At 42.9% G+C, this 72,089-nt stretch overlaps 1 protein-coding gene across 1 annotated transcript; it reads right to left on the bottom strand.

The window, feature by feature from the left end:
- Positions 1 to 39,892: 39,892 nt before the first annotated feature.
- LOC311237146 (uncharacterized protein) lies at positions 39,893 to 71,616 on the bottom strand (the record flags this gene model as incomplete). Its single annotated transcript, XM_084324952.1, has 13 exons — positions 39,893 to 40,462; positions 44,828 to 44,964; positions 47,594 to 47,665; positions 59,064 to 59,200; positions 59,804 to 60,404; positions 62,866 to 62,904; positions 63,010 to 63,356; positions 65,313 to 65,430; positions 68,459 to 69,038; positions 69,232 to 69,303; positions 69,501 to 70,139; positions 70,626 to 70,704; positions 71,254 to 71,616. 13 exons carry the CDS (start codon positions 71,614 to 71,616, stop codon positions 40,314 to 40,316), a joined length of 3,333 nt encoding a protein of 1,110 aa, XP_084181078.1. The 3' UTR covers positions 39,893 to 40,313.
- Positions 71,617 to 72,089: the final 473 nt, after the last annotated feature.

The following is a 72,089-nucleotide window of genomic DNA, read 5'->3' as shown; positions in this document are numbered from 1 at the left end:
ATCTAACAAACAGTCCCTGATACACATTCTCACTAGGCAGTAATTAAAGCTCCCTATGTGAATTAGCATCAGGATAAAGGGACCATCTGCATTAATAGCTATAGCAGCTCACAGCACCATCGGCTCCAACAGCTGTGTCTGCTGCTAAACAACAGGGATGGGGAAAAAATAGACACAGCAAGATATTGCAATATTTTGCGTGCCGATATTATATCGATACAGTGTCGCCAAGTATCAATATAAATAATTTTTTTTGCCAATGACAATGATTTTACTGCAATAAATAAATATTGGGATGAGGTGAACAGACGTTATGTTATTAGATAAAACAGATGATGTATATACAATAGCAGATGTTAACAAAGTTTTACATTGGGGACATAATTTTTTTTTTTTTTTTAACAATATATTTGTTGGGTTTTAGTTTGCAAATTACAACATGTATATCAGCAGAGCAGTATTCAGCATTTTCACCCCGTTCTCCCTCCCCTAACCCCACCCCACAAAATAATAATTAACTTCAAAAACAGGTTCACATAGGAAGGATACAGATTTAAATAAAAAATAAACATAAATAAATAATAATACAACCAAAATGTTTTACACATTAAGTAAAGGGTGTTTCTTGTCGTTTTTACACAATGATAAGAGTTGTCCCACAGTACTCCCCCTAATCCCGTTCTTGTTGAAGCAAGTTCCCAACATTCGTATTATGCTTTAAGAAGTACACAAATGGTCCCCAGGCATTATCAAAAATGTTTTGTTTACGTCTAACAATATACACCATCTTTTCCATTGACATATTTGAAGCCATTTCTTTAATCCACATACCAATTCTTGGTCCATCAACATTTTTCCAATTAAGAGCTATTACACGTTTTGCTTGTAATATGCACATATCTATAAATCTAAACTCTTTGCGTTGTAGATGTGGGGTGGTAGGATATAAACCAAGAATAAAAAGCTTGGGATTCAATGGCAACTTCTTTGATAAGATTTGATCGATCAGATCAATAACATCTTGCCAGAAGGTTTTCACTTTCACACATTCCCATATGCAGTGGTACAGTGTCCCCCTTTCCTCACTACACTTAATACAAGTATCTGGAATATTATCATTAAACTTATGCAATTTAACAGGAGTTATATATGTACGCATCAGCCATTTATATTGTATAAGTTTTAGGTTGCTACTGACTGTCTGACTCTGTGCCTCTTTACATGCCACGCTCCATTCTTCTAAAGATATTTCCTCCTCTATGTCTTCGTTCCATTGATTCAGTTTTGATTCAGATGATTCATCTGAACCAGATACAAATAAGTCGTATAGCATTGAAATTATACCTTTACCATAACAGTGTCTAGTGACTGCTACCTCTAAGATGGAAATGTTCGGTATATCCAATGAATGGTTCTGAGATGATATAAAACTCCTTAGCTGAAGATATTTAAAAAAGTGATGTTTCGGAATATCATATTTTGTAGATATTTCCGCAAAGGACATGAATACTTCATCCTCCTCCCTGTATACGTCTTGCACTTTCCTTAACCCCTTTTCAGCCCATACTTTAAATCCACTATCGTTTTGCCCTGATTTAAAATTGGCATTGCCCCAAATAGGACTGAACCTGGATCGGGACGAATTTATATTCAAATATTTGAGTGCGTCAAACCACACATCTATCATGTTTAAAATAATGGGGTTGTCTGTATTTTTCTTCAGATATTTACGGTCTCCAGAATACAAATACAGGTGCAAGGGTAAGCTCGGTTTAACAGAGCAGGATTCTGAATGGATCCAAGCAGGGGGATTCTCCGATGAGAAGTAAAACATGATCGTCCGCAGTTGTGCTGCCCAGTAATACCATTGGATATTTGGGCATTTCAGGCCTCCTCGGTCATATGGTAGGTAAAGTAGAGATAGACGTAATCTGGGGCGTTTATTTTGCCATATAAAGTTGGTAAACAGTTTCTTGATTCTTGTGAACAAAGACGAGGGGGGGGGGTAAAGGGATATTCTGGAATAGGTAGAGAAATTTAGGGAGTATATTCATTTTTAGAATATTAATCCTGCCGATAATTGAGATGGGTAGGGATGTCCAACGCTCTATTGAAGAAGTACTAGCTTCCAGAATTGGGTCATAGTTTATCTGAGAAATCTTATTCACCTCAGGGACAATTTTTATTCCCAAATACGTGAATGTATCTGTTGAGTTGAGAGTAGAAGCACAAACAAGCCCATCCTCCCTCTCTCTTTCATTGAGTAACATTATAGATGATTTGGAGTGATTCACTTTATAGCCAGATATTTTCCCAAATGTTTCAATAAGACTTAGGAGTGCTGGGATAGACCTGTGTAGATTTTTTAGCATTAATATTACATCATCGGCGAAGAGGGCTATCCTATGTTCTATATGACCTTCTCGAATCCCATGAATATCACTGTGCATCCTCACCGCTATAGCAAATGGTTCGATCGCAAGAATGAAAAGTAAGGGCGATAAAGGGCTCCCTTGTGGGCAACTTCTACTAATTTTAAAGGGTTTAGAGACCTTGCTATTCGTCAGAACTTCTGCCGTAAGCCCTGTACAAAGCAATCTAACCCATTTGACGAATGTGTCTCCAAAGCCAAATCGTGTTAACACCTCAAACAGATAAGGCCACTCGACACGGTCGAAGGCCTTCTCTGCATCCAGTGAGAGTAAGGCAGTGTCTGTCGCCCCCTTGTGGTTATATAAAATATTGAGCACACGTCGGACGTTATGAAAACCCTGTCTCCCTTGATTGGGGACATAATTACAATATTGTGACTAGTATGTATATATTACGTGATGATATCATATAGCGGAGCCTCTGGTGATTCCCATCCCTACTAAACAGGCTAAATGCCCAAATACAGAGCAGTCCCATCCCCCTTTAGATTAGATTCTTTAACTCTTTGAGTGTCACCGACTTTCCCCATCTCTACTGCCTGTCGCCAGCTTTTCTTGACCATTTTCACGATATTTCACGATCTTTGCGGAGCTATTGTCTATATTATAGCTATGGAGACAATAGTATGGCTCATTTGACAGACACTATTTCTAGTCCAAAATGTAAAAAAGAGTTTGTTTCTACATACCTTCGTTCGTTCACAATTCCAAGCTAAACATTGCCTCGTTTCACTCAAATCCAGGCTGGTTTTCTAGATTGTGAGATAAAGTGTGTTTTGTGCAGCGTATGCGCAAATCTCACAGCTGCTCGCTTGAAACCTATATTATTGCCAGGTCAAAGGTAAGCACATGACCTTGTTTCTTCACAAAGCCGGGGGGGGGGGGGGGGGGGGGTCGTATATCCGACGCTGCGATCATATAAACGCATGTTTTATGATGGAGCTTCGGTAAAGTACATGTAAAATAGACGTTACCTTTGGTTTAGAAGTACTCCATCTCTCACTTCAAGTCAAAAAGTGTCTTGAAACAGAACAGGATCAATACATATAACGTTAGGTAGCCCTCATCAGTCTTCTTCATATGCTCGGGCCAGAATATAGATGGAGCCAAATAGGTTTCCTCATCGGTCGGTTTGATTATAGTTGTTTTACGTTTTACGAGTAGTGCTTAGTCCAAGAAACGCACCTTATCATCCATAATCATCATCCATATAATCCATTTAGTCTTTTTCATAATATCCAATAGTAGGGCTGCACGATTTTGGGAAATAATCTAATTGCGACAGATATTGCGATTGTGATTACATTTGCGATTATAATTATTTTTTTAAGCAGCCCCACAGAGCTTTATTGTAAAATGCGGCTTGCATCTGGCCTACGCGGTGGGTCTGTTTTTCTGTACTTTACTCTCCCTCTCTGAAGTCTAAACTTCACAACACACAATCTAAAACCCCTTACCTCCCTCTCCCAAACTGTTCCTACAACAATTTTTTTTATGTTGCATGATCATGTATATTTATTTTGTATTATAATTTATTTTTATGTTTAAATATCAACATTATCTGGCAATCCTCAGTAAATAGTAAATACTATCAAACTCCTCTGATGTCAGACCAGATATGAGACGCGTGCACACACACACACACACAGAAAAGGAGAATGGCTTAAATTATTTTTAGAATACTTCAGCTAATGAAGTTAAATGTTTATTATCATCAACTATCCAGTTCGTTTTTATAGTGCAACATTTTTCTACTTTTCTACATTAATTGAACCAGTAGAGAGAGAGAGTATTGCAAATGTTATTGCTGTCATCTTGACCAGGTCTCCCTTGCAAAGGAGATCTTGTATCTCAATGGGACTTCCTGATTAAATAAAAATATATATATATATTTTTTTTTAATTGCAGGCTTGGCGATTTTTTATTGCATCATTTCAAATCGCGATTTCGATTAAAAATCGATGAATCGTTTAGCCCTATCCAATAGTTCTCTCGCGATTACATTGCAGCCAGGTTACTATTGTGTACTCGAGCCAGACTATACCACAGAGCCGAATAGGTTTCCTCATCGGTCGGTTTGATTATAGTTGTTTTACGTTTTACCAGTAGTGCTTAGTCCAACAAACGCACCTTATCGTCCATAATCATCATCCACATCCATATAATCCATTTTGTCTTTTTCATAATATCCAATAGTTCGCTCTAGGCGATCGCGATTGTCGAACGTGTCCTGCTCACTGCTGCTCACAACGACTACCTAGTTGTTTTGGGGCTGGTACTAACACACTAATAGCTGGCCCATGGTGTTCATAAGGTAGGCGATACTGCCACCTGGCGGATTTCGATCGTCATTGCAATTCCAACACTGTGCCAGGGAGCTCCGGCTGGATATTTAGAACGGGGATCAAAGGAAAAATATCAAATGATCCAAAAACGAGTATACTCGTTATTGGCACTCAACACGTGGCGGTGAAACACGAGTATACTCGTTAATGGCACCCAATGAGTTAATGACCACCCAGCCAGGCTGGTGCCAATTGTTTTCAGTGCATTACATTGCATTGTTCCAACATAGAACATATAACATCACTTACAATACATACATACTACATGCAGTTAAATACATAGATACATAATTACAAAGACCACAATATCACAGTTTAGTTTAGTCCATTTGATGTCCATAACAGCAGAGGTAGGGGGGTTGCTACAGGGAGTTCAGTGTCCGTATGGCAGTGGGGAAGAAGCTGTTTTTAAAGCAGGATGTTTTGGTGGTCAGGGATCTGTAGCGCCTCCCGGAGGGCAGCAGATGGAAGACATGGTGTGCTGGGTGAGTGGGATCAGAGATAATTTTTCTTGCTCTTCTTATTGTACTTTGGCGGTGAAGTGATTCGAGTGATGGGAGGGGGGTGCAGATTATTTTGGAGGATTTATTGATTATTCTTTGCAGTTTGTTTTTGGAGTGAATGTCCAGACTGCTGTACCAAACTGTTATGGAGAAGGTGAGGATGTTTTGTATGATGGCCTGGTAAAAACGGAGCAGGAGATGTTTTCCGATTCTGTATTTTTTTAGCTGGCGGAGGAAGAAGAGTCTTTGATTGGCTTTTTGTGGATGTGGTCTATGTTGGTTTTCCATTTGAGATTGTTGCTTATGTGGGTGCCAAGAAATTTGAAGGAGTCTGTGGTGGTTATGGGTTTGCCGGAGATGGATACAGGGGTTTGGCTGGCGTCTGAAGTCGATGATGAGTTCTTGGGTTTTAGATGAGTTGAGGAGGAGGTTATTTTCTGTGCACCAGGTGACTGTATGGTTGATCTGTGTACGGTATTCTGTTTCATTGTTGTCTGTGATGAGGCCTATGATGGATGTGTCATCTGCATATTTGTAGATTTTGACGGAGTTGTAGAGGGATATGAGCAGGTTGGTGTATAGGGAGAAAAGCCAGGGTGAATGGATGCAGCCTTGGGGAGCTCCTGTGCTGAGATATAGAGAGTGGGATGTGATGTTGTTGATTTTGAACTTCTGTTGTCTGTTAGAGAGGAAGCTGTGGATCCAATGACAGATGTAGGGGTCAATGTTCATGTCCAGTAGTTTATTGATGAGTTTGGCTGGGATGATGTGTTGAATGCGGAACTGAAGTCCATGACCAGAATGTGGGCGTAGGTGTTGCGGGTTTCCATGTGTTGCAGCAGGTGATGGGTGGCTGTGTTGACTGTGTCTTCCACAGAACTGTTGGTTCTGTAAGCAAATTGATGTGGGTCCATGAGGGGGGTGGTGGTGGTTTTAAGGTGGGTGAGAATAATGCGTTCAAATTATTTCATTGCTACGGATGTGAGGGCAATTGGTCTGTAGTCGTTGAGGCAGGAGATATTGTTGGATTTTGGCACAAGGATGATGGTGGACTGTTTGAAACACTGGGGGACTGAACAATTACGGAGGGAGGTGTTAAAAATGTTGGTGAAGACGGGGGCCAGTTCTGCAGCACAGTGATGGAGGACAGATGGGCTGATGTTATCTGGGCCTGCTACTTTATTTTTCTTTAGCCTCTTGAAGGTGGTCCTCACCTCTTCCTCCTGGATGTGGAAGGGGGGAGGTGGCAGAGGGGAGGGGGGCGAGGTAACTGTTCAAATCTCGTGTAGAAGGTGTTGAGTTTGTCCGGGAGCTGGTTGTCACTGTCAGGTATGGGGGGGGGGGGTTCTTTTTGTAGTTGAAAATGTCCTGACGTTTTTTCCAGATGGTTCTTGTATCATCGATTGTGATTTGTTCTTCTAATTTGGCGGCATAGTTGGATTTAGCTTTCCTTATTGCAGACCTTAGTTTGTATTTTGCAGTCACATAATGTTCTTTTATTCCCGTTATGTAGGCAGAGTTCTTCTAAGTTGTTGGATTTCTTTGGTGAAGTTGTTGATAGAGGGTGTCTGGGTAGTGTAGAGGTAAAGGCACTCGCCTGCCACCACAGAGACACAGGTTACATTTCCGGTACCCTTACTTCTGGCTTGGTGGACCACAGTGTTTATGGGTGGGAAGCCGATGGGATATGAGGCCTGGTTGTTGCACTACTAGCGACTCCTACTGGTCGGTCAGGGCGTCTGCTCAGCAGGTAGGGGATCTGGGGGTTGATAGCATGAACCTCCATGCTCGTTAAGCCCCCCCCAGATATGCCAGTATCTTAAGAAGTAAGTTGGAGTAGGTCTGTAGGTGATATGTGTAAATTCACTGTTAAACACAGTAGAAGTTGTGTACTTTCGGTTCAAGGCATTAAATGTACATTCCAGATGTGATGGATACCGCCCAACGCATCAAAGGTACACTGCTCCCTGCAATTGACGCTCTCCAGCACAAACAGTGTTTGAGGAAGGCCCGGCAGAACACCTCTAACCCAACTACAGACTGTTTTCCCTCCTCCACTCTGGGAGGCGACACAGGAATCTAATTTACAAGACCAACAGGCTCAGGAACAGCTTCTTCCTCTTAGCTGTCACCTCACTGAACTCATCATATTCGTACCACTGTATATAATACTGTAGTGTACATACATTAGCTTAGCATATTTACTCTTAGCTTTTATATTATATTACTTAGCTGCTTTTATACTATACATATGGCAACTTAATTTAGTTGTACTCTGTACTTTTTATTATTATTTCTTTTTTACATTTACTGTTCAACAATTCTGTATGTCGTTGTTTGTGTTATGTACACACCTACTGAGGAAAATAATCCTGAGGACAAATAAACAATCTTTCTATTTTCAAAACTGACTTGTATGGTTCTTCATCTCAAGAGATCAATCATCAAAGATCTATCTGTCAATCATCAAAGATCTATCTGCTGGCATCGGCTTGTGCCTTTACTCTCATTCCATGACCTTGCCGGTGGTTCAGTGAGTCACAACCGGCAGGTGCTAAATGTGCCGTGACGGGTGTGTGACATTTTTAAATGGAGTGCAAATCATGGCCAGCACCCAGGTGACACCTGACATGTGCTAGGAGGGTTTTCTGCGACTGCCGGAGGACTCAACGGAGGTGTTTGTATTTACTCATCTATGACGACATTGCTGCTGTGAAAAGAGCCCTGCAGTAAAACCTACAGTAGGAAACTTCTTCTAATCAACATTTACTTTGAATTCTGCTCAACATTCCGACAATCATCACTGATACAATATTGAAGAAACACTTATCTTGTCTGACTCTGGAGAAGACGGATACCAATTTCCTCTCTGTGTGTTCAGTAGAAATTAAACAAGCTAGCCTAGCTTAGTGGAAGTGGATACGGACCATCTAGCCTAGCTGTTGGCCAAAAACACCTCTCCCAGAGTTTTAAGCTAAGCTAGTGGTCCATATCCACTTCCATTAATTTGTGCTAAGCTAGGCTAGCTTGCAGCCGGATAGCTTCCTACTGAACACACAGAGAGGATTGATTGATTGATTGAAAACTTTATTAACAGATTGCAGAATGGGTACAATACAGTACAGCTCAATACAAAAATTAAGGGGATGCAGACCAGAGAAAGACTTTTGTCTTGTTTACATCAGGGTCCCCCATTTTCAATTCAGCAGGACATATATGACATACAGATAGACAGTACTGCTACATCTATACATTTATGACATACCAGATTTGCAAATACAGTAATGTTTGTGATACAAAAAGAGTCCAGAAAAGAGAGTATATACATTTGACGTAAAAACTGTACATTGGAGTAGGTTGGGTAGGTGGGGTGGGGTTGGGGGCTGTACATTGGAGGTGGTTGGGTAGGAGGGGTGGGGGGGGAACACTGTACAACTGTACAAGCAAAACTGTACATTGGAATATTGACAACCATACTTGGGTCATTTACTGTACATTGGAAGGGGTTGGGTTAGGACATTTACAGGGGCCAGTTTCGAATTGCAGTCTCCCGTAGGTGTTCTTTGAGAGTGGTTTTGAAAGTGGGTAGTGATTCACATTCCTTTACAGCTTTGGGTAGGGCGTTCCACATTGATGTGGCATAATTGCGAAACGTGTTTGGTCCCTTGTTTGAGCCGAATCTGGGTTTAACATGATTTGTGGAGCTCCCTCTGGTGTTGTGATCGTGGTATTCACTGACCCTTGGGAAGTATTTTGACATGTACATGGGTACCTTGGTCGTGTAGTGTATCTTCAGACCAGGCCCATTGCAAGTTGCTGTACTCTGTCGTCTACTCTAAGCCATCCTAGGTTGTCAAAGTGGGCAGGGGTGAGGTGGGTTCTAGGAGTAAGGTCAAGCAGTAGTCTGACCAGTTTGTTTTGAGATGTTTGTAATTTTGTTTTTAGCGCCTTTGAGGTGCTTTGGTACCATGAGGTGCAAGCATAGTCGTAGTACCCTTGAATGAGTGCTCCTGCCAGAGTCTTCAGGGTATTCTTGTTTACCAGAGAGGAGATCCGGTACAAGAATCGAGTTCGTTGGTTGACTTTTTTTTATTACATTGGATGCCATTTTGTCACAGGAAAGATTAGCCTCTAGGATGGAACCCAGGTAGGTAATTTCATCTTTCCTTGTGACAATATTGTCACCCACTGTAACTGAGAAGCCGTCGGTCTTGCTGAGTTTGTTATTTGAGCCGAAGAGAATGGACTCTGTTTTGCCCATGTGTAATGATAGTTTGTTATCAGCGAGCCATATGCAGATTGCCTAGTTCCGAGCTGAGGGTTTTTTCAACCTGTAACTTGTTCTTGTCAGAGACCACCAGCAGGGCTGAGTCGTCCGCAAACAGGAACAAGTTGCAGTCACAAGCTGACGACATGTCATTTGCATAAATTAGGAACAGTAGCGGTCCTAGTATGCTTCCTTGTGGAACACCACAGCTCACTGGGAGGGGGGGGGGATAGGGTACCGTTTACCTCCACCATCTGTTCCCTCCCCTCAAGGTAGGATTGCATCCAGCTCACTGATAGACTATCAAAACCAATTGCTTTTAGCTTGTCAATCAGAATGGAGTGATTGACAGTGTCGAAGGCCTTTTGTAGGTCCAGCATGACCATGCCGCAGTATTTGCCCGCATCCACCTCTTGTTTGATGTGGTCGTTCAAATAGAGAAGGCATGCGTCAGTGGAGTGGGATGTTCTGAAGCCAGATTGGAATTTTCTTCCGCTAGGTACTTTTCGACCTGTTCGTAGACTATTTTTTCCATGACTTTCGAGATGGAGGTAAGAATAGAAACAGGGCGGTAGTTGCCTGGGTCTAATTTGCTGCCCTTTTTGTGCAGAGGGGTCACCCTAGCCATTTTGAAGTCCTTGGGGACGTGTCCCTGTTTTATGGATAAATTAGTATCCATCTTCTTGTCCGGCTCTGGAGAAGACGGTAAGCACATTTCCCATAATATAGGCTTGTTCCTTTAAAATGACATATTTGTGTGTATTTGAGAGAGATCGCGGATAGTGACAGCTTTAAATTAATTCAGTTCACTTCAGTTCATCTCCATAACCTATTCAATAAGAGTAAAGAGAGACGTTTACAGCGTCATTAACAGCAGCAGTGTGTCTACCTTCCTACACCAGCCTGAATGAAGAAAACACAGCACACTCCAGAGTGTGTTGCCTGGCTTCTAATCGAATACAATCCAAATTAATTTCCCATTAAATTCAATAATACAGGTGGTGGCATCATTTAGTGCATAAGTGTTATGCGTCTCCATAGCAGAGAAATACCTAACACTAAGACACAGGACTAGTGATGCACGATATATCGGCCGCCGATATAATATCGGCCGATATGGCAGTTTTTTTACACATCGGTATCGGTCCGATATCAAGATAGGGTCGATATGGGCCTTTATAAAAAAATAATACAAAAAAAATTAAATACAAAAAAAATTCTTTTTACATTTGTTGGCCTTAAATAGTTTCAAAATATCAGTCATTTCTGAAAATAAGTTACAAAAAAAAAAAAAAAAAGCGTTTTGGAAAATAGCTCTTTATTTGATTATCATAAAATAAGTGTTTTCTATACAGAGATATCGACATCGGTAAATATCGGTATCGGCCAGAACAGCAATATTAATATCGGTATCGGCCACAATTTTCACATCACTACACAGGACATAGAAGCGTCAAATTAGATGAAAGTAAATTCAATTCACTTTCCTTTATTTAGATGAATAGACTACCTGCAAGCTGTTAGCGTTGTCGTCATCATCATCATCAGACACCAGCTCTGTCTCCAAGAGGAAGAGACGAGCTGTGTCTCTGTTATGCCAGTCATGAAATCTCAAATGAATGAGCTACTCCCCTCCCATAAACTGATGCAAGTCTGGTGAGTCTGGTAGGAATACTAGACAAGCTGGAAGGCTCCATGAGAGGACATGAGACACGGAAGTACAGAGCCAGACACATTGTGAATTTACTGCAAAGGTTACTAAACGCACAGCACTGACACTTGCATTCTCTAGCGCTGTGACCGCAACAGATTTAGTCTATTATCATTTGTATTTATGTACAGTATGTAGTCTATTGATCTTGCTTTTATTGTGATATGGTTTTTATTAGCAATGCAAGTGGCAAGTATTTCACATGGCATCCGGTCTTGCAATAATTATGAACATAAATAAACGTTGAACTTGAACTCCTCGCATTGCCTGCGTGTTTTTAAATTCCCATTGACACACATTGTCGGTGCAGTATGAATGTACATGACCTCATTGTATGAAACGGTGTATGACCCAAATCACACTCTCTGAGTCACACGTACACAACACTCAAGTCTCCAGATATACACAGAAGCCAAGAATATGACAAAGAGTATCACACAAATAAACAACAAGTGTGTCTGAACGACACCACAGACGCAAACAAACACACACACATACAGAAAGCACACAAACACAAAACACACATTTCTGTGCCATGTTAATCTCTCAGCATCCAGAGGTATTTGTGGAATGGGGGGGGGGTGAGGACTTGCATTTGTGTCACATAGAAATCAGAAACACTGGCGGGACAAAAATAGACAATTTCACTGAAGTCAAAACAAGTGTCCTGGGCGCGTGAATACTTTCCCTAAGCGGGTTGTACTTCCGCGTTCGGTTTGCGCAATCTGATTGGCCACTGACGTTTCTGGTCATGTGACATGTGCGCCAATCGTGTGACGCCTAGTTCTGCCACCGGTTAAGCTTAGGCACTCTTTCGAAGTTGGTTAAGGTTAGAGTTTGTCTTAGAGCAGGGCGATAGAACACCAGCCCTGATTCCAAACGCTAACCTTAACCAACTTCGAAAGAGTCGCCTAAGCTTAACCAGTGATAAACTAGGCGTTAGGTAGTTTGCAGGCTGTTAGACCCGGAAATAGGCGCAGAAACAGGCGTCACACAATTGGCGCACATGTCACATGACCAGAAACGTCAGTGGCCAATCAGATCGCGCAAACCGAACGCGGAAGTACAACCCGCTTAGGGAAAGTATTCACGCGTCCTGGGCCCTATTCCCCGTACCTGGTTCAACTAAGTCGATCAAAAGTTCCATTATCCAGATTCAATTAACCCGATGTTTGAATCCAGGCTTTCCCTGTTCCTCGAACGCTGATTCAGTCTCGTTAATTCGAACCAGACTTTTTGCGCGCGGCCGCCTCACCTGAAGACAGCAGGTGTCAATCGCAGAAATCCTGATTTTCTAACGACATTGATTGATTGATTGAAAACTTTATTAACAGATTGCAGAATGGGTACAATACAGTACGGCTCAATAGCCTCACCGACAAGTTAAATGCATAATCTATAGGCTAATTTTAAATCCCTCATTACCCCAATCAATCAGATTATATTTCTTTAAATGTGCCTGCTGGCAGTAGGCTTAATGGAATGAATAATCGAATGAGATCTTGCTAGTGAAAATAATTAGTTAAACTCTTTCAGAATAAGTAGACAAAAACAAGCCCAAAGAGTATCTAATTTATACGAATGAATAGATACTTATGAGGATATCTGTACTGTATGTGCTTAGGTATCATGTACTATATACATGGTTCCCAACGTTTTCAAGTCGCAACCCCCGAAATAACGTGTCAGAGAGGCTTGGAGGGAGGCTATACAGTTTCACTATTAATCAGGTTTTAATCTGTTTCGGACATCATCCATACATGCATTGAATTGATTAACCTTTGGTTTATACCAGTGACACCAGTCATGATAATCACCTTCTTGTTCATCATCAGATAACACTAACAGTGCTTGAACAGATAAATGCATTTTCTCAAATTCATTCATCAAAACATCAAAGGCTTGCAATTGCTCATTCATTTTCTCAAGTCACGTCCACGTCATCAAATCAAACAGCGCATCTCCTCAAACATTTTAATCCCAGTTACAAATCACAATAACGTGTGAGTGACAGTGATACAATTCAACAATCCACATATTCAATTCTCTATCTCTTTGTATTTCATTTCTTTTTTGTTTTTTATGTCATGGGGCTACCCCATGCCCTATAATGGTTGCCTCACAGTCTTAATTGGTTTAGCCCTGGTCCCCAGATGTGGTCATGCTACCAAACATTTAGCTTTGGCTTTGTTATATTTTGTATATAGGTACTGGTAGAACCCAGGCACAGAAGACAAACCTTCTGTTCAAGTATAAACATGTTATGTGGATTTAAAGTAAATAAATGTGTTAACAAATACCCTGTTTGTCTGTGCTCCCACTTGGTTCCTTGTAGAATCTCTGGCTGCCCAACCAGAACTGGGAGAGGCCAAAGCCTTTTCTGGAGGGGAGATTTGGAAGGAACCAAGTGTGGGGAACAGGGGGGGGGGTTCATAATGAGAAGGGAATAGGCTTATGAAGCGCCCTAAACACTGTTTAGTGTTTTGTGATGGTAGATCAGGATGGAGTGATGCATCCATCTTATACAGAATTATTTAATGTGTAAAATAATGTCTGTTTTGCTTAATTGATGGTTGTGTTTTTGGTTTGTCCCTGTAGGAGGAGCTTCCAGGATAAAGCCTGGGATGGAAGCTCCTCTCAGGGAGAAGTAGAAGCAGGCTTGGAGAGAGACTCAGCCGTGCTGGCGCTAGTTCCCTTAGCCAAGGGCCTAGTTGTTGATATTTTCGTTATAGAAAGTGTAATCGTTTTGTATTTAATTATAATAAATATGGTTTTTGCCCATTTTTCCCACTGGGAAGCATAAGAACATTTGAAAATAAACACCAACCACTGGGTGATGACAACCTGCCTCTGACTACAGTTTTTCCACTGCTTGGCCACATCCTCACAATTGGTGTCAGAAGAAAAAGGAAGACTGCGAGCTTCAAGGATGCCTCGGAAAAGTCAACAGCAGCAGCAACAGGAACAACCATGGTCTACAGAGGAGGAGGCCAGCTTCACCAGGTTGACGCAGATGTTCGAGATGTATACGCATTTCCAGATGGAACGGGATAAACGGCAAGAGAGGGAAGCAGTCAGAGAGGAACAGAGGTTCAATGTTCTCAAACACCAGGTCACCCAGCTCCAGTTGGATCTGGAGGAAACCAGGCAAGGCCCGTCAACAGTTCCAGCCAATGGGGTTCCAGCCGGAGAACCCGAGATGGTGAGGTTGGAGGAGCAACGCCTGTATTTTTTACTGTTGTGAAGCACTTTGAACTGCAACCTCTGTATGCACTGCTGTTGTAATTCAAAACTGAACTTTGTAAAGAAACTCAAAGTTAAGAGATTTGTCGTAAGAGTAAGTTAGAGCGACGGACTGTTCTGTTGTATGTTAGAGCGACGGACTGCTCTGTTGTATGTTAGAGCGATGCACTGCTCTGTTGTATGTTAGAGCGATGCTCTGTTGTATGTTAGAGCGACGGACTGCTCTGTTGTATGTTAGAGCGATGCACTGCTCTGTTGTATGTTAGAGCACTGCTCTGTTGTATGTTAGAACTTTGTAAAGAAACTCAAAGAACTAAGAGCGATACACTGCTCTTGTTATATATTTTTTATTGAACAATCTTATCACACTTTTTTACTGTCCGTTCTATTTTATAATTTTTAGCCTATTTTAAACTGCACTTTTTTACTCTATCTAATCTCTTTTATTATTTGTATTACTGAAGAACTGATTTGCCTTACCCTGCCTGTATTTTTTACTGTTGTGAAGCACTTTGAACTGCAACCTCTGTATGAAAAGTGCTATACAAATAAAGTTATTATTATTATTATATTCAGATTCGTCGTAATTCATATCCACAATCCACGCATGAAGACGCCTCAATATATGCTTGAATGAAACACAATCCGGGCACAAATACATCCACAGCCGAGAATATGAAACTAATCAGAGCCAAACGCCTGATAGGTTTCATCCCCGCAGGATTCACATTTGCAATGCTCAGACGTTATTAAAATAACCACATAGTGTGTATATCGCACCTCGCGAGCGCCGTATATATGACGTGTATTATTTAGGACAAAGTACATTTCTTATCAGCATTTTAGGTATATTATTTTACATTTCAAAAGCCCCCTCTAGAAAAACGAAGCACAAAAACATAATTCAGAATGGTATAATGGGATCTAGACTGTGAGAATTATTTCAGGAAGGGAGCTGGCATTTCTTTGCAAGGGCGTGGCCATGCAGGTTATCCAGCTAACTGAACTAAACCCTGCCCTCGACCAGGTTCAAACTTTTTGATCTGTTGCCATAGTGATTTAGAAAATCGCATGTCGGGGAACCGAAAGGTCTAGTTTAAGTCAAGTTATCCTGAAAATTATCCGGCTAACTCAGTTAGCCAGGTACGAGGAACAGGGCCCAGGTGCAGTTTTAAATGTTTTATTACTTATCATGTTTTATATCATAATACAGTACACTACCCTGAGCATAATATTTGGGTGTTTTTGGAAAGGAATTGGACCAGGTGATGTATTTTCCTCATCTTAACCCACTCCTGAATGATCAGGGCCAGAGTCACCAAGGACTCCAACCTTAACACTTTAACTGCCGAAGGTTAAATTCATGATATACCATCCCTTGCCAGCTCTATTTGTCTATGGAGAAGTTCCCCTTCTTTGCAGGGCTATAACTTTTTAAATTCTATTGCTAGATTGCCATTATTAGGGCCCATTCAATGTCCTATATGTATTGTTCAGGGTGTATGAACGTTAAACTTTTTCATTCACATATTCATACTAAAATATGATCTAAAGTATAAGTGTTTTCATCTCTTTCTGCAGCTTTCTCCAGAACGTGATTTATAGCCCCAAATGCATTATATTGATGATCAAATACAGTTTGGTAGCGATTGGTGCCAGATGAAAAATTTCAAATGGACGTGCTTCTAGAAGTTTCTACGTATCATCTGATGATGGGCGGGGGATCGTTTATAATTCCGTGGGCAACGTTATACCATTCATCTAATGTGGGTCAAATGTTCATCATAGCAGTTAGTGTCGAACACTGTAATACTACACGCTAAAACTCACCCCAGTCTCTGCGGGCCATTGGGCGATCAGCGTGGGGTAGACAGTTTTCCATTATGGGATGTCGAAATACCCGGTCCATTTCCAGGTTGTATAATAGTATATACGTCCAAATAACGTTGTTTATTGAGTTAGGGCGAGCGATCTATTATCGAGTGTTTCAAGATGGAGTCGCAGGAGCTATAGAGAGTGGCCGGAAGTAATATGGGTGATCAGCACTTCATCCACATGACTTCCTATTTGGCGCTTCTGCCGATCGGCCACCAGATGGCGCTCTTGAACCGCTAGAGGGTTGAGAGGAGGCCAGCACTGTGTCTCAGGGCTGCGGAGGAAAAATATGATTTCGATCACAGATTTTTGAAATATTGATATTAAAGACGAGTTAGGGCGTCCTCTGCAACTTTAGCATGGCTAGGAAAGAGGCCTAAACACGTTTTCGGCACTTAAAGTGTTAACCATCTCCACCGCTAGGCCTTGATGATCTCATTAACTTGCGTACAGTAATGATGATGACAAGGACACCACTGTGAAAGGAGATTCAACAGGGAGTCGAGGAGGCAGACCCCAGATCCAGCCCTCCAGGCAGACCCCAGCTCCAACCCTCTACCCCAGCTCCAGCCCTCCAGGCAGACCCCAGCTCCAACCCTCCAGCCCTCTACCCCAGCTCCAACCCTCCAGCCCTCTACCCCAGCTCCAACCCTCCAGCCCTCTACCCCAGCTCCAGCCCTCCAGGCAGACCCCAGCTCCAACCCTCCAGCCCTCTACACCAGCTCCAGCCCTCCAGGCAGACCCCAGCTCCAACCCTCCAGCCCTCTACACCAGCTCCAACCCTCCAGCCCTCTACCCCAGCTCCAACCCTCCAGCCCTCTACCCCAGCTCCAACCCTCCAGGCAGACCCCAGCTCCAACCCTCCAGCCCTCTACCCCAGCTCCAACCCTCCAGCCCTCTACCCCAGCTCCAACCCTCCAGCCCTCTACCCCAGCTCCAGCCCTCTACCCAAGCTGCAACTCTCCAGGCAGACCCCAGCTCTCCACACCTTCAGTCTTGTCTTTCCAATATTTATGTTTTGTTTTGTTTTGTTTACATAGTGTAGTCTCCCTACCTGGGCTTCGTTTGCGACATGAGGGGGGACTTCGATGCCAAGCTCTTCCAACCGCCGGTCCCGGTAGCGCCCATACTGGTCGTAACCAAAGTATCCACTGCCGGTTGCCAACAGGATGGGGAAGGGCCTCATGCGGGCCTGGAGACCCAAAGAGGACGGACTGAGACGTCGACGTCCTGGAAGAAAGACAAAGGCATAAACACACACGCACTTGAATTATTATTTATGTCTACAACAGCGCAACAAAAGAGAGGGACATTTATATTACAGCATTCGAGTTACTGCACTGCATGAAGGCGTAGCCGAAATACATTGGTGAAACAATTTACCTTATTAGGGATGCCCCGATCACGTTTTTTGCCACTGATAACCGATCTTCTATGAGCCATATCGGCCGATACCGATCGTTTGTTATAGATAAATATATATTTTTTTTTTAATCTAACCCTAACTAACCTTACTCATCCTAATATACTAACCGTCCTACACTGTAGCACCAACATTGTAACCAACATTGTTACTCAGCTGATAGAGTTGTGCCCTTCCTGATGACTTGTCGTACAGAACTTGTAAATCGTTTTGGATTAAAGAGTCAGCTAAATGACTAAATGTAAATGTGATGTAAATACCCATTGTTCAATTAATAAACCGTATGCCTCACTGTGTGGAAGAGACTGGGATCATTATTTTGTGCAAGGCAACATCAGGCTTGACTTAAAATATTACTTTCCTAACTTAGTGAAACTAAATGTAACAAATTAACACATAGATATAAATGTACTGAATTGCTATTTCTTATTTTATTATTATACCCGATCCAGCTATTTTAGTGAATATCGGCCGAGATCGATCGCTGGCCGGTCGATCGGGTCGTCCCTACTTCTTATGGAGAGAAAAGTGCCCCAACATTCCATGCAAGGCAAAAAACACACAGCACCTAAACAAACCTAAAACTTAACCGGATCTGCTTTTATTAAAAAAATTATGAATCATAAATCTGTAAACATACATCAAATGCCAAAACTACGGAAGCCCTAAGCCGCCGTATATTCATACATTTTATTTACTCAGTTTTCTCGTGATAACGCGATAATTATCACTAGAAAACAAATTAAATCGGATTAATTTATTTCAGGGGGGTACATGACATACAGGTATACACAGTACTGTTACATTTGCGACATACAAGATATGCAAATATACAGTACTGTTAAACAGAGATCCTAACAGAAAATATACATACGATGGGGAGGAAACTGTACATTAGGAGGGGGTGGGAGGGGTTTGGACATACAGGGGCCAGTTTCGCGTTGCAGCCTCCTGTAGCCAGGTGCTCTTTGAGAGCTCACTTTGATTGCACTTTGAGGCACATTAATGTGTATATATATTATCTGTAACAGCAAGGCATAAAGCTATTTCAGCCTGTGTCAGGCCTTGATTGAAGTGACGCGGTGATCAATTATCCTCCTGCTTAGCTACCTGCTCCTCTGACATTGCGACACTGAATGATGTTTCCTGCAGTGATTTAATATATAGACTATCGTTTTGTTTTCTCAAGATCGAGAAAATGATCGCGTTATCACGAGAAAACAAATTAAATAAACTCGTTATCACGGGAAAACGGAGTAAATAAAATGTATTAATGTACGGCCTCTTAGAGCTTCCGTACAAAACACACGTGTACCTTTGACTCAGAATTGTCTGTTTTATTGAAATCTTCACAGCAGTAGTTTGTTTATACTTCGTAGTGACTTTAGTCGGACTCTGCAACCTCAGCATCCGGCGGCACGGTGGTGTAGTGGTTAACACTGTCGCCTCACAGCAAGAAGGTACAGGCCAGGGTTCGATTCCCGCTTGGGGACCAGGTTTCCGCGTTGCCAGGTACTCAGGTGGGGTATCTCCCACGCCTTTCTGTGTGGAGTTTGCATGTTCTCCCCGTGCTCGCAAGGGTCCCCCCCCCCCCCCCCCCGATAAGAGAAACCCAATGGAAATACATGCACAACAGATGGCTAACGCTGTCGTGTCCCTGACGAAGACAGACAGGAGCACTTGGATTGGTCCCCGGGGATGCCCCCATCTGCTCCCGGCTGCCCTTGGGGGAAAGAAACCTTACTGTCATGCACTTGTCCTAATAAACTAACCTACACTGTAGCACGCAACACTTTGATGAACATTGTTACTCAGCTGATAGAGTTGTACCCTTCCTGATGACTTGTCGTACAGAACTTGTAAGTCGCTTTGGATAAAAGCGTCAGCTAAATGACTAAATGTAAATGTAAATGAAAGGACGATGGGATGGGTCAAGTGCAGAGACTCAATCGCATCTGCGAACCAACTAATTGCATGTGTATGTGTTCCTGTGTGTGTGCCGCCCATCGCATGTGTGTGTTTGCCTGCATGCCGAATAACGACTTCTCCAAAGTCCAGTTATTAGCAAAGTGTGTATAGATCTGTTAAACCCTTTGTTGGCATCAGGTAGAGTTCACTAGAGGCAGTCTAATGCGAATGATACACGGACAAATGCTGCCCTCTGCTGGTCTGGGTAGAGGAAGCACATCCAAGCACCCAAGGGAAGGTTGAGGACAGACAGAAGAAAATAAATGAAAGAGACAAACCCAGAAGCACTCACAATACATGCATGGACAGTTTCCCACTGAAAGGACAATAAAGCTGATGACTTATGCTCATAATATATATATTGTGGCATCTCTTAAAACTATGGATCGGATTCGGAACCCAAAATGTTTGTGGACCCGTTTCTTTTTTAATACGACTGGAGCTGTATGTTGTCACACACACACTTATATCTGTTCTTTGCCTGTCCTCATCATAAATTAAGTGTTTTGGTGTGAACTCAACTCACCATTGGACAGAGAGCGCCATGGCTGCTGCTGACACGATCTGAACAGGAGACTCCGACTGCAGAAAGATGCACACATTTTACTCTCATATATTTTTTATTGTAATTTCTATTACCCTGCCTGTACCTCCCCTCCCCTGTGCTGCGCCTATGACCCCTGAACTTCCCCAAGGAATCAATAAAGGAACATCTTATCTTTCTCTCTCACACACACACGTCAATGACAATATGGCTGATATGTGGCAAAGTGGGTATACTCTGTATTCCATGATGGTAAAGTATACTTGGCATACTTTTTATAAGGGAGATTGTAAATGGTAGGCTAAATGGACTGCATTGATATAGCGCTTTTATCCAAGTGCTCCATCCTTATTTTATTTTACATCCTTATTTTCACAATTTGTTCCTCACAGACCGACGGTGGAAGCAACCATGCAAGGTGCTAACCTGCACATTGCTCAAGGACACTTCAACACGCTGCCGGGAGGAGCGGGAATGGAACCAGGAATCTTCCGATTACCAGACGACTGCTCTACCTCTCTCTGAGCCACTGTCACCCCATGTCACAGATTGTAGGCAGGTAAAGTAGTTTCCTCACATTTCCCAAAAGGGTAAATTGAATTGTGCTTAAAGAGGTACTTCACACAAAAAACAATGCTGATGTATTATGTAGATAATCTCACACACATAACACTCTAAACAATGTTGTAAGCATGTATTTAGTTTGACCAAATTGATTGAGTCAATGAGTTTGAATATGTCCTCCAGTAATGTCACGGGACACTGAATCCTTGTGTTGTGTTAATTACAGCTCAATTAAATAAGGTTTTTTATTTTATTTTAAATCTTTATTTCGAACATGCAATGAATACAAACAAACAATAACAAAAGCAAAACACAACTCAATCTACATGTTCGAAAAGGAGTAGGAAGAAGTATACACTTATTTAATCCTACCCATTTTCCACTACTCAAATGGGTGTACTATTTTAAAACATAAAAAAAAATATATATATATATATGCAAAACAAAAAATATATGTAAAACATGAAAGACATTTTAAAAAAAAAATGTAAACACCCGTGAATATCAAGTCCCTTCCTCATCCCTGTACCTTGTGAACATCATTTCCTTATACATCAGTTTGAATTGTCTCATGTTTGGACATTGCTTTAGCACCACATTTAGACTGTTCCAGTTTCACTCCACATATCGAGATGCAGTGTCTTCTCATGGTAATGCGTACATTTAGCACTTTTAAATTGTGGTCTCCCCTCAGATTATAACCCCCCTCCCTATCAAAGAACAATTCTTGAATGTTTCTTGGAGTTTGGAGTTCCTATAAAACAAGGGATTGCCTTTTTCATCTACATAATTTCATGGAGCCGTCATAGGAAGACACTGATTCCTCGTATTGTTTTAATTACAGCTCAATGAAATTATGTAGATGGATAAAATAGCAATCTGTTGCAATCCCTAGTTATATTTTATTTTATGAAAAATACAAATAAAACATTCCATGTTTGTGTCTGACTACTTATTTGGTTTCTGGCTTTGGGGGAGAGTAGCTCATAGATAAACATTCCTAAACCATGGACATGTCATGATATTTGAATTATGCATATGGATGGACTTTAACCTTTAACCTGAGTGTTGTTATGACACAATGCCATTGACAACACGAGTGTAAGCTGACGTTACAATATCTACACCTGAACCTTAATAGGTCAAACCCGTTTGTTGAATATTGTTGGAGTTTCTAGCTAGAAAAAAAGCACTGTGAAGGTTTATAACTTCCACTTACGCATTTATACACGGTACCTAGTAGGCACCCTTTGGTCAAGAACACAGAGGTCAGGTGTTGTTATCTTTCGAGTCTTTGACAATGAAGGGGATTTGCCTGACGGGGTCAATGAAGAGACAGTGACTTCTTGAATTTGAAAATATAACGAGGATGAGTGTCATCATACAACGCTGCTGGCTGAAATTAATTTACAACAGCTTCTGGCATAACGTCGTTATATTGGATTTTGCCCATCATGATAACAAGGGACATGTCAAGGCAATTCCTTCCAGCTAATGTTAACTACACTCGTTATGTGGTCTTTTCACTCAAGTAATGCAAGCTGCTTGTTGTTAACTCGAGTAAATAAAAGCGCATTGAACAGAAACGAAGAGGAAATACCTGTGAATGTTGCCTGTTACTTGACAGCACACCTTCCGAAAGGACGCTGCCATCTTGAAGTGTTCGTGACGGCACTCAGCCGAAAGCCAATCAGCGCTCGGTGTTTGATAAGGACGTCGTGACGTCGATTATTTAAAGAGATCTCGTTTCTGCAACGACTAGTTTGTGTTTTGAACTATTATTACATGGTACGAGGGGAAATTCCGTCGGCGGAGACCACCGGGTTTTAAAAACGAGCATACCCAAAACGGATGCTCTGTTGTTTCCTCCCGTTTCAGTATCTTTGCTCTTCCAGTCCTATCATTCTAGCTTCTGTCGCCATCTACTGTTTGATGTGCTGTAGTGTACTGTCTACTTTGCTACACGAATTCATCACATCACCCTCTAGCTAGGGGTACTTCACAAAAAAACCCGATGCTGATTTATTTTGCACATAATCTCACATCCCAAAACTCTATAAACAGTTTTGCACACATTCATTTAGTTTGACAGTTATTGAGAGTAAATTAGTTTGGATAAGGCCACCAGTGACGTCAACTGGACACTGAATCCTTGTGTTGTGTTAATTACAGCTCATTTAAAAAGGTTGGAGTCCCTATAAGACAAGGTATTGCCTTTTTCATCTACACAATTCCATGGAGATGTACAGTAAGTACATGTACACTTGCACTTCACTTGAGTAGTTTAATTAATTTTAGGGAACTTTGTACATTTTCTACACTACATTTCAATAGGGTACTTTTTATTATGTATTTTCAAATGTGAAACCAAGAGGATCGAGAGGATGTAATCAGAGCAGCATAACTGCACCATATACCACTGTAACATAACCTTTAATCAGAGCAGCATAACTGCACCATATACCACTGTAACATAACCTTTAATCAGAGAAGCATAACTGCACCATATGAATGAATGAATTATTTTATTTCGAAGGTTTACAAATAGGTACAAATAAAGAAATATAAACAAATAATTTTTCGAAAATGTTTACAATTAAACAAACCACTGTGACATAACCTTTAAAGGCCAATGGTTCAAGGGTTGAACTCCCAAGCACATTCCCAAATACATTCAATATCAAATACTTCACAATCTTTTGTCAAGGGAGGACTTTTACCAGATTTGACTCACCAGGCCTTACTCACAAAACCCACCTTACCACTGCACATTTTGACAACCTAGGATGGCTTGAGTAGACCAGGGGTTCCCAAAGTCGGGGTCGCGACCCACAGGAGGGAGGGGGGTCGCCAGATAATTTCCCCCTAAACAATTTTTTTTTCAAAAAAAAAGAAGAAAAAAAATTATTTATTTTTTCAGTCAGGCCACTGAACTTAGAAGCAGGCCAGGACAGTGTTTCTAGTTGCAGCAGCGCAATAGTTAGATAATCTAGGTGGGGAACAACCAGGAGATCACTGCAACTCACACAAGTTGGAGAACTATCTCTCTCTCTCTTGCTCTCACACACACACACAAAAGGAGCTGCATATGATTGGTGGAGGCGGGACCCTTACAAAAGACTGTTGTTGCTAATCATTGACACATGCTAGCCTGTAATAATCCCCCCCAGAAAAATCTACTTTGCATTTGATATATTGCAAATATTTGCCATCACACACACTGGCATTTAAAGGGTTAACACTTTGACTGCCATGAAACGTCTTTTCACGTCATTGCTGGCCATGCTCAAGTTGCCGGGGGACGCTGTACAGCGTCCTTATATCAATATTTCAAAAATCTGCGATCGGATTCATAATCCCCCTCCGCTGGCCTGAGATCCACCAGCAGGACCCACTGAGCTCTCTGGCGGTTCAGGAGCGCCATCTGGTGGCCGATCGGCGCAATCGCCAAACAGGATGTTGAATAGAGGTTGTCCTAGACGACCGTAGTACTTCCGGCGCTCGCTATAGGTCCCGCGACTCTGGCTCGTCACACTACACAGTGATCGATTGCCAATAACTCGATAAACAACATGATTTGGACGTATATACCATTATACAAGCTGGAGATGGACCGGGTAAATTTACATCCCATAATGATAAGATTTCAACTCGACGATGATCGCCCAACGGCGCGCGGAGACTGGGGTGAGTTTCAGCGTGTAACGTTACCGTGTTCGATACTAACTGCTATTATCAACATTTGACCCACATTAGATGATTGGCATAATGCTGCCCACGGAATTATAAACGCCCCCTAGCCCATCCGGTCAACATCAGATGACGTGTAGTAACTTCTAGAAGTACGTCTAGTTGGAATTTTTTATATCGCGCTGATTGCCATCAAACTGTATTGCATCATCAATATAATGCATTTGGGGCTATAGATCACGTTCTGGAGAAAGCTGCAGAAAGAGATGAAAACATACTTATACATTAGACCATACTTTACTATGAATATGTGAATGAAAAAGTTTAACGTTGCTACACAATGAACAATACATATAGGACTTTGAATGGGCCCTAATAATGGCAATGTAGCAATAGAATTTAAAAAGTTATAGCCATGCAAAGAAGGGGTACTTCTCCATAGACAAATAGAGCCGGCAACCTATGGTATATCATTAATTTAACCCAAGGCAACCAAAGTGTTAAAGGGTACAAATAAAAAAAATGCCTGCACCAGAATGCAGGAAATGAAGTCTTTGTAACAAGAAATGTCCTGGTGGGGTACCCCCAGACCCCCTGCTTAAAAAGTGGCCTGACTGGGGCTATATTTTGCACTATATTTCCTGGCCTGAATGATTTCCCCAGTCCGGCCCTGGTTAAAAGCCTCCAATGCTTATTAGTGTGTGTGCGTTTGAACGTGTGCATGTTTCAAGCATACATTTCCATTTATAAAAAAAGAAATTATAATAATAAATGTATTTTTTTTTACCTCTTATAATAGTGGGGGTCGCGGCTCTCTGACACCGTTATTTTTGGGTCGCGGCCTGAAAAGTTTGGGAACCCCTGGAGTAGACGACTTGCAACTTGCAATGGGCCTGGGCCCTGTTCCTCGTACCTGGCTAACTGAGTTAGCTGGATAATTTTCAGGATAACTTGACTTAAGCCAGACCTTTCTGTTCCCCGACGCTCGATTGTCTAAATCGCTATGACAACAGATCCAAAAGTTTGAACCTGGTCGAGCGCAGGGTTTAGTTCAGTTAGCTGGATAAACCATGGCCACACCCTCGCAAAGAAATGCCAGCTCGCTTCCTGAAATAATTCCCATTATACCATTCTGAATTATGTTTTTGTGCTTCGTTTTTCTAGAGGGGGCTTTTGAAATGTAAAATAATAGACCTAAAATGCTGATACGAAATTTACTTTGTCCTAAATAATGCACGTTATATACGGCGCTCGCAAAGTGCGATACACATTATGTGGTTATTTTAATAACGCGGAGCATTGCAAATGTGAATCCCGCCAATTCCCGCAGGGATGTTTTTAATGAATGATTAGGATGATTCCAAGGGCCCAGCACTGGGGGGGGGCAGAGAACACTATTATTATCTTTTTATTAATATGGTTTTATTATTATCCTAAAGTAAGTTAATGTAGTTGACTCAAAAGTATAATTGCCTGTATTAAAGAAAAACGTCACAAAAGAAACAAACAGGTGCTTGTTACTTTGTTTGACAATATGAGCACCCCTCCCTTCTTTCATTGCATGGTTCAGTCCACATACACAGCAGCGCATAGCGCGCAGCTTGAACAGAGTCAGACTGACAGGAAAATGTCCTCTACAGCTCATGAATCAGGAGCTCAGAAACGAAAGAAAAAACATCAGCATTGCAAGAGGAAAATAATAAAAGGTCGACAGCTAGTCAGCAAGTATTTTCACAAGAAAGGTTGTTTTGAAGCCCATAACAGCTTGGCCAACATTTTGTGGCTGACGTTAGCTACCTGTTGCTATCAAAAATTAGATGAGTGTAGATGAGCCCAGTGAATTTGTATCCAGCAGCTATGCCCTTTTGCTATGGCTAGCTAACCTAACCTGTATAATGTTACATGCTAATCACAGATGTGGCTTACAAGTACCCCTTGTCCCCTTCCCTCAGGCCAGCTCCCAGTTGAAGGAGAGGGAGGTAAGCAGCAGGGCTTGGGGTTAACAAACAGATTTTAAAATATGCTTACCATGCATGCATTGAATACAACTTTAGGTAATATTCACATTTAGTTACTCTAGTTATTCCAGTAATTGCAATACCATTGACCACTGGCACATTAAATTGAGGTTGTTACAGTAGCTATAGCTAGATTTGAGCAATTGGAAAATATCTATACAAATCTATACAATATTATTATTATTATTATAACAATTAAGAGATAGCTCGAGCTGTACTGTTATTACTATTGTAGGACATTTTATAAATCATGTACACTATGGATACTTGAGCAAGGCAGCCAACGAGGAGAGCAGAGGTGAAGAGGCAGAAGTAGTACAAGAAGAAGTTGAGGACCATGAAAGCAGCACAGACGAGGAGGAAGCAGCTGTGGACAGTCAACGTCAGGGACAAAGTGAGGCTCCGACACAGGATTCCACAGATACTGAGCAGGGGCGGATTTAGGATTGTAGGAGATCCGGGGCTTAGCCCAGATGGGCCCCCCCCTTTTTTTTTTTTTTTTTTTGTAATTTTTTATTTTTTATTTTTTTTTATTATTATTATTTTTTTTTTTGGCAGGCAATGGGTGGTTTGGAGGGGGTCATGCACGACCCCCTCCACGACAGATCTTTTTTGAATTTAATGAACCTGCGTGCAATTTCCTGCAATATAGAGCCTTCAATCTTGACCAATAAAGCTGCTCTTTTCACTATAAAACTCAGTTAACCATAACATAGTTATGGTTAGATTTATATATTGGGGGGGATATATCATATTTTTCATATAATCAAAAAGTGGTGGAGCAAGATCATACCTTTGCTCCCCCAAGTTCAATAGTGGGAGAGCAGAGATGCTCCGAATGCTCTTATGGCCAGGCGTCTATGATTCACTGATACAAAGTAAAATAGTGCAGTGCAATAAAATAGTTAGTAAAATAGAATAAAATAATGCAATAGTGCATTGCAATAAAATAGTTATCATCGTATTTTTTCGGGAGGCCGGTAAGGAGTGCATTACAGTAGTCGAGTTGGCTTGAGATAAAGGCATGGATCTGGTTTTCAGCGTCCTTTTGATTTATAAATGGCCGTACTTTAGCTATGTTTCTAAGGTGGAAGAATTAAGTTTTTGTCAACTTGTTGATTGTGATTTAAAGCTTAGGTCTGAGTCTACCATAACACCAAGACTTAACTCACTCAAATACAGTTAGCAGCTGGATAGACCACAGATGGAAATTAGCTTCTTCTAAATCTGGTGCAAACATATTTTCATGTAACAATGATGAATTGTAAAAAAAAAAAAAAAAAAAAAAAAAAAAAAATCATTTTTTTTTATTTTTTTTTAAATAGATTCGGGGCTTTTCAGAATAGATCCGGGGCTTGAGCCCAGGTAGCCACCCCCTAGCTCCGCCCCTGATACTGAGCCACCTGTAGTGGTGTCTGAGGTAGAATATCTGCTATTGAATTGAATTGAAAACCTTTATTTATCCCCAAGGGGAGATTCAGATGTCCATTACAGCATAACAGAAATTTAAAAACAGTAAAAACAGTTAGTGGAAACAGTTAATACATTACATACACTTATTAGTATGTGTTAAAAACAAGATGGACAAAATACATAGGGATAAAAAGAGCTAAAATAGGGCTAAAAGTGGTGAAAAGAAAAAGAAACAAGTCCAATCATGATGTTAAATAATAAAATTAATTGGTTACAGTCCACAACCCAGCTCCTCCAGTCCACGGCAGTTGGCCCGTCCTGGCCCTGCCTGGTTGTGGAGCCTGATTGCCACCGGCACAAAGGACTGCCCGAAGCGCTTTGTGGTATGTCGGGGGGGGGATAAGTCTGTGGCTAAACGTGGACCGCATTGCGGTCAGCTCATCATGGAGGGGGTGCCAGCAGGGGTTCTCAAGGATAGCATACAGCTTCCTCCTCGTCCTCCCCCACCACCTCCAGACTGTCCAAGTCCGCTCCCACCAGAGCTTGCTTTTTTGACCAGTTTGTTTATTTTGTCTGTGTTGGTGTTGCCCCCCCAGCATACCACAGCAAAGAAGAGGGCACCAGCAACCACAGGCTGGTAGAACATCTGCAGCCGTTTGCTGCAGACATTAAAAGACCTGAGCCCTCTCAGGAAGAACAGTCTGCTCTGTCCCTTCCTGTAGAGGGCCTCGATGTTGTTCGTCCAGTCCAGTTTACTATCACTTGACCCAGGGTTGTTCCCAGCCTAGTGCAACTCAAGGTTCTTTGGAAGACTATTGCATTGGTCCATTCATTGAAGATGAACGCAATGCGACATCCTTTACTAGGCTCACCCACCAACAGTGCAGGTGCTGAACTGCTGATCCGAATGTATAGGTAAAAACCATATGTGTTTTCATCAATAAATAAATGGCCAAATTTGCACGCAAGCTCGCATGGATTGGGGGCCCACAAATACATTCTTTCATGGGGCCCAGAATCGACAGCTACGCCCCTGCATGTATGGATGATGTCCGAAACAGATTAATAGTGAGACTGTATAGCCTCCCTCCAAGCCTCTCTTATTTCGGGGGTCGAGCCTTGAAAACATTGGGAACCATGTATATAGTACATGATACCTAAGCACATACAGTACAGATATCCTCATAAGTATCTATTAATTCGTATCAATTAGATACTCTTTGGGCTTGTTTTTGTCTACTTATTCTGAACGAGTTTAACTAATTATTTTCGCTAGCAAGATCTCATTCGATTATTCATTCCATTAAGCCTACTGCCAGCAGGCACATTTAAAGAAATATAATCTGATTGATTGGGGTAATGAGGGATTTAAAATGAGCCTATAGATTATGCATTTAACTCGTCGGCGAGGCTATTGAGCCGTACTGTATTGTACCCATTCTGCAATCTTTTAATAAAGTTTTAAATCAATCAATCAATGCCGTTAGAAAATCAGGATTTCTGCGATCGACACCTGCTGTCTTTTCAGCTGAGGCGGCCGCGCGCAATTATCCTGAGTATCAAGTCTGGTTCGAATTAATGAGACTGAATCAGCGTTTGAGGAACAGGGAAAGCCCGTATTCAAACATCGGGTTAATTGAATCTGGATAATGGGACTTTTGATCGACTTAGTTGAACCAGGTACAGGGAATAGGGCCCTGGTCTACAAGATACACTACACCACTGGGATACCCATGTACATGTCGAAATACTTCCCAAAGGTCAGTGAAGTCCTCAAAGAACACCTACTGTTGGCTGCAATTAGAAACTGGCCCCTGTAAATGTCCAAATCCCCCCCCCCCCAATGTATAGTTTCTTGATGGCAGGGCAGTCATATTCCGGCATTAGCCCCTGCTATATATGACTGCCCCCTTAAGTTTCGATTGCAACGTCTTACATTGACCCCCTTTTCAGGAGTTAACCTAGAGCCCAGCAGGAGCAGGAATATCAAATATGGTCAATGTCAGACTTTGCAATCAAAAGTTAGGTCATATAAAAGTCATATTCCGGCAAGGCACCTGCTTAGCCCTGCCGGAATATGACTGCCCCCTTAACTTTTGATTGCACAGTCATATTCCGGCAGGGCAGTCATATTCCGACATTAGCCGCTTAAGTTTTGATTGCAACAGGGTGGATGGGTGGGGGGAGGGGAACATATACATACAGTGGGGAGAGAATATATACATACGGTGGGGAGGAGACTGTCTATTAGGAGGGGGTGGGGGGTTGCACCTGCTAAGCCCTGCCGAAATATGACTGCCCCCTTAACTTTTGATTGCAAAGTGTGACATTGACCCAATTTGATATTCCTGCACCTGATGGCCTCTAGGTTAACTCCTGAAAAGGGGCTCAATGTCAGACCTTGCAATCAAAAGTTAAGGGGGCAGTAATATGCAACTAATGTACAGAGCTAAAGCAAAGTTACTCCCAGACGGGGTGCAAAGGTTTTTTTCAATACATGAAAGAAAATATGATTTGATAGATATTTGTAAATTTACTGTTCAAAAAGCTAAGAAAGGGATTAAAAGGAGGTGTATTTCTATTATTGGGGTTAACTTGTGGAACAATGCTGATATACAGTTAAGAATGAGTAATTCGCTTTTGGTTTTTAAGAAAATGGTTTGTAAAGCTATTTTTGAAAACTACAAGGGTGAATAATACTGTTTTTTTTGCTATTTTCTTTTAGAATACTGTTTGTCTTAATTTTTGTAATTTTTGTTAAGAATATAGGACAGGCATATATAAGCATTATGCTTTAGTCTGTACCTTTTCAGTCACTGTAAAATCAAATATTGTTAAATGATGGTGTATAATGTATTATGTGAGATGATGACTGAATAAACTAGAGGCCATCAGGTGCAGGAATATCAAATTGGGTCAATGTCAGACTTTGCAATCAAAAGTTAAGGGGGGCAGTCATCGTGTTGTGTGGTTGTGTAGTGTATCTTGTAGACCAGGCCCATTGCAAGTTGCTGTACTCTGTCGTCTACTCTAAGCCATCCTAGGTTGTCAAAGTGGGCAGGGGTGAGGTGGATTCTAGGAGTAAGGTCAAGCAGTAGTCTGACCAGTTTGTTTTGAGATGTTTGTCATTTTGTTTTTAGCGCCTTTGAGGTGCTTTGGTACCATGAGGTGCAAGCATAGTCGTAGTATCCTTGAATGAGTGCTCCTGCCAGAGTCTTCAGGGTATTCTTGTTTACCAGTGAGGAGATCCGGTACAAGAATCGAGTTTGTTACCTTGGATGCCATTTTGTCACAGGAAAGATTTGCCTCTAGGATGGAACCTAGGTATGTAATTTCATCTTTCCTTGTGACAATATTGTCACCCACTGTAACTGAGAAGCAGTCAGTCTTGCCGAGTTTGTTATTTGATCCGAAGAGAATGGACTCCGTTTTACCGAGGTGTAATGATAGTTTGTTATCAGCGAGCCAGGTGCAGATTCTGCCGAGTTCTGAGCTGAGGGTTTTTTCAACCTGTAACTTGTTCTTGTCAGAGACCAGCAGGGCTGAGTCGTCTGCGAACAAGAACAAGTTACAATCACAAGCTGACGACATGTCATTTACATAAATTAGGAACAGTAGCGGTCCTAGTATGCTTCCTTGTGGAACACCACAGCTCACTGTGAGGGGGGGGGGGGTAGGGTACCGTTTACCTCCACCATCTGTTCCCTCGCCTCAAGGTAGGATTGCATCCAACTCACTGATAGACTATCAAAAACCAATTGCTTTTAGCTTGTCAATCAGAATGGAGTGATTGACAGTGTCGAAGGCCTTTTGTAGGTCCAGCATGATCATGCCGCAGTATTTGCCCGCGTCCACCTCTGTACTGTATTGTACCCATTCTGCAATCTGTTAATACAATTTTCATTCAGACTGACGGACATTTCCCGATAGCGGACCATACGCGATCTCTCTGAACTCATCCGCTTTGTTTACATTACCTGTATATAAATACCTATATATAAGTATTCATATGAAACGGTACATTGATATGAAACTGTGGTACAACGTACAATCAATAACTCGAGTGACTGACGGACATTTCCCGATAGCGCGATCTCTCCGAAATCATCCACGTTGTTTACTTACCTGTATATAAATACCTGTATATAAGTACATTAATATGAAAACTGTGGTACAATCAATAACACTTCACTTTAAACTACACACAGTGACTGTCTGACGCCCCATAGCAGCAGCAGCGGACAATGCGCTTGTCCGATTTCGGCACAACACCGGATCCAAGGTTCCTATTCATTTAATTCAATTAATCAGACTATAGGCTTGACCAAAAATACATTAGTCTTCTCAATAAATTATCAACCCATCAACATAAATCAATAATAATAATACATGCGTTTGTTGTATGTATCCTCTTAAAAAAAAATATGTTTTATTATGCTTCTGGGAAGGTAGAATTTACAAGCAGAAAGTATACACATACACTCTGCATTTAAATAGTGATGTTACCAAATGTTGCCACATTATGCTATTTTTCTTTACATTAATAGCATTATATTTGTACCTATTATGTTCTTGTTTATTTACGGGTGCTTTTTTTCAGTTGGTTGTTTCATTATATTGTTTGTATCGTTTTAAAGGTGAGATACCTTCATAAACCTCTAGGTTTTTTTTTTTATCTCACCTGCATTTTCTTTCATTTGTTGCTTTGATGATTCTTTAGTTTCATTGTGCAAATAAATAAAGTTGTTCATAGGAATCATAATAACCACACTGTATGTATACATACATACATACTGCATTGTATACTGTATGTACGTAATTGCAACATGTTCATTGCGGCTTCCAAAAAAAAAAAAATCTAAACGTGTGTGTGAAATCAAGCAGTGATACGATTCTGTCTGTTGTCTTACTTTAGGGTGCGCTGAATCTCATAGGTCCTCATTTACCAACTTCCTTGAAGTCCTTTTCACCATCAGCTCATTTTCTATAGTTATTGTGTTTGTAATCAGGCAGTGATGATACAATTTTGTATGATGGCTCACTTTAGGGTGGTGGTAGTAGAGTGGGATCCTTGATTATCCCCCGACGCCAAGGATGACACAGAAAGACAAATACAAGGAGTAGAAATAAACTATATGGGACAATGGAAGAAATTTAACTAGGAACTAATTTCAACACTATTTTATTCAAGAAAAATATATATATTACACAATTCAAAATAACCATAATTCACAACAATACTAATCCTTAGTGTTGGTCTGTGGTTTTTCTGTCTGAATAGTTCTCCTTTCTTTTTTCTACACCAAACAATGAAATAAAAGTCATCATTATAAAAGTTTCCCTGCAGACATCATGAACCAGGGACCTCAACATGTATTTTCCAATGAAAACAGCCCTGGGAACAAAGATGACTCCTCTTACAGTAAAGTTATATAAAAAAGAAAAAAAAGAAGAAAAAAAACGATTCTTTCACATAGCTCATCATTGAGAGGTTTATCACATTTTAGAACCCTCGCTCCATCTTAAACTTGAGGGCAGGGGAGGGGAGAAGGAGGAGGAGTGCTAGTGAGCAAGAGAGGGAGGGAGAGTGGAACAGAGAAGGAGAGAGTGCAAGGCGCACAAGAACAATCCACAGGGTCATCTCTAAATCTTTGGGGAGGGATAAGTGCATAAGTCCAACATACAATCTACTGGCGAACAGGTCCAAAAAGGGCAGAGGGTTAAACAGAGGGTCTAAAACTCCATATAAAACACAAAAAGATTGCAATTCCGCATTGAGTGCCCTCTTATTAAAAGTATCCGTGAAGAAACATACATAGAAACATGACAATGAAAAACTTTTCTTTTTTTTTAAAAGGAGAAAAGGTGTCCATAATATGTACAATGGATCATGATGGATGAAGAACAGGAATCTAAAATGTAGAACTGGCAGCTCAGAGATAAGGATCTGTGCTTCCACCCGACAGACGGTGAGTCAGTTACGTTTATAACTGAAAGCCAGAGTCAGCTAGGTTCATCACAGAGAATCAGAGTCAGCAATTCCTTCACTTAAAAGTCCCCCCATGAAATGACACTGGATATTTACTGGGAAGGGCGCAGTGGAGGAAGGAAGGCGCTGTGTGACTGCAAAGCACAAGGTGCGACATTGAAGCCCAAATCTCCCATCTGGTTCAGACGTGAGACCGTTCTGATTATGTAATGACCTCAAATCACATCAATAATAATTTTAAAAGACTGTCAAGAAAGAAAACCAACTTGAAAAGAAAACAGTTTTCTAGAATTCATACACGAAAAGGTACAATCCAATTAGTGGAGCTGTTGTGAATTTTAAAATCAACATGAACCAAACAACTTTGGAGTCAATTCAATGTGTTGAGAAAGTGGTTCTAATTCAAGGCTTGCAGTGAGGAGAGGTGTGTGTGTTTAGTGAAAGCCCAGTATCACGAGACCGACTTACCAGTCTCTTGGTGGCAGAGATGAATGAGGATGAAAAAAAACAAAAAACAATTGACAATCTGAACATCAACACGACAAAAAGAGTAGTAATACAGTTTAGCTCAAGCTAGGCTACATTATTATCACAGCTATTAGGTGTATTAGGTGTAGCAGCAGTGGGGTTTTCACTAGGAGGAAGATTCAGGAGGAGACAACGCCGTCAGAATTGGGAGCAAGTTCAATTACGCACATTGAGGATGTGAGCGCCGTCGTGCCAAACCGACCAGGACTCAGGCTTCCCACCTGCAAACACTTGCCAATCATGTTTGTAGGAAACGTCTGACCAAGCCGGAAGTACCACTGCTGCAAATTGAACCCAGGTCTCTGCGGTGGTAGGCGATTGTTTAGACCTCTACACTACCCAGACGCCCCAGAAAAGCTATTTTAAATATTTTCAGATTAAACAGACTATTCGATTACTTGAAGGAATGGGGAAAGAACCAAGGCACTTGATTTAGTTAAAAAATGCCTTTATTTCATTGGCAAGTTCTTAAAGAAGGCTAGACACCGAACCGCGTTGGAGTTAACTTTTTAACCATGTTCTGTTCTTTAAGATCTTTTCACTATAAGTCGAGTGTCTTGGCTCTTTCCTCATTCCTTCAAGAGCACCTTCTATTAGTTTCAAGCTTTCGTGTTCCATGGTCTTTTAGGCTCCATCAGTTGAGAAACTCCTATTAGTGGACTAAGAGTTTCTTCAGTCGGGGACAGACAGCCCTACACTGGTGCTGCGTCGTCTCCTCCTAGTCCTTCCTCAGGTATTTCAGAGGGACCGTTGGCACATCAACAGCATCAACAGCTCACCATCCAATGGACCACAACCTGGTCCACTTTATTTCAATTACCGTAATTCCTCTAATAGTAACCCCGGCTTGTATTTGTTTCAACTGTAGCGGGTACCAGGCTTGTATTAGGAGGAGGCCTGTATAAGAGGGAGGCCTATATTTCAAATTTTCAAACGGATCATAATGAATAAATCAACATTTTGTGTCAGTTTGAACCCAGTAAAATGTACTGGGTTCATTTATTGAAACCAAGTACTGTATGAAATAGTAAACAGTGCAATTACAGGTGGTCACTGGTCATTTCAACGTTTTCAAAGTGAAATCAAGTAACTAGCTCAGTATGCAGCTCAGTATATTAGTAACCCGGCTTGTATTAGGAGGCCGGCTTATAATTGCTTAGCTCAAGAGCGCACCCGACCATTAATAGAGACCCGGCTTGTATTTGAGACCCGGTTACTATTAGAGGAATTACGGTACTTCAGGTGTGCTTGGTTAAATATACAAAACATAGCCGGTGATCAGACCTTTGGGACTCAAGCGTTGTCAGACTTTCACTAGGTTATGAATCAAGCTCTTAAAAAAAAAAGAAGGGCAGTGCTGTTCCGTTTGTGCGGTGTGTGTGTGTGTGTGTGTGTGTGTGTGTGTGTGTGTGTGTGTGTGTGTGTGTGTGTGTGTGTGTGTGTGTGTGTAAAAAAACATTTGTCTTTGATTCAACGTCAAACCAAATGGATCGTCCTTCCCACGTGATCCACTGGGCCAAGTGACCGCTTTTCAGCCACTTAAGCAACTAGCAGCCAAGACACTTGAAATTCTAGAACAAGTGGAAACGCCAAGTAGCTGAAGTGTACCGAAAGGGCAGGTTTGACATTGGTCCCCGGACTGTTATTTCAAAAACATCAAAACGAAAAAAGGAAAAAAGGTTCAATTAAAATGCAGCTAAAAATGCCAAACCAATCCACAGGGTGGAATTCTTGAGCTCCCAGATTACAAGAGTCCACTGGTCTTATAGTTTTACCGTTTCCATGGTAACTGCAGACTGGGGAAAGTGATGGCCGTGTCAGTAGTTGACAAAGCCAAGACCGTCTGCGTAGGAGGAGCTCAACATCTCCATACCGTAACCGTCTGCGTAGGACACTTAAAGAGGAAAAGGCTAACATCTGAGGTAATTGTCTTTCGTTTGCTTGTAGAATAAACACATGAGACAACAGGAAGATGTGAATGTAAAACTCTTTGAACATGTAAGTGCTCGGGTGAGAACACAAAACCACACAATTCACCTCGCCGACTCCTAACAGCTTCAGGGAAAACTACAATATAATAATACTGTGATTCTTCAAGCGTGTTTTTGGAAAATATATCATAACACAATAGTAACAAAAATAAAGACGGTGGAAGACATGAAAATGAATAGGTGAAGATTTATCAGGTGCTCGGAAAGGAGCTCTGTGGTTTCTCTGGTCTGCAGAGGCATGCGTTCGCTCAGCCGTTTCCCCCAGTCACAGTGGATCAAGCTGCAACGCAGCGTTAAGTCAGCCGCACCCTGCACACCCTTCACAGCACAGAGAGAGCACAAGTCCACCCTGCACACCCTTCACAGCACAGAGAGAGCACAAGTTAAATGCTAAGTTAGTACAGGACAAACTTAATGTGTCAAACGAACACAAGGAGCTTGACTTCTGCTTTGTGATTGGTGGTCTAAACACAAGAGGAGCTTGACTTCTGCTTTGTGATTGGTGGTCTAAACACAAGAGGAGCTTGACTTCTGCTTTGTGATTGGTGGTCTAAACACAAGAGGAGCTCGACTTCTGCTTTGTGATTGGTGGTCTAAACACAAGAGGATTGATTTCTGCTTTGTAATTGGTGGTCTTTTCACTATGTGTTGTGTTTAGGGCTGTCACGATTAGTCGACGTCGTCGATGATGTAATTGTCGATTTGCATATTCATGTACATGTATGTGCCTTTTGTCAGCGACTTCGGGTTACTGAGAAGCGCTCTATAAATTAAATGAATTATTATTAATGGCAGACGTTCAAAGTCATAACATGTGCAACGTGTAATCGAACGAATGCACAGTGAATCACGTTCAAAATTGTATTAACTTCTCTTAAACCACTATTCGTGATTCTGCCTAGAGCCAGGACTCGACAGTCACATTTGATAACTTCCGTGTTACACTCCAGCTGGAAGGAAGGGGCTGAGCCTGATACCCACACCGTACATGTTAGAAGCTATGGCAGCACTTCAGCCCTGCGTTCTACAGCCTGTGATAAATCCTCTTGCGACTCACGTTGTTTATGTAAACTCCGCGAGCAACGGGTCCAATAAATGCGTCTAACATGCTTTATATCCTCGCCATTCCTGTATGCCCGTCGCAGTTAAAAACCTTAATTAACGTTAGCTGCTAACTAAACTAAGCTAGCTCACAGGCACAGGATACTCTTTTTGACATGGATTAGGCTAATTAGCTTTAACAATCCTGATTCCTGAGCCTATTTTATTCAAAAGGAAGATATTGATTTAAATATGTAACGTCACGGTGACCAATTGCAGCCACTCTTATTGTCTGGGACCAAATACGGCCACGCCCCACTCCCAGCAAAAAGTGGGAATCTCTAGAATGGGTTTGGGGCGGCGCTGTATACGGAAGTAGCTCTCAAGGTGACGATTAGACAACACTTTTTTGTTGTCAGTAGATGGCAGCATTGGTTTAAAATTAAAGGCTGAAAATGTTGAGAACTACAACACTGCATTTCCCAAGAGCGTTAGCACAGGTCGCAGGTCACTGGGATGGGTCTATATTCTCCGACGTGATCTGAACAGCGTTAAACTATTACTGCAACCTCGGTATAGCGACCGCGAATGGCCAACTAATTATCTTAACAAAAGTGCGCTGGTAGCATTACATATGTTGTCTAAAGGGGGACATATGGTACAATTTAAGATTCTAATGATAATCGGCATATAAAGGACAAGATAAAGCATCGTTAATTTGTAAGAAACCTCAATGAAAACGGCGCAGGGTGCTATTGTTATGAAAATGTGATAGAATCCTATAAAAATGTGGACGCACTTGGCCTACGTTCCGTTATATAGTCTATATATAAAAAAATACATTTTAATTGTATCTCTTGTGCTGGCACAAGCACTACTACGGCTGACCTTCGAAGCTTTTTTTGGCAATCGAAGCTTCGGGGCCGAGCTTCGATTTTAATTCAAGAGAATTTTAGCTTTGAGAGAAAAAAATAAAAATTTATTATAATATTTTTTATTTTTTTTATCTTATTTTGTGGGACTTGTACAGCACTTTGGTAAACGTTGTTGTTTTTAAATGTGCTCTATAAATAAAGTGGATTGGATAAATTAATTAAGTAGCCCCTTTCGTGACTGTGACGCAGCCAACAAGGTTTCACTCGGTTGCGCTGCCTGGGTGCAGTGGGGCTGCTCTCACAGCCAACGACATGACATTACATAATTATGTTGCAACTTTCGTCTATCAAGCAAACAATTATATTATATTATATTTAATTTATGATTTATAATTTATAATTATATCAGACAATGCACCTACAAAAGCAGATGATTTAATTAAATTAGCCAACTTGGTAACACATTAGTCATAGCAGCATAGGCATAGCCTTATTAATGTTTTGTGTGGCGTCGCCGTCGTGTAAACGATACTTACGTTTTTTAGGTGATTTGACAAAGTTGTTGTAGAGTTGTGATATGTCATTTTTATGCCATGAATTTATAAAATGTATAAAAAATTTGTACGTGCATATTTATTTATTGATTTAAAGTGCATGTATCCCCTCCCTACTTCCCATTTCCCCATGTGGAATGTACCCGATTGGATAAATGACTAGTGCTCTAGTTTGACATCTAGTGTCTGAATGTTATCTATAGCACCTTTAAGTTTGAAACGTGTTGTCTTGCCATGTCTCGTCACATGGAGTAAAGCCCTGCAATGTGTTTGGTTGAATTTTCCTTTAGCTTTGATTTGTTTGTCCTGTGCTAACCTGGCATTTAATAAATATTCACCATCGCATTGAACCAGCATCCAACTTCTTCATTTTTGCATACCGCCTGAATAGAATAGAATAGAAATACTTTATTCATCCCGAGGGAAATTTGGCCTGAAAATGTTATAATAAAAAGTCGGTCAGTGTCGCTTAGGAAGGAGTTGCATCATTCCCTTTCATACACCAGTCTGATTAGGAGTAACAAAGATGGTGTCACTCTTCACTGGAAGGCAAAAAAAAAGAACACCTGTAAAAAATGTGTCCTGTCGCTGTCGGTCGATGTTATTTGAGCCACGAACGGCACTCTGCCCTGCCTGTTTCCCTGGACACGCTCTTCCCCTGATCTGATAATTACATTAAAAGGTGAACGAGCATGTGACACTGGCGCTCCTGGGGCCCAAGGGTGCCCCCCCCCCCGACAACCACAGTCATGCTTAACCAGAGTCACGACCGTGGTCATCAGACTTGGTTTTTCCCCACTTGAGCTAGGAGTTCACATAAAAGTTACAAAAGTATAGGCTTGCTTGCAAATGTCAATCTAAAAGAGTAAAAGCGTTTGCGTTCATCACAGTCTTTGGATGATATAGGCTACTGGTTAGAGGACATGGGGGGGGGGGCATGATAATCTGTGGTGTAATTATCAGGGAAAATCTTGAGAGCCTCTTATTATCAGCATACCTACTGTCAAAGTTAATTTCACATGAGGTTCCAGTAATGACGCTCCATTTTCCGAAGAGTTGATTGGTCGAGAAGCAGTGCTTTGTTGTGTTTTGATCTTTTAGCTTAGTACGTCACCCGCTCCGGAGCAGGTTAAGTGTGCAGCATGAGTTACCATGCTAAACAGTAAACAGTGAACCAGAGTTAATCCTGAAGTCACCTCCCTAATCCCATCATCCATTTTAGTAGTAGTATGACATCAGCCTTTTTCTGCTCCAAACTAGTGTTGTTATATCTGCCTTTAATAATCCACTATCGGTCGACCTCCGCTTGCTGAAATCCAGGCTGAGTGAGTGAGGTGCATTAAACCTCCAGTCCCTGTCGAGTCAAGAAGTCCTCCAGCTCAGTGAGTCTCTCGATCAGCATCACGTCTATGTCCGATTCCTCTCCTCGACAGCTTCGCGCCGTCCGCTTCCTCGGCCCCTTCACTCGCACAACAGCCAGATGGGCACCTAAGAGCACAAACAATTTGGCATTCAAATGTGAATGACTGTGGGGTGGATGACAACTACAGGTGTTAACAACCTCAATACACAATTGGAAAAATAGGAAAACCTGTAAAAATGTAAAACCGTATATTGATGTATCCTTCTCTTGTTTTTTCTTCTGTTCAACTGTTTGTCTGGTTTAACTACTGTTATACAATGGCATGCAAATTTCTCGATTCTGATTGGCTGAAACAGTCAACTTACACGTGGGTATTTGTAATAACCCCTCGCTCTTGGTCCCATGAGTAACATTGTGGAACAAAATTTAAATCGCGCAAATTGATTGATTGCAAATTTTATTATTGTCCGCCTTGTTTCCAACTGGTTAAGTTTAGGCACTCTTTCGAAGTCGCTCTCTTTCGAAGTTGGTTAAGGTTAGAGTTTGTCTTTAGAGCAGGGCGATAGACCACCAGCCCTGATTCCAAACTCTAACCTTAACCAAAAGAGAGCGACTTCGAAAGAGTGCCTAACCAGTTGGAAACAAGGCGGACAGTAATAAAATTAGCAATCAATCAATTCAATAACCCACGCTCACTTAACACATCCTGCGCCAAAAACGTTGTACAACGTGATTCAAGTTCATGCTAATTCTGCCATTCCACAGCGTACGACGTTATTGAGATCATATTTCATTTTTTAGCCATGTTATTCATAATTCCCTCACGGAGCCTGGTCTGATGCAGTGGGAGCCTGCACAACACTGCAACGCTTCAATACTGCCGCCTGGTGGATGATCGGCGAGTTACAACCGGAAATGGATCTCTTGTGATCTCGGTGCACCGGGGAAATGCGTCCGGCACTCACATATTGTTACGGGACTCTAGACACACATCGTGTATATGGATCGCTGCCATAACTCAATAATCGAGATGATTTGGGCGTTTATTATTATTATACAAACCGGAAATGGATCGAGTCGATGGCCGTCAAATAAGTGGGATCTTTCTCCTCCAGTCTCATCGGCGAACGGTAAGAGGACGCTGACGTCATTTTCAGCGCGTTTGTTTATTATTATTCATGCAAACTGCTCTGATCAATATCACCCATACTACATAAAGCATTTACTGATGATCACTAGGGATGCCCCGATCACGTTTTTTGCCACCGATACCGATCACCGATCGTCGTGAGCCATATCGGCCGATACCGATCCGATACCGATCGTTTTTGATTAAAAAGAAATTAAAACTTATTTTATATAATTTTTTTTTTTTTTTACTTTTTTTTTTTTTTTTTATAAAATATATATATTATATAATTAGACTTGTACTTGTATTATCTGCGAGACATCGCCACCACGCAACAAGTCAAAATGCTCGCTATCTGCAAACAGCTCCACTGTCTGTGTGTACTCTAGTAGCCCAGCTCCAAAAAGGATTCTCCGGCGCTGCAGCGGGACCCTATTGGTAACGTTATGCTTTGGTCATTTCACATTCAGCAAGCCCTCAGCTCGAATACGCATTAAATCAATGTTATAAGACATTGATATCAAGAGCTATCTGTAGCTACTGCTAGCCGGCTAGATGACGTTAAGACAGAACTTTAGTTCAATGGGACATTTCGTTTTGAACAGTAAACTAACGTCAGCTAACGCAAGCTACCGGAGGTATGAACATGGACTACTAGATTTTCTGGATCATTTGTTGATATCAGGAGCTATCGGTAGCTAGCCGGCTAAATACCGTTAGACAATGCCTACTAAACGTGAATAGTTGACTGGGTAATTTTGTTTAAACAGTAACGATAGCTAGGTAGCTAACGTTAGCGCAGGTCGAATGCACTACAGACTCGAGCAGAGGAGCCGCACCTCTTTGTTTACAAACTCTACACGGGGGCGGGCGGGGCTAGGGAGGAGGAGCAGTTTGCAGGTCCTGTGCGTCTGAGACAAGCGAGTGAGATATCCACTTGATCAGTTTCCGCGATCGGCGAATATGACTCATTATCGGAATTCCCCGATCGCATATTTATACTGATTATCGGCCGATAACGATCGGTGGCCGATCGATCGGGGCATCCCTAATGATCACGGAATTATAAACGACCCCCCCCCCCCCCCCCATCCACGCATGATAAGTCATAACGTTTAGGATCATATACAGTTGACATTTTTAATATAGCGTGTATCGCCAACAAACGGCAGTTGATAATCTATATATGTGTTTATGCCTATAAATCACGTTCTAGGAATTACTGCAGAAAACAATAAAAACATATTTATATTCTAGCCGGTATTTTCGTATGAATCTATGAAAGAAAAAGTATAACGTTCCCACATCCTGAACGATAGATAATCGATGTTGAATGGGCCATAGTAATGTCAATTTAGCAATACAATTTAAAAAGTTATAGCCCTGCAAAGAAGGTAAACATCTCCATAGGCTTAGACTGGTGGCAGTGATCATACATTGATGGATATAAGCGTGGCAGTTAATGTGTTAAAACAGCGCACCTCCCAGCTGCTTCTATAGAAAGTAGGTTAAAAAAAAAAAAAATTGGATGCGTTAGTTTGTTACAGGGCAAAGAACCCCCCCCCCCCCTATATATAGGGCAAAGAAAACTTTTTTTAATTTGTTTTACCTACTTTCTATAGAAGCATCCAAGAATGAAGTTCTATAGAAAGTAGGTTCAAAACAAAAGAAAAGTTGGATGTGTTAGTTTGTTGGATGTCTAGTTGAAAGACAGTTGGATGTCTTAGTTTGTTGGATGTCTTACTGAGAACAGTTGGATGCACTTCTACTTTGACTACTATCATCAGCATAATGTTTAACTGGTGGTCTGGTTTAACTACTATCATCAGCATAATGTTTAACTGGTGGTCTGGTTTGATTACTCCTATTAGCACAATGTTTAACTGGTGGTCTGGTTTGACTAATAGCATCAATACAATGTTTAACTAGCGGTCTGGTTTGACTACTATCATCAGCATAATGTTTAACTGGTGGTCTGGTTTGACTAATATCATCAATATAATGTTCAACTAGTGGTCTGGTTTGACTACTATCATCAGCATAATGTTTAACTGGTGGTCTGGTTTGATTAGTATAATATGAATGATTATAGCTCATTTACATTGTTTTCTGAGCCTGTCGAGACTAATTGGAAGCGGAGTGCAACGCGTGCAAAGCTTGACCATATGTTTCTGTGTCTAATAAAGGTGCTGGCGATCTCAAAGCTCACATGGACACAGGAAAACATTACAAATAAAGCTGTGCGAGGCGAGAGTTTGATGGCAAAGTTGACCGAATTGATTGAAGTATGCAGCCATACAGAGAGAGAAAGAAAATAATTTAAAACTATTTTGATGCCTCAAAATGATGTTTTGGTTTGATAAGATGCTTATGATACAACCATTCTACGGATTATGTGTGTAATAAATTAGTTTTGTACACTAATTGCAAGTTATGCAAATGTGAACAAATCCGAAACTGCATAGTGCACTTTTAAATTAGTATCTTTGTGAGGTTACTGTTTTATAATTTACATTACATTGAAAAGATAAAGATATATTTTTTAAAGCTGGATTTTCTAATACAGAAGAGGTATTATTTAGAACATTACTTCATATTTGTCTTGTTATTTATTTTGTCGAGTAAGACTTGAAAATATATATTATTTTGTCATAGGTTGATTTAGTTATTTTCTTGAGATTTGTCAGATAGATTACTTTAGGCATAATACAGCATGTTGAGTAACTTTGGTTATAGAGATATTATTTTGTTATATAAAATATAAACAATAATTGTATATCCATACAGAGGAGGCATACTTTAAATATTAAAATGATAAGGCATCTTTGAATAAACTTCGAGTATCATTAAGTATCTTGAGGCTGAAGGCAGTGTCCTCTTTAAAAAGAAATCACAATATGGTCACCCTTGAAGTCGCATGATAATTCACTTAATAAAATAATGAAGAGTCAGCCTCCTAAAAAGACAAAAGTTAGTGACACGACTCACACCGCCGCCGCCAACCCTGCCAAAGTAAGGACTTTGCTCTGTATCGTCAATAAATGGTCAAATAAATATTTGATTAAGGAATATAATATGCCTTTTTGTATTATTTCTGTGTATCAGCTAAATGTATAGATTTTTATGTTAGACATTGAGGGAAATTAAGATTCTCAAGATTTTTTTACAAACCACCGGTTAATCGGCAGGTGACTTATGTTGCTCAGTAGTTGCTGATGTCTGCTCAAGAGGTTTGAGTGTTTGCTCAGACCGATTTTTTTTTGAGGGAACATTGATTGTGACCTCAACATCTTTTATCGAATATGAAATGTGTGTATTGTTCCACCCCTAATAACAGCTATGAACACCTTCTTTTACTTACTCTGGTTGGCTCTGGGCTTCCTCTTCCTGGGCAGAGTGAAATCTGGGAAATCTAAAACCCTCTTCCTCTTCTGGTGGCTGATACACACCAACAAACCATTCTTCTCCTTGGGCTCCTCAAAGATGGTCTCCAGACTCCTGGAGCAACATGGTCAGAGAGAGAGGAGTCACCAGTGGATAGAAACAGAGAGATATAGGGAGGTGTAGTGGTTACGTCATTGGTGTTTCCCGCACGGTCCACCCTCCTTGAAATGGCAATGTATTACCAATGGACCCATTTCTAAATCGTCTCGTTTAAAACAAATAAAGCATGAAGATTGGCATGGTGTACCTTTCTGTGTGTATTCATCCACAATATATAGCTAAACATGAAAAAATGTGCAATTAATCGTAAAAGTAGCAAAATAACAATGTTAAGTTTTCGTTCACTGAGGAACTACACTTCACTCTGGCGCTGCTGACTGACGTCACCACAGCGTAGACTCCTGGCTGTATTAGGCAACAGCACTGAACGACGGGCTTTTTTTTTTTTTTTTTTTATATAATTCTTTTGCATTTTTACAGCTTTATTGGTCACGCAGGACCGACAGAGGAGAGGGCGAACGGGAGGAGAGGTGGGGAGGACATGCGACAAATAACGATGGGAGCTGGGATCGAACCCGGGTCGGCCGCGTAGGTGTGCGAGGCACTATGGTATGCGCCACGAGGGCGCCCCGAACGACGGGCATTCTAATAGTAAGTGTAGTTATTTTTTAACACCAAATTAAAAACCTTATAACCAACTTTATTTCAACCAAAAATGCTTAAACAATAATGTTAGTGATAGAAGGGAAGTCATTTCGTGCAAAAATGGAAAGCTTGCCAATGTTCATGAGGCAGAATTATTACAATAGCCGATAATAAATGTTCCCAATGATAAATCCCTATAATACGGGTGGACCGTGCAGGAAACTAAAGTGACGTCAGACTACACCTCCCTATAGAGGAGTCACCAGTGGATAGAGAGAGACATACAGAAGGGGTCACCAGTGGATAGAGAGAAACATACAGAAGGAGTCACCAGTGGAGAGAGAGAGACATACAGAAGGGGTCACCAGTGGAGAGAGAGAAACATACAGAAGGAGTCACCAGTGGAGAGAGACAGAGACATACAGAAGGAGTCACCAGTGGAGAGAGAGACATACAGAAGGAGTCACCAGTGGAGAGAGACATACAGAAGGAGTCACCAGTGGAGAGAGACAGAGACATACAGAAGGAGTCACCAGTGGCGAGAGAGACAGAGACATACAGAAGGAGTCACCAGTGGAGAGAGACAGACATACAGAAGGAGTCACCAGTGGAGAGAGAGAGACATACAGAAGGAGTCACCAGTGGAGAGAGAGAGACATACAGAGGTCACCAGTGGAGAGAGACAGAGACATACAGAAGGAGTCACCAGTGGAGAGAGAGAGACATACAGAGGTCACCAGTGGAGAGAGACAGAGACATACAGAAGGAGTCACCAGTGGCGAGAGACAGAGACATACAGAAGGAGTCACCAGTGGAGAGAGAGAGACATACAGAAGGAGTCACCAGTGGAGAGAGACAGAGACATACAGAAGGAGTCACCAGTGGAGAGAGAGAGACATACAGAAGGAGTCACCAGTGGAGAGAGACAGAGACATACAGAAGGAGTCACCAGTGGAGAGAGAGAGACATACAGAAGGAGTCACCAGTGGAGAGAGAGAGACATACAGAAGGAGTCACCAGTGGATAGAGAGACATACAGAAGGAGTCACCAGTGGAGAGAGAGAGACATACAGAAGGAGTCACCAGTGGAGAGAGAGAGACATACAGAGGTCACCAGTGGAGAGAGAGAGAGAGACATACAGAAGGGGTCACCAGTGGATAGAGAGACATACAGAAGGAGTCACCAATGGATAGAGAGAGAGACATACAGAAGGAGTCACCAATGGATAGAGAGAGAGACATACAGAAGGAGTCACCAGTGGATAGAGAGAGACATACAGAAGGAGTCACCAGTGGATAGAGAGACAGACATACAGAAGGAGTCACCAGTGGATATGGACAGAGAGACATACAGAAGAACACCATATTCGTCAAAAGTATTTTTCTTGCAACCCGGACAGATTTTAGGGGCTAATGTTTTTTTTTTTTTTTTTTTTTTTTTTTTTTAACTTTTTCTCTTTATTTTTCTCCCATCCCAATTTCGCCTCGCCAATTCTCCCTTCAATTCTCCCCTCCCCTGTCTCAAATGTTGCTAGACTATGCCTCCCACTGGTCGGCTGCAGTGAGGACCAAGTCTTGCATCACGTGTCCCCTCCGGTACACGAGGAGGCAGCAGTCACATCTTTTCACCTGAACAGCGCGATCTCTCAGTGGCGAGGAGTAACTCGTGGGAGGCTCACGCTGCCCCCGATACTTCCTGATTCTGCTGTACAGGCGCACCAAGCGACCTGTAGGAGTCGCTGTCCACAACGTCCAATCCCCACCCACCGGCTTTCCCACCCCTAACACTGCCAATTGTGTTAGTATGAACGACCAGCCAAGCCGGTAGCAACGCAGAGAGCTGGGCTCGAACCCAGCATATCCTGCGTTAGTGGCGAGCGCCTTGCCCACTGCGCCACTTAGCCGCCCGATACTGTGCAAATGTTGAAATGTTTTAGGTTTTCTATCAGAAGATCTTCAGAAGCGTATATGACCAACCTGGCAGCCGACACTGTTGGATTTCTTCCCCCTACTTTTAGGATATTTGTAGTGTTCATACCTGTTGGGAATAGGGGACTTGTAGTTTTTGTTAGTGTAGATCTCCTCCAAGCTAAACTCCTTCTTCTTCAGTCTAGGGAGAGACAAATCAGAACAGACACATCATGCACCAGAAACAACGTAAGTAACAGAGATGGATATTTTCACAATCTGCCTAAGCACCTAACCATGTATAGCATGTGAAATATCTTGTTCCTCATGGCCCAACACCATGCGAGTCAGATGATCTTCCTCTACAACATGTGTGTAGGGGAAATGTACTGTTCTCATGTGTCTAGGGCAGTGGTTCTCAACCTGTGGTACGCCTACCACTAGTGGTACTTGGGCCCCCTGCTGGTGGTACTCGGAGGGATCCCTGAAATCTCAATGTTTTTCAAAAATTAAATAAAACCAACTTTAAAATCAAAATAGAAAATACTAATACTACAACGAATGAAAATAAGCTTGAGATAATTGAAATTGGGGTTTAAAATAAGTTGTACATTTATTTGGTTGTTTTTAGATTTAGAAACAAAATAAATGTTTGTTTCTGAGTCTGACATTGTTTCTGACGGACACCAGTACCTGTAGCGCGTGCACTATTAGCTAACGTTACAAGCTAGTGATGACTAGCCGAGGGATGTCGCAAAAGTTGCTCAAAACGGGAGATATTCGAAAGAGAATAGTGGAGAATATTTTTTTAACCAGAAGATTTCTTTACAAGAAAATGTGATGCACTGGATATGCGCAAGTCCACAATTCAAGCCTGCTGTACAACCACAGCCAAATCACAGGAAGCCTCATCATGCCAGGTAAGTAGCCACACACTATACCAAGTAACTGAACACTCATTTCTCAAAGCCTTCCGTCTCTTCTAAAATGGACTACAAGTGTTTTGTTGATTTACATCCACATCACTATTCATTCATCATTATGCTGTTACTGCTGTCGGATTAGACTTTATTTGATTGGAAGAAGATCCCTCTGGAAAGAGTCGGGATTTGATGCAGGATATCGGGGATATTATGCTAATTAAATGTTTATTTTAACTAACCCGGCCGCAAATTACCCGCAAACAATACAAATATTTTAGCGCAAAACTAGTGTGTGTGTGAGAGAGACAGAGTGAGGGGGAGAGAGAAAGGGAAGGAGAGAGGGAGTGTTACATCCCAATGTATATATTCCCCAGTGTGTGTCTCCATGTGTGTGTGTTCTCCATTTTGTTTGTTTCCTCCCTCCAGCCATTGTTCCCTTCACCATTGGTCAATTCTTCCATTATTGCAATACAGCACCGATTGGTGGATGGCTTCAGACTCCAACACTCAATCCACACCACCCAATCATGGATCACCCCACACCTGTTAAAACATGGCTTCTCACTTCAGTCTTTCTCTCTCTCTGGCATGAGGCTAGGCATGTTGTGTTTTTGGTAAACCTGTAACTTTGACAGTATTGCATCTCGTTTATTGGCCTTTGGTGCTTAGTAGTAATTTCCTTGTGTGTGTATGGCCGCAGAGAGAGCATTGTTAAGTTATAGTTTGTTTTTGTATATATTCTGCTTTTGTTTCTGTATAATTAATGTGTTTTTCTCTCTTTCTCAGGAAGCACAGATGGGGTGAGCTGCCATTTCCTTTGGACATTGTTTTCTCCTGTTTTGGTTAGGTAAGAGTAGTTTAGGTAATGTAATCTCTTTTACCATAGATTAGATTGTGTTTATTTGGAGTATAGTGGTGTTTGTTTGTTGTTTTGGCCTGGGCTCACCCCTGAGCTACATGTGCTTCCTTTGCCTCTATTCAATAAATATCATTGTTGTTTACAAACGTGGTCCATCTTTTCTGTCAACCAACTGTTATGTTACAGCCCTTTACCCTTAGACTCACAGGGGTCGTAACAGGGAGAGAGAAGGAGAGAGAGAGAAAGAGAGAAGGAGAGATGGAGAGACACAGTGGGGGAGAGAGAGATAATCTGACAGACAGACAGAGAAAGAGACACTTATTTATTTGTTAACTTTGAACTGTATTATCCTTCGCCTGTTACACTGTGTGCATGTGTGTGAGAAAGAGAAAGAGAAAGAGAGAGAGAGAGAGAGAGAGAGAGGGGGAGAGGGACAGAGTGTGTGAGAGGGAGTGTGTGTGAGAGAGAGGGAGAGAGTGTGTGAGAGAGGGAGAGAGTGTGTGAGAGAGATGGAGAGTGTTCATTCAGAGAGTGTTTGAATGAAGTACATTTGCTGAAATACAGCTGTTCTTAATTTTCTCACTTGCTATGTGAGAATGTTAGTTATTATGTTCTTAATGCTCCTTGCATTGTATGAGAATTGTGTGGAATAGTTTGCTAGTTCTAGTACCCCTTTCGTACATTGTGGCTGTGTCTGACAAAAGTTAACAATAAATAATGTTATTAGGAATAAATTTGCCTCCTGCGTGAACTGTGCATAGCTGAATAGAGTTAGACTGTATTTTAACGTCGGTCATATGGTGGTACTTGGGAGCCAGCTACGCTCTCAAGTGGTACTTGGTGGTCTAGGGTTCCCACAGACATTGCAAAATGAATTCAAGGACTTTCAAATACTTTTCCAAGCACTATTTTTCATTTTAAAAGGGCATTTAAAAGGATACAATACACTTTTAACACATTGAACTCCATGAGCTTCCCCCCATCCTTCACTACCAGCTTTTCATAACCATTTTCGCGATACTTCACGATCTTGGCGGAGCTATTGTATATTCTATATTATAGCTATGGAGACAATAGTATGGCTCATTTGACACACTATTTCTAGTCCAACATGTAAAAAAGAGTTTGTTTCTACACACTGTAGTTTGTAGTTTATTACACGCTAAATATCGTCCATTTCCAAGATAATCCAGTCTTTTTCCATAGATCGCGAGATAAAACGCGTTATATGCAATAAGCCCAAACCGTTCTGGTTGATCCCCTGAAACTCCAAATACTCCCAAATCAAAGGTATATACCATGTACACATGTGCCTTCACAAAATTATCAAGGGTGGGGTAGTCTTACCCCGAAAATGCGATCGTTACAAAACGCTTGGTTTACGCTTGGTCCGGTTGAGGAAGACACTGTGATCGTTACATAAACATGTTTCAGGTTCGGTAAAATAGACATAGGGGGTCTTTACCTTAGCCAGAAGGTAATCCAAAAAGAATAATTGGAATGATCCCATCGGCGATCGCGATTACTCGTTTATACCGTAATTCCTCTAATAGTAACCGGGTCTCAAATACAAGCCGGGTCTCTATTAATGGCCGGGTGCGCTCTTGAGCTAAGCAATTATAAGCCGGCCTCCTAATACAAGCCGGGTTACTAATATACTGAGCTGCATACTGAGCTAGTTACTTGATTTCACTTTGAAAACGTTGAAATGACCAGTGACCACCTGTAATTGCACTGTTTACTATTTCATACAGTACTTGGTTGGTTTCAATAAATGAACCCAGTACATTTTACTGGGTTCAAACTGACACAAAATGTTGATTTATTCATTATGATCCGTTTGAAAATTTGAAATATAGGCCTCCCTCTTATACAGGCCTCCTCCTAATACAAGCCTGCTACCCGCTACAGTTGAAACAAATACAAGCCGGGGTTACTATTAGAGGAATTACGGTATGTAATTACACGTGTTTACGGGGAACACTATAGGTTTTGAGGCGAGCAGATCTGCTAGCGATTGCTTTGGAAGAGCTCCTCCCCCTCAGAGCGAGTCTCAATAGTCAATTTCATTCATTGACTCTCCTGTTCCCTTTCTATCAGAATTAAAAAGGTAGGCGATACTGCCACCTGGTGATATTCGATCGGCATTGCAATTCCAACTTAGGCAAACGAGCCAGGGACACATAGAATGATCCGGATGATGATTTATAAGGGGGATCAGAGGAAAAAGATCAAAGGATCAAAACCAGAGAAATCTCGGGTATGGTGCTCAACCGCTAGCGAGATAACCAGAGAAATGTCGGGTCTGGCGCTGAATGAGTTAAATGCTGTTTTTTATAGAAAAAAAAATCTGATCCAATATTTATGGCTTAAAACCAATTTCCGTCAATTAGTTACACTTTAAATAAAAAAATTGCATTTCTTGATTCAGAAATGTTTTATCATGGATGAACAAAACTTTCAATGCGAATGGTTGATTCGAATTCCAAGGACTTTTTAAGCACCTTGTTAAAAAATGGGGTGTTTAAGGAATTCCAGGCCTTGACTTTTTATTTTTTTTAAATCAAGCACTTCAAGGACCTTGTGCGAACCCTGTGTGTCTACCGCCACCTAGAGGATTTATCACATAATGAAGTCACTGCTCCCCCTCACTCTTTCCACTAAGTAGGAGTGTTGAGGAGAATTCAGTGTTCCAACCAAAACTGTAATTGATTTGATGTTTTTTTTTTCGTGTCCACTGCCCAGCCCATAATGGGCTTACAAGACACATAACAATAAGTATATAATAATATACTTGACCAATTACTTGACAAATGACATATAGACCAAGATGGCCACAAGAAAAAGAAAATACAAGAAAATACAATAAAACGTAATATAACACAAGCTGTACGCAATGTATGTAAACAAGGAAACGAGGAATTAAAATACAATTATATAGGATATAGTGTGTTTTGTCTCAAGTGCCATGCTTTCGCCAAAAATCCTGCAAAACTGAAGATGTCCTCCACAAAAAAACAACTCAACATACAACTCTCAGACTGCAAAAAACAAATCCGGATTTACAATTTGAATTTTCTCAAATAAAGCCCTCCTCAAAGCGGTAATAATAATAATTACATGCATTTATATAGCGCTTTTCTAGACACTCAAAGCACTTTACAATGTAGGCTTTACAATGCCTCCTTCACCACCACTGGTAGCACCCAACCTTGGGCTATGCAGGCTCAATGGCTGCCATACACTGGCACCCAGCACACATCACACTACACAATGGCTGAACGGCTCAGGAGACGGGGATTGATATCAGTCAATTAAGGGGAAGGGATGATTAGGTGGCCTTGATGTCAGAGACCTGATTGGGAATTTGGCCAGGAATGTCGGGGAACACCATACTCTTTACGATAGGCATCCCGGGTTCTTTAACGACCGAATTCAGTCAGGACCTCGTTTTAGCGTCTCATCCGAAGGACAGCACTCGCAGCTGTACGGTGTCCCTATCACTGTAACAGGGGCATTGTTATTGACAAATCCAGAGGACAGAGTGCCCCCTACTGGACAACAACACCACTTTCCGACAGCAGCCTTGACCGGGGCTCGAACCGGTGATCTTTCGATCATGAGTCCGGAGCTCTACTCATGTAGCCACGCTGCCAGACATGTAAGTGCATGTTCCCCCCCAAACATCTTTTCAAACATGTTTTGTCCGTTTACACAATGTTATTTCTGCTGTTTATACTTGTGTACACTGAATGGTACACTGTTCAAGTGTCTGTCATGCATATGTTGTGCAGTTTCAAAGCTTTTTCTGTGTCTTGCCAACCGATAATTGCTAACTTATTACACCGCCATCACCAACCTTTAGCTTCTGTATGCTAGCTGTTATCATAGATGTCTAGGTCTCGCTTAGGATCATCTTAGCTGCCAGATTATCTATCATTAATCAGTCTGTACTGTTGTTTTATTGTTACAGAAACACATACACACACACTTTATTTTGTGTCCCTCTCTTTGAGAAAGATAAACCGCCTAAACCTTAGACCTGGGCCCTCATTTATCAATGGTGCGTACGCACAGATATGTGCGTAAACCGTGCATATGATCATTTCTAAGCAAAGTGTGGGACTTATCAATTTGAACGTGTGCTTGAGATTGTGCGTATATCTACGCACAGCTCAGACCAGGGAGCGAAATTAACTTTTTGACTCACCGGCCAGTGGCGGGTAGATGGGAAGAATCTACCCGCCAAGCAGATTTCTTACCTGCCAACTTTTTTTTGATAAAAAAAAAAATTATTATTATTTTATATAATTTTTTTTTTAATAAAATATATATATTATATAATCATACTTGTAGTTGTATTATCTGCGAGACATCGCCACCTCGCTGTCTGCAAACAGCTCCACTGTCTGCGTGTATACTCGAGTGGCCTCCAGCTCCAGCAAGGATTCTCCGGCGCTACAGCTGGACCCTAAACTCTTACATTCAGCATGAAAGGATTCTCCTGCGCTGCACCTAGACCCTAGTCAGCAGCCTGCATGCTGATGCGATGTAACTGGACACTTGCTGCAGTTGTTGATGTCGGGAGCTATGAGTAGCTAGCCAGCTGGATAACGTTACACAATGCCTCATGTATTAAACTAAAAGTGAATAGTTGACTGGGTCATTTTGTAACAGTAGCTAACATCAGCTCACGGAGGTCTCTCTGACTAGACTAACGTCAGTCACGGTGACTGTGTGTTTACATGCAGCATACAGAAACAGGTGGGGAGGGGTAGCAGCAGCAGCAGTGCGCGGTGACTGTCGGAGGCAATAGCCTCTGTTTACATGCAGGCATACAGAAACAGGTGGGGAGGGGTAGCAGCAGCGGCAGTGCGCGGTGACTGTCGGAGGAAAATAGCCTCTGTTTACGTGATGCAGGCATACAGAAACAGGTGGGGAGGGGTAGCAGCAGCAGTGGGCGGTGCGCTGCGTGTCTGACTGTCTGTGCTCAGACAGCGAGTGAGAACTCCGCTCAGAATTGGATCATGATTTTCGGTTTTCACATGACCATTTGATTGGCCGCCACACGGCGGGCAGACGTCATAGTGGGAGGCGCCAAACGTATAAACTGAGCGCAAATGGCGGGTGGCGCTCTCTAGTTTCGCCCCCTGGCTCAGACCGTGCGTACATGGCGCCCAGCGGTAGAATAATAAGACTGCACCATGAGACGGACTTTCATGCATTAGTTTCAACACTGACGTGTTCTGTATGACCCGTAATTCATTATAATTAATTGTAAAATAGCGACATTAGTGTAATTATTGTCAACCCTATAAATAGCATTTGGAATAGGTATTTCCGAATGAATTCAGCCTGGTTCATAGCGTTATTATAGGAATACTTCTCGCGGTGTGCGCTCAGATGTTTACAGAGATATAGGGCAGTCCATTTGCAGAGAGAGAACATACCGCTACCCGAGACACATTCTTCTTGATTTGTACCGCAATTTGGGACCCAAATTGGAGTGTGGAACAAAACGCAGTGTTGGATGTCGTGATTTCCCCAACCCCCAACTACATACAATATCCATATATCAATAATAACAGCAGGCCGAGGCCAAGAGAGGATTTTACGCCAGGTTACCCAACATCATCGGAGCAATAGACTGTACCCATGTAGCTTTCAAAGCTCCATCAATAAACAAATCCAGTTATGTGAACGGGATTCCACTCGGTCAATGTACAGATAATCTGCAATGCGCATTTTGGCTGATAATGTCGTTGCCGGTGGCCGGAGTCTCATTCAGGCCTAATTGTATTTAATTAAATTGTAATGTTATTAGTGGGGTATCTGTAATTAAAACATCACTTAAATGCAGATCGGGATTATCCACTGAAGCCATAATGACTGACCAAAACCACAGGCTCAGGCGCGCACAATAGGCATTGTAGAGCGCAGAGTTGGCCTGCTGAAAGCAGCAATTCAGTCAAGAGGATCAGACAGCAGTTTTACCCTTTACCCCAAGTCTACCCTTGCAAGGTCTTAATCTAACTTGAAAAAACCTCAACGGAAAAAGGCATTTTATTTGCAGTATATGTATGGTATATGGAAAACGCAAGCGAAAATTGGTGGTTACGAGTTTGTATTCTCCATTGGGTTGCACATACAGTGTGCTTCAGCGACTCGTTCATTTCAGTCATTACAGTGCTTAATGTCTGATCAGCTTGTAATTTATTTCTGTCAATGTGCTGGTTCTGTAGCAGGACTGGGTCAGTCAACATCCTTGGCACCGAAGATAGTCTACACACACTCCCTCCTCATCAGCTAGACCTCCGTGATCAATCTCGCTCTGTGAAGTTTCTCATAGTTCGCTCGGCTTAGTCCATTATTTAATAATCAATTACGATATATTAGGGATGCCCCGATCACGTTTTTTGCCACCGATACCGATCACTGATCGTCTTGAGCCATATCGGCCGATACCGATCCGATATCGATCGTTTTTGGTATAATTTTTTTTTAAATAATATATATATAATATATATATATATTTTTTTAATAAAAAATATATATTATATAATCATACTTGTAGTTGTATTATCTGCGAGACATCGCCACCACGCAACAAGTCAAAATGCTCGCTATCTGCAAACAGCTCCACTGTCTGTGTATACTCCAATAGCCCCCAGCTACGGCCAGGATTCTCCGGCGCTGCAGCTGGACCCTATTGGTATAAATCACATTCAGCATGCCCTTAGCTCGAATACGCATCGAATCAATGTTATAAGACATTGATATCAGGAGCTATCTGTAGCTACTGCTAGCCGGCTATATAACGTTAACACTATGACGACCGGCGTGGCCCGGCGATTTAGGCCTCAAGAGGACAGCAGAAAGTAAACAAACCGATGTACTTTCTAAGAGCTTTATATATCATTTATAGTATTGCTATCTGTCCATTCTCATTGTCACTTGAGTGCATAAACCGTGCCTTCATAATGGCTTAAAGAAAATAAAAATCCATCGGTTGGTTGTCATTTTATAGCGTCGTGAATATAAGGTATAACGCACTTTTCGTCTAGGCTTTTCTGCAGGAAGCTAGATAATAGGCTAAACGTTGGCGCGGTTATATCAAACGCCATTTCTGCTGTATATATACACGAATGAAATAAAACAAACTGCGTAGCATCCGGACTATTACAGAGCATCTATGGATGAAATGGGGGCGGCGGGGAACACCGATTACTATTATTAATCCGCAATACAGTGTGCATTCAATATAGCATTTTCATTGACCGATCACATTACGTTATAAAACAATGTCCAATCCAGCTGTAATTTGGGGTAATATTATCCTACCGTCAGGCCATGTGATCGCCGGCAGCATTTGCTCACCAGTCATCGGATTCTGGTAGATCGATATGCACATTGGCTAATCATAAATCCCATTATTCCACGCTGAAAAAAACACTTGCCAAGCTGATCCAAGATGGAGGATGTTCGGCTGGGATCAAGGAACTATGATCCGCCCACAGAACTGTACTTTTTTATTTTTTGTATTCACATAATGATACTGCAGTGGAGCGATGGCGCCCCTAAGCGGGTTTGGCCGGTACTGCATATTTTGAAAATCAAATATGTGAAAAGATGCTGGTAGTGGATCGGGTACCTAAGAAGCGTTATAAATATGGAATAAAACAATAACAACTCGTCACATATATACTCGTGGCTCTGGTCCACAACGCTCTTTTTCGAAACACGTATATACTCGTTCTCGGACGGCATAGTGTTAAGACAACGCCTCAGTGAACTATTTAGTTTAGAGCTAACGTGAGCTAACGTGAGCTACCAAGTCAACGGAGGTAACTTATCATGCACTCGACTATTGCTGGAGCATTTGTTGATATCAGCAGCTATCAGTAGCTAGCCAGCTAGATAACGTTAGACAATGCCTCATGTATTAACTAAAAGTGAATAGTTGACTGGGTCATTTAGTTTAAACAGTAATGGTAGCTAACGTTAGCTCACAGAGGTTGCATGCACTAGAGCAGACTATTGCCCAAGCTTGTTTACACGGGTATGGGAGGGGCAGGAGGAGGAGCGGCAGTTTGCAGGTCCTGTGTGTCTGAGACTGAAGTCAGCGAGATCTCCGCTAAGAATTGGATCATGTTTTTCGATCGGTTTTCACGATCGGCGAAAATAAAGCATTATCGGAATTCACCGATCTCATATTTATACTGAATATCGGCCGATACCGATCGCTGGCCGATCGATCGGGGCATCCCTACCATATATGGATAATCATGCACAAGCATAGACGGTAAGAACAATGGTATTTATCAACGCGGAGTGTGCGTACGACGTGTGCACACACGGTTGATAAATCCCAATTTCTCTGTGCATAGAGACATTCTAAATTCCATGCGTAGGAACGAAAATAGAACACTTTCTACGCATTATTGATAAATGAGGGCCCTGGACTCTGCATCTCTTCCTCTCCACATTCTCTCCTGAACACTGACAGTGTTGTGAAGAAGGCACAGCAACGCCTCTACTTCCTCAGGCGCCTAAGGAAGTTCCAAGTCAGTCAGAAGATCCTTAAGAACTTCTACTCATGTACAATAGAGAGCATCCTGACTGGCAATATCACCTCCTGGTTTGGGAATAGCACCGCACAAGACCGTAGCAGACTACAGAGAGTGGCCTGTTCAGCCGAAAGCACAATTGGAGGGGGGCTTCCCACTCTCCAGAACATTTACAACAAGCGGTGCATGGGGGTAAGGCTAAGAGAATTATCAAAGACTCCAGCCACCCAAACAACTGCCTCTTTGAACTGCTGCGGTCAGGCAAGCGATACCGGAGTCTCATGGCAAGCACAGAAAGACTCAGAAGAAGCTTCTATCCCCAGGCCATCAGGATGCTCAACGAACAATAACACTATGTAACAACCATCAAATGCACTCACAGCACACACATCCACACGCACACACTCACTTTAAACAAACAACTCACTGCAGCACCCACTTTAGAACACCTAAACACACTTTATATTTATTGGTAAAGAATTTGCACTACAACCCATACCTCATTACACCTTACTGTTAAATTGTACCTAAATTGTACCTCATCCCATTTCTGCTTTGCACTGTATAGTATATTGTATGGTAACTCAGTTACTTCTACTCTGCATTGAACATTGTACATACTGAACACTTGTGTCTACGTACTTGACTTCTATTTTATACTTGCTATACTTATTTTATTTTATACTTATCTATTTTTGTCTAGCAGTCTCTGGAACGTAACAGAAAGAAGCATTTTGTATAAAAGCATTCTGTACTTCTGTATGACAACTAATAAAGAAACTTGAACACTGCTACAGGTCTAGACACATTCTCTCGTACAAAAACTGAATCTCAAATGAGGAAGCAGCAGTGTTGTCTTGAGGGTAGAAAACAAGATGGGAGTTGTCTGAATTTGCCTCTAAGCAGTGGGAACACTTTGACGGTACTGTGTAGACGCCGAGCCACATCTTGCTATAATCTCTTTGGCTAGTACTACTAATCAGTCTGGGATAATGCTAAATGTAGCATTCTTCCACACTAGCATTCTTCTTAATAACCAGAACTAAATGGTGTCTGATGGAGAAGGTATAGACAGAAATGTCAAGTAATTATGATGTGGGCTTATGGAGTCTGTTGAGACATGCGATTGTGATATTGGGCTATTATACAAATAAACTTGACTGCTACAACACTGTTGTACTATTCATAAAATGGCCACCATCAGGCTAACACACATTTCTATTCAGGCATCTACAGTGTAACTGTTCTGACCTCTTTGGTTTTGGCAGGCCCATGGGTGTCAGGTTGTTGTCAGGTTTTGGCACCGTCTTGCGGATGCGGATCTGTGAAACCCTCTTAGAACACCTCTGGCCTGGCTGAGAGCCTACTCCACCATCATACAGACCAGACTGGAGAGGAGAGGAGAGGAGAGGAGAGGAGAGGAGAGGAGAGGAGAGGAGAGGAGAGGAGAGGAGAGGAGAGGAGAGGAGAGGAGAGGAGAAAGAATAAAGTGACAGAGGGGAAGAAGAAAGGAGAGATAGAAAACACAAGTGGATGAATATAGACCCAATCATAAAATATTTTCAGGACATAATCCTGGACTTTCAAAATCGGTGAATCAATGACACTTATAGATAAATATATAGTAGATTGTTGAAGTCTAGGATTAGCTGATAATGAAAAATAGGCATTTCTATGCAAAGAATGGTCTGTCTAAAGGTGGGGTGATAAATATGGATATGATCATGCAATACTTTTATCAGAATACCAGGTTCTCAAGTTAATGTAATATCTTATCAATATATCAAGTAAATGCAATGGGTGGAATTCTTAATTTTATGTTGCCCTTTGAGAAACAAGTCTAAAAAGTCTACTACTCATCTATACCTCTCTAAAAATTGTACTAAGCATCCATACATACCTCTCTAAAAAGTATACTAAGCATCCATACCGCTCTAAAAAGTCTACTAATCATTCATACCTCTCTAAAAAGTCTACTATAACATCCATACCTCTCTACTGGCAGTGCGTCCGTGGAGACCGGGGTACTTCACATTAGCACTGGACAGAGCAACGCTAGGGCACTCGGATTGGAGGCCTTCTAGACGCAGTGTTTTAGGACTGTGGCCATGATTGGCTGGGAGGCCCTTGGGACTGTGGCCATGATTAACTGAGAGACCCATGGGACTGTGGCCATGATTGGCTGTAAGGCTCTTGGGACTGTGGCCATGATTGGCTGGGAGGCCCTTGGGACTGTGGCCATGATTAACTGAGAGACCCATGGGACTGTGGCCATGATTGGCTGCAAGGCTCTTGGGACTGTGGCCATGATTGGCTGCAAGGCTCTTGGGACTGTGGCCATGATTGGCTGCAAGGCTCTTGGGACTGTGGCCATGATTGGCTGCAAGGCTCTTGGGGCTGTGGCCATGATTGGCTGCAAGGCTCTTGGGGCTGTGGCCATGATTGGCTGCAAGGCTCTTGGGGCTGTGGGCATGATTGGCTGCAAGGCTCTTGGGGCTGTGGCCATGATTGGCTGCAAGGCTCTTGGGGCTGTGAATGGTCCGTTCTGCAGTAAGGCGAGTTCGGCGCTGTCGTCGAGGGGCCGTCAGAGAGCTGCAGAGAGGAAGAGGAAACACAGCAGAATGAATAAAAGACACTGCTCACTAGTACATTATGTATATTACATTATGATTATATATAATGATGTCATTATGACGCTGCTATCGGAAGAAAACTAATTTCCAAAAAGACCTTGCCATGTGCAATACAACACTTAAAACAAAAGAAAAATAGAGCAGCAACTAATGTAATTAATTGGTACCTTATTAACACATTGGACGCCAAGATCACTGTACAGCGTTATTGCCCCCCAATGCGTTGTCTGCCAGGATCGCTGTACATCGTTTTTTAGATCAATATTTCATTTTTTTGCCATGGCATTCATAATTCATCCACCCACCCGCGGGGCTGCAGCTGGACCCCAGATGTGACTGCAACGACAGCTCAATACCGCCGCCTGGTGGATGGTCGGGCGAGTTACACTCGCAAAACAGGAAGTGCCATCGGTCCATCGAGGAAAGTCCTCCGGCAGTCACATCTCGTTACGGGACTCCCGACAGAGACTATGTGCATATGGATCGCTTTCTAAACTTAATAATTGATATGATTTCGGCGTTTATTGCGCCATACAAACCGGAAATGGACCTAGGCGATCGGCGTCGTATAATTGGGATCTTTCACCGCCAGTCTCATTGGCCCACGGTAAGAGGAATATACCGTTATTTTCAACCCGATTGTGCATTTCCTTGTTTGCAAACCATCTGATCAATATATCCACCCATACTACATAAAGCAGTTACTGATGATCAAGGAATTATAAACGACCCCCCCCCCCTTTCCTCCACGCATGATGAAGCATAATGTATACCGATCATATATATTAGAATTTTTTTATATAGCGTGTATGGGAAAGAAACGGCAATCGATAATCTATATATGCGTTTGGGCCTATAACTAGCGTTTTTTGAATTACAGCAGAAAAGATTAAAAACATACTTATATTCGGGCGGCTACGTGGCGTAGTGGGCAAGGTGCTCGCCACGAATGCGGAGACGCTGGGCTCGCCTGTTCGAGCCCAGCGCTCCACATTGCTTTCAGTTTAGCTGGTCGTTCATACTAATACACATTGGCCGTATTAGGGGGTGGGAAACTGATGGGTGGGGATCGGGCGTTGTGGACAGCGACTCCTACAGGTCGGTTGGTGCGCCTGCGCAGTAGAATCAGGAAGTGTCGGGGGCAGCGTGAGCCTCCCACGCGTTACTCCTCGCCACTGAGAGATCGAGCTGCGCAGGTGAAAAGATGCGACTGCTGTTACCTCAAGTACCGGAGTGGACTTGTGCTATGTATGACTTAGTCCACATTGCAGCCGGGAGGGTTGAATTGGATGATACGAAATTGGGATGGGAGAAAATATAGAAAATGGGAGAAAAAGTGAAAAAAAAAAAAAAAAACATACTTATATTCTAGAAGGTATTAACACAACAATGTATGAATGAAAAAGTATAACGTTCCCACATCCTGAACGATAGATAATCGATGTTGAATGGGCCATAGTAATGTCAATATAGCAATACAATTTAAAAAGTTATAGCCCTGCAAAGAAGGTAAACATCTCCATAGGCTTACAGTGGTGGCAGACTGGGTATATTGATGGGCATAACCTATGGCGGGCAATGTGTTAAACATCTTGAAATGTCTGGAACAATAATGTTACGCTTTTACCACAAGCTTTTGATACATTTCCACCTTCAGATGTATACTTTTCTCTGTTTGCACTGTTTTAGTGCACCATCTCTGAGCACAGCCGACTCACAACCTACACTCTATGTTGGAGGGGTGTGGCCTTCTGTTTATACATGCACACACAGTGTTCTAGCAATGATTGATTCTATATGGTCCTCAGATAGTGACACACACACACACACACACACACACACACACAGGTCAGGTCCATAAAGATTTGGACATCAACACAATTCTGGCTCTGTACACCACCACCACCCACAATGGATTTTAAATGAAGAAATCAAGATTCATATTCAGCTTCAATTTGAGGGTATTTACAGCAAGATCAGGTGAACGGTGTAGGAATTACAACAATCTCTATATATGCCTCCTTGGCAGTCAAAGACTGAAGACTGGAACCCATAGTCATCACCAGACGCTGGGTTTCGTCCCTGGTGATGCTCTGCCAGGCCTCTACTTCATTTCAAGTCCATTGTGGTGGTGTACAGAGCCAAGATTGTGAAAATTGTGTCAATGTCCAAATATTTATGGACCTGACAGTACACAATGTTCTTGCCTGTCTTTTTATTTAGAGGCACATGCTCCTCTTCCCAAGATTGTTAACTGCTCATTAAAGACCAGCTGTGTTTCTATCAGTCTAGGAATTCACAGGAAAACCCCACACGTCGAATTAACGCAAATTATGGCATAACAAAACACACTGGTCGCCAAATATATTTTTTTGCAGCAATATAAATATAATTCTAATTAGGGACGGAGTCTAGCTCACCTTGTTGCCGAAGCCTCTGGCCCCTTAGACCGAGTGTAACTATAAACACAAATCAACAAGGAATCAAGCCACAATATACAGTAGATTCAATGGAAATTATTTAATTTAACAGGACTCTCTCTCTCTCTCTCTCTCCAGACGAACCTGTGGTCATTGCTCAGTCCCGGCGGTCCAGTGTAATCCTTGAGCGAGCGCAGGGGGGGCAACTTCCTCATCCCGGCGTCCATGATCTGACACAGCATCGTCTCCACGGCGACCGGCGACAGCTTCAGGAGGGCGGCGGGCTGAGCGTGTCGGAACCAGAGGCGGAATGCCGAGGGACTGGGCGAGAGGGCCAACACGGTGCCGAGGCCCCTGGAGAGGCCCCTGGAGAGGCCCCCGGAGAAGCCCCCGGAGAAGCCCCCGGAGAAGCCCCACTCGCTGCCAAAGGCCTCGGGGAAGCTCCACTGGCGGCGGCTGCTGCTGTGTGATGCATCGGACTGGGAGGAGAACTGGGGGGAAGAACGCAGCGAGAGTCTGGCGTCTATGGTGATAGCTTGGTGGGGGTCTCGGTGAGGGCTGGGGCTAAAGGGCGGGGGGCTGCTACCGGGAGAGGAAAGGGTGCTCTGGGGGTCGCTACTTTTGGGGTATGAGGGGTTCAGGGTGCTATTCTCCTGGTTCCGTGCGGGTTGTGGGGATAGGGTTCTACCGTGGGGGGTTTGGGGATTCAGGGAGAGGGTGCTGAGCATCAGCGGGGAAAGTGGGGTCCCCAGCATCACCAGCGGCTGCCAGTGGCAGGATTTCTCCGCTCCCGACTCCAACGGGGGAACGCTCTAGGAGCAGAGACCAGGGAGCAGGTCACAACAAACAAGAGGGTGGTGTGGGGGGTCATAATCAGGGCTGGGGTCAATCCACTGTCAATTCAAAATCTAAATAGAAACTGATCCGGTGATCACCCAGGAGGCCTTGACAGAAATATTTCAATTTTAAAAACTTCAACTCATCAAAAACAAAAGATCTGCGGTCACTGAGCATTTCTTAAGGTTCAGAGCAGCGTGTGATGAACTAGACCCAGTGTGACACGGTGGGGCCGCGTTCCAACATGAGGCAGCGTGTGATGAACTAGACCCAGTGTGACACGGTGGGGCCGCGTTCCAACATGAGGCAGCGTGTGATGAACTAGACCCAGTGTGACACGGTGGGGCCGCGTTCCAACATGAGGCAGCGTGTGATGAACTAGACCCAGTGTGACACGGTGGGGCCGCGTTCCAACATGAGGCAGCGTGTGATGAACTAGACCCAGTGTGACACGGTGGGGCCGCGTTCCAACATGAGGCAGCGTGTGATGAACTAGACCCAGTGTGACACGGTGGGGCCGCATTCCAACATGAGGCAGCGTGTGATGAACTAGACCTAGTGTGACACGGTGGGGCCGCGTTCCAACATGAGGCAGCGTGTGATGAACTAGACCCAGTGTGACACGGTGGGGCCGCGTTCCAACATGAGGCAGCGTGTGATGAACTAGACCTAGTGTGACACGGTGGGGCCGCGTTCCAACATGAGGCAGCGTGTGATGAACTAGACCTAGTGTGACACGGTGGGGCCGCGTTCCAACATGAAGCAAGTGGAGGAAATGCTAGAGGACCGCATTTCTGTTGTTGTTGATGACTGAAGCTTGTTATGGTGTGGATTAACACCTTTTCTCGTGATCCAATGTGACGCCGGTTCACTCACTGATGATGGTGTTGCATCAACTACACTACAACCAAGTCCATCACTGCATACAACAACCTTCTGTTGCCAAAAGCTTTTTCAATATTTAAAACTGTTGAGGAAAATCCACTCCCTGAATTGAAACAAGTTGAACCCAGCCCTGATCGCAAAGATTCACAGTTTATTCACATGGCCGCCATATTAGTTGAGTCTTGAACATTGCTAGACTATGCCTCCCACTGGTCGGTTGTAGTGAGGACAGAAGCCTTGCATCACGTGTCCCCTCCGGTACACGAGGAGGCAGCCTGTCGCATCTTTTCACCGCAGCAGCTCGAACTCTGTGGCGAGGAGTAACGCGTGGGAGGCTCACGCTGCCCCCGCTACTTCCTGCTTCCGTCGCACCGGCGTCACCAAACCGACCTGTAGGAGTCGCTGTCCACAACGTCCAATCCCCACCCACCGGCTTTCCCACCCTCTAACACTTGCCAATTGTGTTAGTATGAACGACCGGCCAGCCGGTAGCAACGCCGAGAGCTGGGCTCGAACCCAGCGTCTCCTGCGTTAGTGGCGAGCGCCTTGCCCACTGCGCCAATCAGCCGCCCCTCCGACTCGAATAGTTTTCAACCACTATATTTATTTGCGCTTTGAACTATATCGCAGTGGATTAGTCATCTGCTCTATGACGTATTGCATAATTCATTGCAAGAAATCGGAAGATGGCGGCCAACCGAATAAAGCAAACTTGGTGTTTTTACCTTGGTGCTGGTGTTGTGCAGCGAGGAGCAGCCCTTCAGCCTACTGGGCCGCCTGCCAGGCCGCTGCAGGTCCCAGTGCTGCAGCACGCGGCTGGGGGTCACTGGGAGGAAGTCCACGCTGGAGATGTTGCAAGAAATTCAATAGAATAGTTCAATATAAATGTACGACTTCGCTGCGGTGTCCGATGTGCGCGCCTCCACACACACTGCCACTTTTTGGAACATATTGGGCGCACCTCACAAACTATCAATCAATACGTCAACTTGCCCGCTGTGTGAATACTGTGAACAATGATCTGTTGGGTTCGGACATGGGGCTGGGCTGCAACAGAGTTAGGACTAGGGAGCTGGGAGGCTAAGCTCTGGGTAAAATAATGTGTTTGTGTTCAGACATACTCTTGATTAATGAGCAGTTAAGACCGGGAGCCCAGTGCATGTCTGAAACGGGCTTATAGTAGTAATATTATTATTGGGGATGCACCGAATATTCGGCCGCCGAATATTATCGCCCGAAAATGGTTAAAAATGCACTTTCGGAGGAAAGGGTTTTAGCACCGAAAATATATCACTGAATGTCAAATAATGTGTTGTTGTGATGACGTAATCAAAACGCGACTAGACATAGCATGCGCAACGTGTAACGTGAGCAGCTTGGCAGCTCTTGCTGCATTCTACAGTCTGTGATAACTAACTCCTCTTGGGAGTCGCTCTGTTTCTATGTAAACTCCGCAAGCAACGCATCCAATAAATGCGTCTTTAACATGCTTTATATCCTTGCCATTACTATATGCCCGTCGCGGTTAAAAACCCTTTTAACTAACGTTAGCGTTAAGCTAGCTAACAACGCTTCCATAGACCACCGCAACACTTCGGTATTTTGAGCTCATGGGAGAGAGCGGGGGGGGGGGGGGGGGCTGGAAGGGGGGAAGGGAGCGCGTGAATTAATGTTTATTAGAGTAACTAATCAACATTAGTTACCAACTAATCAACATTCATTAATTTCATCCCCCCACGCTCTTTCCCCCTCCTCCTCACAAGCTCCATATAACACGGAAGTGCAGTGGTCTATTCCTCTTTCACTCGTCTCTCGTAAGCTACGTCATCCCCCGCTAAGAGTAATTATTTTTTATTATTAATTTCTTTATTACAGGATTTTTTTTTTTAACATTTACAGTTGTCGATATCGTACATTTTCCATCTTTTTTCTTTTTTTCCCTCTCACACAAGGTTGTTGACAAACACATCTGCAAAATATACAAACACACAGCATAGATGCTGCTGGGAAAGAAAAACAAAAAACAACAACAATATCAATCAGACCCATCTGCATTGTGCACAAATATTTAGATAAAAAGAGATAAAGAAAGAACTAAAAACACAAAAAAAACTCTCTAGCACAGATGTGGCTATGGAAGAAAGTCATCGATGATATTATTTCACTCTTTCCCCCACCCCTACTTATAGTGTTGTGGTCATTCTTGAGTAGTTTGATCTTCTGCAGCTGTGTCCCTCCCTCCCCTCTCCCTCCCCCAGTTACCCACCCACCCCCCCGGGGTCTCCCGCTAAGAGTCACTTTAATGCACATTTTGTTGTATGCAAAGAGAAAATGTTTAAATTGTACAATCTTTCAGCAGTCAGTCTGGAATTAATGTATGCATTCAAAAGTGCTGAATAAATGTTTTATGGGCCCATAAGTGATTATTAATATTATTTAAGTTAAGTTTTGCCATAAGCAGGTAGCTAAACAAATATTTAAAATACATTATATATATATTTATAATTTATTAATCATTTTCGGCCTTTCGGCATTCGGTTTTCGGCCAACTGTTTCTTATTTTCGGTATCGGTTTCGGCCAAGAATTTCCCATTCGGTGCATCCCTAATTATTATTAGTAGTAATATTAGTAGTAGTAGTAATATTAGTAGTAGTAGTAGTAATATTATTATTAGTAGTAGTAGTAATATTAGTAGTAGTAGTAATATTAGTAGTAGTAATATTAGTAGTAGTAGTAGTAATATTAGTAGTAGTAATATTAGTAGTAGTAGTAGTAGTAATATTAGTAGTAATATTAGTAGTAGTAGGGATGTCCCGATCAAGTGTTTTTGACCCCAATCCTGATCACTTCAAGTACATTAACACTTTCAATGCCAACGACGAGATATCTTGTTTGTTCATGCCGACCGTTCATTGCCAACGACGAGAGATCTCTTTTTTTTTTTTATTAGCGATTTGAATTCATATTTCATCAATCTAGTCTCACGTTAGTTCTGCAAACTCTGAGCTCCATTGGGAAAATACCGCCCCCTATCGTCTCTCCCTGTGATACTGCACCCCTTTGGAATGGATTGAATGAAACACATGGGAGAAAATAAATCCTGCTTCCTCATTTTACTTCTCGGGCAAGTCACCCGAGAGGATCAGATTCATTGCCGAGCCCCAGAACAGCATGGAATACATATTTCCAGTACCCAGCGTTGGATCAATAAAGGCGATCGATATTTGGAATGGCGATCAGGAATTGGAATAATCTTTTTGGAGAACATCTGATCTGAGGTAAGGAATCTATTTGACCAGTCTTAGGATAATCAGAGCTTTTTTCAACGGAAATGAACCGATTAAAAAACAATCCGTTTCGACAATGTTGACTGCAAACAAGTCATTGATAAGCGACGGCCAGATTAGACACATAGCCATAATTTAAGACATAGTTTATGAGTTTGCAAATATGAGAGCTCTATCATTGAAGTTGGTGGTGGCATTCAATGGGGGTAATGAAAGTGTTAAAGTTAGTAAAAAGTTTAAAAACCAATGCAAAGTCAGTAAGATATGCTTGGTAATTGAATACCTTAATTATATTTATATTATATAAAAGGTTTTCATAGATTCTCAACAAAAAAAAGATCCGAATTTTATCAGGCTCAATATAGCCGATAACGATCAATTAAAACATGCCATGATCGGCCCTATTACCAATACGATCGGCACATCCCTAATTAATAGTAAATAATCATACTACTAGTGTCTGTACCTGTGACTAGGGCTGATGTTACAGGGTATTAATTATTGTTGGGTCCCTCCCAACAGTGGTAGTATTTAAGTTCTACATACCTAGTGGGGGTAGTAGTAGTAATAGTACCAACTGTACCTGTGGTTAGAGTTGGTGTGGTAGGGCATCAGCTGGTTAGCAGTGTCTGCTAACTGCAGCAGGAGGGAAGCATGGCCCCCTGGGTCGGCAGAATCCACTGCCACCACCAAGTGTTTGGACGACCCATTTCTGGAGCTGCTCGACAGCTTCGAGGTAACCGATTGGTCGAAAACACTCTCTGTACTGCCCAGGGATTGCCTTGAAGCTGTGTTGAGGTTTACTGATTGGTTGGTAGGTTGGAAATTGAGGAACGAGCGCTCGGAATCTGGCCCGCCCGTTAAAGGAGCGACGCATCCAGACGGGATTTCAGAGGAGGCTCCCTGAGTCCGACAACCTCCTCCTCCCCACGTTGCCTGGCTAGGTGCGGCTGTAGTTTGGGAGAAGTTATGGAGGGTCAGCCGAAGGGTCTCACCACCCCCCCCCTGCCCTCCTCCTCCGCCCCCTCCTCCTCCTCCTCCTCCTCCTCCCAGGGAAACCTTCATACAGCCCACAAACCTCTCCCCTACCCTCGGCTCCTGTTTCCCTTCAGGCCCAGAGCCTCCTCTCTCGGTGTGACCGCCCATCCCTCTGCCGTCCGGACCTTTACGAGACACAGACGAGGTGACAAACGGAAAATACTTGGATTCCCTCTTACTCTTGTTCCTCCTCATCCTCCTCCGCCTCCCCACCTCACTCTCCTCCTCCTCTTCACAGGGCTGGGAGAAGGAGGAGGGAGGAGTGTGCATGGGGAGAGGAAGGGTAGAAAGGACAGGCTTGACGTCTGTTGTTTGTACCGTGGACAGAGAGACCGTCACTGTGCCTGGGTGAGGATCGGTTCTGCCCTTTCCCAAACTCGGCTGGCTTCCCTGGGGAAACACAGACACAAGACTGCTCTTGTCCTCACAGCTTTTACTAACTGAACAGGTGCTTGCTGTGTGAGGAAGGTGAGTGTGCGGTGTGTGCAAACCGTGCGTGTGCGACGTGTCTGACGTGTGCGTTTTCTGTGAGCTATGTGTCATGTGCAAAATCCCAGTGCTTGTAGAGTGTACATTTCCCATCTTGCCTTCCCGCTTAGCATCTTCATCTGACTGGCCGATCGGGGCTGGGGAGGCGGACCCTTCCTGGCTGTCGCTGGACTCAGTGTCAATCATGGCTGAACTGACCAACCAGGCGAGAGCATCACGTCCTTTCTCTTCAGCTAACAACATATCCTGATCCTCGCAGTCTGACACGGGAGAGTAACTCCGCTCCTCTGGCGGGACTGGATCACAAAACTTCCGTTTAGCGTTCTCTGATGGCGCGGGAAGTGACATCATCTTCCAGGGACATGTGGTCGTGGTGATGTTCTTCTTTCCTGAGGAGTGGGTGGGGCTTGTGGGGAGTTCAATGCTGAAGTCCATTTTTTCTTCCTTCAGAACTATGGAGACTTTTCCCAGTCCGGGCACAGGAGACGGGGTGCGTTTAGTCTGAACACCAGCACCGCCCTCCGACAGCCCTCGGCACAGCTGGCCCACCTGGGCGCCCAGCAGTGTCAGGCTGTTGCCGTGAGCCGTGCCCTGCTCGCAGAGCTGCTCCACCCTCCTCTCCACCACCTCCAGCCGCTGGCACAGTGTACCGAGCGCTCCCGTCAGCAGCCTCTTCATCTCAGCCTGATGAGCGACGAGGCAACGTTCTAGGGGGCCCAGTGTTTCTGTGGGGCCGGCTGTAGAGGCAGGAGGGAGGGATGGAGTCAGGGGAGGTAGGGGTGTAGGGGTCGGAGCAGAGGGACTGGCCGGGGGGGCTGGGGATATGTGTCGGGTTGAACGGATGCGGGCTGAGGCTGGGAGGCTGGTTTGTTCTTTCATAGACTTCTTTTCAACCATACTATGGTGGCCGGGAGATGCGATTTGTTCAATAATGCTCACTGCGGGCCTCTTCCCAGGCGTAGCGTCTTGGTTTGAAGCTAAGGACAGAGATACCGGCCTCTTTTGTTCAGCCACGCTATGGTGACGTGGCACTTGTTTCAATTCAGCCTGGGGACCCAGCAATGGCCTCTGTTGTTTAGCCTGGTGACCCATACTAGGAGCTGACTTCTGTAGTCCAGTCAGGGTCAGGTGACCCACCGTGGAAGCTGGCTTCTGTTTTGCTGTCATGGTCTGGGGAGCCACAATAATAACTCCCTGTTCTGGAACTGTATGGTCCCTCACACCTTGATCCCACACCTTCCCTTCCCTGCTGCTCTCTGCTGCTGCTGGCCTACAGGCCTGGGGTTGGGGCTGCGTAGAAGCCTGGGAATGGGCATGGAGAGGTTGGGGAGAGAGCTGACCACGAGAGCGAGAATGGGAACGGGGCTGAGGAGAGAGGGGCTGAGGAGAGAGGGGCTGAGGAGAGAGGGGCTGAGGAGAGAGGGGCTGAGAATGGGAACGGGGCTGAGGAGAGAGGGGCTGGGGAGAGAGGGGCTGAGAATGGGAACGGGGCTGAGGAGAGAGGGGCTGGGGAGAGAGGGGCTGAGAATGGGAACGGGGCTGAGGAGAGAGGGGCTGAGGAGAGAGGGTCTGAGGAGAGAGGGTCTGAGGAGAGAGGGTCTGAGGAGAGAGGGGCTGAGGAGAGAGGGGCTGAGGAGAGAGGGTCTGAGGAGAGAGGGGATGAGGAGAGAGGGGCTTAGAATGAGGCTCAGCCTTGACATGAGGAAAGAGTTGGGGCTGTGGTGGGTGGGGAGTCTGGAGAGGTAGCTGAGGTTGTGGGCGGGCCTTGTGCTGAGGCAGAGGTGTGAAACGCAGGGGCTGCGTGTGAAAATGAGAATGCGAGCGAGGCTGGGAATGGAACGTAAACTGTACCGGGAACGGCTGGCAGAGGGTTTGAGGTTGAGGCAGTGCCTGGGTCTGAGTCAGGGGCTGAGAGTGAGGCTGCGACTGGGGAGAGAGAGGCCGAGGCTGAGGCTGGGAGAGGCCCTGGGCTCGGAACAGAGTCCCAGGGTGGGGCTGAATGTGTGGGAGAGGCTGGGGGTTGGAATGGGGTTGGGAATGGGGCTTGGGCTGGGCCTGCGTCTGAGAATGAGGGAGTCTTTGGGGGGGGGAGATGCAGGGAGCAGCAGGGTTGTGGGAGAGAGGGTGACATGGAGCAGGTTTTGGATCCAAACTGGTAGAGACGGTGACCAGCAGCTGACTTCCTCTCGTCTCCTGCGAATGCGGAGACAACATGGCGGTCTGAAAGAGAGAAAGTGGACATGGTCAGTATATTGAAAAATACTTTGGCTAATAGGGCAGGCTGATGCATACGTCATAGGGATCAATGTGTCGACTAAATGACCGACTTTCAATGTGTTCTCCCTTCTCCGTGTCAACAGTAATAGCAGTAATCTGAGGTATTTTTTTTCTTTTGTAATAGCCTATTCAAAACTTTATTTTGCTGTCTGATGGAGATGGATACTCACTGAAGATTAATTAAAAACAGATGTAAATATATAGGCGCATACTGTTATACAGAACACAACAGAGAGCAAACATCCATCTCTGCACAATTATGATGCTGAAAGGACAGCGCAGACTAGGGATGGGTACCGAATTCGGTAATTTTGAGGTACCGAACCGAAACACGTCGGTACTACCGAGTATCGAATCAAGTGAGAAACCGAAAAAAAAAATAAAAAAAAAATAAAAAAAAATATTTTTTA

Source organism: Notolepis coatsorum (genome assembly GCF_963971535.1).
Source record: "Notolepis coatsorum genome assembly, chromosome: 11".
Lineage (NCBI taxonomy): Eukaryota > Metazoa > Chordata > Actinopteri > Aulopiformes > Paralepididae > Notolepis > Notolepis coatsorum.
This window is presented reverse-complemented; position numbering and strand designations above follow the sequence as displayed.